Raw genomic sequence first — 72,089 nt, forward strand, 5'->3', positions numbered from 1 at the left:
TGGTGCCAGGTATATAGCAAGTGTTCAACATTTTTAAAAAATTTGCATACTTATTAATTATTTTGTAAGACATACTTCATAAACTCTTATTTTAAGCCAGGCACCACTATTCTCAATATGAGGACAGAGCACTTTACAGACAGATAAAAATTCCTCTTGGAACTTATATTAGAAAGAGGGTAACAGGTGATAAATAAGTAAATGTATGTGTGTAGGCATGTATACACACACACACACACACACACGTGTGTGTATGTATGAATATATAAAGTTTAAGGTGACATTGAAGAATATGAAGAAAAACAAGGCAGGGTAAATGAATGAATGAATGAATGAATGAAGAATTCAGAGTTCAAAATCAGGCAGTTCAGACTACACTGCCATAAACACCAATTGAACTGCTGAAAATTCAAGCTTGAAAGCATATGGATTTGTTCAAGACTTATACACACTCTATAAATATTTACTGAGAGTGTACTAGGTACCAGCCACTGCTCTAAGTATGGAATATAGCAGGATGACAACAAAATTTCCTATCTTTCTGGAGCTTGTATGTTAGTATATAAAATATCAGACACTAATAAGTGCTTTGAGGAAAATAAAAAGAGGAAGAAAAATAAAAAAGGAACTGAGGAAATTCTTGGTGTGTGTACTAGTATTGTACTAGTCAGGGAGGAACTCGCAAACAAAGCAATAATTCCATAGAGAAGTAAAGGAAGTGAGGGAGTGAGACAAGAACAAGAGGAACAATCCAGCTAGAGAGAACAGCAAGCGTAAGTCCCCTGCAGCAGAGCAAGGCTTCCAAACCTGAAACCTACTCCTACTATGCAGTGGAAGCATGGGCTAAGTGTCAGAAGACAAGGGGACAGAATCAGTTGTGAGACTCCAGGATCCTACTTTCTGGTTGTGTCACTTAAACCAAGTTTTCATCTCCCTCAGTCTCCAATCATTTATTTATACATTTAATGCCTATCTGAAAGCATGGTCATGATCTGGTAGGACAATGGATTCTGTAACCTGTGCTCTCTAAACTCTAAAATATTATAAAAGTTACTTTAAACTATCTTCCTCATGTACCTGGTCTTCTAAGATCACCAATAATGTTAATTAGATCATGTAAGACCAGTTATGAAGAATCAATTGTTATATCTAAATACAACATGAAATTACAGAATTTTTGGACTGGGGATGTGGCTCAAGCAGTAACGCGCTCACCTGGCATGCACAGGGCACTGGGTTCGATCCTCAGCACCACATAAAAATAAAATAAAGATGTTGAGTCCACCAAAACCTAAAAAATAAATATTTAAAAAATTCTCTCTCTCTCTCTCAAAAAAAAGAAAGAAATTACAGAATTTTTAGTTTTATGTGGTATATTTACATTATATAGTCACTTATTATTTATATAATGTAGCTTATTGAACATTGGTTCAATATCAGCATTTCTGGAAAGAGCTATCATTTCTGATCACTAACAGCATCTAGATTTCCTGCATCATTCAGGTTGAATATCTTTTAAAACCGATATTTACTTTTGGTATTTCAGTGTACATACATCTTTGTCATATTGACTTGATTCCTGGGTTCCAGACACTTATCAGATTATTCTTTTAACAATTTTATGATTTAAAATTGAATTCAGCTATACCTTAAGTGCCATGTAGGAAAGAATCCCTATCATGTCTTAGATAATCATAATACACTAGAGGTTTAAGTTCAAATACGTTGGAGTCTAAGCCTCTTGGATGTTTAGAAGGAGTCTGAAAATGTTACCTGTTTTTGACCAGAGACTAGAATAATGGAGAGGGTTTGATACCCAAAAGGTGATTCAAGTTCTCATTACAATATCTCATTAGAGTTTTATTATATATATTATACATTAATATATATATATATATATATATATTATAGTTACATATTAAAGCCATGTTTATGTTGTGAACAATACAAATAATTTTTAAGCATAAGTCTGTACTATACAAGTTCTTCAGGAAACAACACAGGTATATATAAAAAGACAATTCACAAATAAGGCAATGTGTAATGAGGGTCATGTGACTGACAGAGGAAGCATAGTGGTGAGGGATTTCAGGGGTGGAGTAGTCTGCCAGACAGCCAGGAAAGACAAGCAGATTAGTTGGGACTTGAATTAATAATATGACTCAGATGAGAAAAGAGGAGGCCATTCCCAGAGATAATGGTAAGTCTTACAGATAGTATTATGGAGGACATTTAGAAAACAATAAAACATATGGTTGGAACTGAGTAGGGCAGATCTGAAGCAAAAGTTCTATCTGGAACTATATTTAGAGTGAAAAGTAAAAGGAAATTTTTGATTAGAGAAAATGCGGAAGGCTTTGAATGATTTAATCACTGATATACTGTTGGAGGGAGTAATAAATTGACCAAAAAGTTCTAGGAGGCAGTTCAGCAATATTTTTCAAATATTCCCTCTTGATTTGGTAATTCCACCTCTAGGAATCCATTCTAAAGGCTATAATCAGAGAATATCTCAAAGGTTTGCATGACAGCACGTTTACTGTGGTGCTATTTATAACAGGAAAATAAAACTATCCCACATACCAAATTTGTAATAAATAACAGTTCCTATGGACTCTCATGCAACCATGAAAGCAGGTGCTTTAGAACTACTAAAAAGATGCAAAGGCAATGCAAATGTCAAGAAAAGAAAGCAAATTACAAAAAGCCTTTATACAATATGATTCCAATTTCTAAAGGTTATATAAGATAGGCAGGGAGTGCACCACAATGTTACAGGTAGTTAGTGTGTGATTTTTTTTTTTTAAATCTCAAAGCTATCAATACTTGCCTTGTGTTCTGTCTAATCTGATAAACTGGGATATGGTGGTAGGTGCTCCTAAGAAGGACGGCCTCTCCCATGGAAGTCCATTCTCTAATGACAAAGCCCTTCTGTAACCAGTGTCTGAAGTACCACCCAGGGAAAGGCCATGAGTGTGAACATTTTGAAGGCAGGTAGGTAAACTTTTCAATTTCTCAAAACACACCAAGTAAGGACACAGGCTAAACAGGTAGTGTTTGGGTACCAGGCCTTGTGCTAGTGCTTTACATAGATGATCTCATTTAATTCCCCACCTTTTCTAAGAGTTAGCTCTTAGTATTATCTTATTGTATAGATGATAAACTGAGGCAGAGGGGATAAAGAACTCACTTAAGGGTATACTACTCACCAGTGATGGAGGCAGGATCCAAATGTAGTTAATACTTCCAGATGACTCCAGAGTCCATAGTGACGACTAAGTTCTGCTACCCCTTTTTTAATGCAAGACAGGAAGCAAAACAAATGATCTTGTATGTCTCCTTTTCTTAGGGCCATCTGTGGCAACATCCTTAGAAATTTAGGAAGCATACAATCCTATAGAAAAAAATCTAGACAGACTGTAGGAGCCAGTGGTGGTGCTAGCCTGCCACTTACTAGTTTGGAAACTTTAGGCAATTCATAACCATTCAAGCCTTGGCTTTCCTCATGCAGAAAAGCAAAATAGTATCAAAACTGCTGGTCTCCCAGGGTGGCTGTGAAGATAAGAGGAGACAAAATACATGAAAGTCCTGTGAAAACTATCCACTGCCATATTAGGCAAAATACTGGCAGGAAACTCTCTGAGTGTTAAGATTGGACACCAGATTGCTCTAAGAAGTTCCATGGGGGTGATTCTCAAAGAGTGTAGCCCCACAAATGTTTGCTCTAGCATTGACCTTACTGTTCCAGAGCAATGTGCCCCTGGAACAATAGCACCCAATTTGCTTCATTAGGCAATACATTCTGTGGAAACAACAACCTGTGTGCAAGGGACACTCTGAGATGAGCTGGATGACAGCACCCGCATTACCCAAAGCTCTTCCTGGAAGGCCATTCCCACCACATACTCTCATAGTCTGGAAATAAGGCCTTTCTAGATTCACTAGAACAACTTGGTTGCCTAACTTCATACCAATACATGCTGGGCCCCTCACAAACATCTTCTCGAAGCCCCACGGCATCTCTGCTTTTCCTTCATTTTATTTTTGGTACCAGGTATTGACCTAGAGGTGCTTAAACACTGAACCACATCCCCCATCTCTTTTATGTAGAGACAGGGTCTCACTAAGTTGCTGAAGCTGGCTTTGAAGTTGTGATCCTCCTGACTTAGTCTCCTGAGTCACTGGTTTGCTTCATTTTACAGTTAAGAAGGTTGAGCTTCAGAAAAGTTGAGACTTGCCCAACAGATAGCTAATGTACAAAAAGAAAATGGAAGATGATGACAGTTTTGTTTCTATACTCTGTTCTGATAAACTCTTTTGTGTTCAGTTCCTGCAAAATGAAGGTAATTAATAAAGCATACTATTTTCTGGATTTCTGTTGATGTGTTAGATGAGTGAAACTAAAAAATTGACTTGAATGTTTATTATAATATATAATGTATATTATTATTTTGAGCCAATATATGGCAGTCAACTCTCTTATGAAAATCATGTGAATTTAAAAGAAAATAGTTGGGTCAATATTTTTCTCAGGAGGAAAGTTTTTCTATTTTTAACCAAGAAAAATGAAAAAAAAAAAAAAAAAAGCTTAGCATGCTCAAGGCTCTGAGTTTAAATTCCCAATATGCAAACACACACAAAATGAATGAGTGAAAAAGAGAGGAAAATGAAAGGGAATGTATATAACAAATATGGCACATTCTCTTAAAGTAATTCATAAATAACTCATGTAATTCTATAAGGTTGTTTAGCATGAACAAATTAGTCCCCAAAATGAATAGACAATTCACATAGAAATATGAACTCTATCAAGCATAGGCAAGTTCACTAATAAGCAAATTCAAAGTAAGACAATGAGATCTCATATTTTACCTACCAGTAAATAAGTAGAGGGTTTTAAAAATGCCAATATTTAATATTAATAAGTGTCAGTAAGTTTTAAAGTGGTTTGTTACACAGCAATGAATGCATGAGATTGATCCAATAATTTAACTTTTAGGAATTTATCCTTAGGCACTGATCAGAAATGCAGACACAGGCTTACAAAAAATATTTCCTGTGGAGATTAGAAGAATCTTAATGTCTAAATCAGGAAAATGATTATGTAGATTCCAGTACATCCATTATGAAAAGAATTTCAATGTAATATAAGTAAATGCTTATAATATACTTTTAGATAGAAAAAGTCATAAAGAACTATACCTATCAAGAGGGAATAAATTAAAAGATACTAATGATTATTTCTGGTTAGTAGGATTATGAATGATTTTATTCTGGTCTTCACATTTTTGTGATAATCTCACGATCACCAAAAATTAACCTTAAAATGATTAAACTATCAGTTGATATAATCCACCCATAGATAAACATCTTAAAAAGTAAAGTTTCAAATGTAGTTTCAATGTCATTTTTATAAAACCATTTTACGAAGGCATTCAGCAATATTGATGTTGGATCATCTGCTATTTCTCATAACTGACAGGATGATAGGCAGTTTTACTGCAATTTTTAAAAAGTCAGCAGGAGAGAAAACCATTAGCAGAGGGCTTTGCTAATCTACAAACTAGTTATAAAAATCCTGAATAATTCAGCAATTCTAATGATGTGGCAGAAAGTAAAATAACTGAAGAAAAGGCTTCCAAGAATCAGATTAACATCACTGAAAGCTAGGAGCCTTCCCACACATCATGCTCCTCAATCCTCCCTGTGATGGCAGATGAGGAGTTTTGGCCTTGAACAAGGTTCCATCAGCCTGGAACCATCCAGCTGCTAACCAGGGACTCACATGCTTCCCAGCACCACCTCTCTCCATGAAGGTCAGTGACTTACCATGTTAATAGAGTGAAAAAAATAGTTATCTAACTTGTATGCTACCTTAAAAAGCTTAGCTGGATCATTTTCTTCTTGCATAACTTGAAGCAATCCTAAAAGAAAGGAAAAAAGAAATGCTGAGAAGTTGAGGAGTTGAGAAATCTCCTGAGAAGCTGACTATTCCCAAGCAACTGAAAAGCAAAGCATTGTGGGAAGGGAATCAGCTGACAAAGCCTAAGTAGAGCCTGAAGCAGCTCCCTCCTCCCTGTTCTCTTCCAGGATGTCTCTGTGAAGCCTCATCACTGATCATACAGAATCTTTTAGAAATTTGGAGCCTTTCCTTGGCTGTTGGCTTTATTCACTATTAATATTATTTCCAATAGGCCATACCCACATAGGGAGCCAAAGTGTGAGGGGTCAGTACCACAGAGAGATCCCACAGGCATTTGAATGGCCAAATCTCAGCCAACCCCAGTATTTGTTTGTTTATTTTTAAGAATGGTAAATAGTAACAATAACTAAGATTTCTGTAGTGTTTATGTGTATCAGCTATGTGCTTCACTTTACATGTGAATATTGTCCTACTTAATCTTCATGACTCCAAGAGGTACATATTATTTCTGATCTTCATTTAACACAAGAAGCAGCTGAGGACTTGGACCCCAGCTAGGAAATGGTGTTCAGGGCATGAACAGTTTGTTGGGTCTCAATCCATGTTCTTAACTCTGTGCTACATGGTCATGTGGACTTACAGTTACCAGGGCTGGGGTTTCAAGAAAAAGCCTACCTCTCTCCTTTCCCCCCCAGCTCCAGAAGGAATCATATGAGCAAGGGAGAAGAGCTGTGGCTGAGGAAATGGAGAAAATGAGAATCCCTGTCCTGCCAGGCCAGCTGGAAGGTGGATTTTCCTAGAGCCAGAGCAGCTTGCTTCCCAACCCTAAACTAAGTATTTAATACTTTCTTTTATTTCCAAAATTATCTAAGATAGTTATAACAGTATATAAAACACAAAAACATGAAATAAGAAAGAAAACAAAATGATTGGGCCTTTAAATATTTAATGTCTAACAAAAAACCATGATCAGTGATCATTGTCACAGATCACTGTGTTTATAAGTTTGAAAGTGAACCAGCTACTCGAGACAAGCACAACTCATGTCAATATGAAAATCAGAAAAATATTTTTTCTCCTGAAAGCAAAGTGTCACAGTGCAATAAAATGAGTAATGCCTTCCACATCTCCAAGGTATTAGACATAGGCAGCCGAGTAGAGAGGTTAAGTAGACTTGAGTCAGGCTGCTTGGGTTCTACAAGTTATGCAACCTGTCTCAGCCTCAATTTCTTCATCTGTGAATGGGTAATGAAGAATGCATGGAGGATTAAATGAGCTAATAGAGGTAAAGTTTTTATGGCAGTGCTTGGAATGTAGGAAGTATGCACTACATGTTTACAACACACTGAGCACCTCTTCCCTCAGGGCTTCTGTATCTACTGCTCCCTCTGATTTACATCTTTCTCCATGATACACAAACTGACTCCTTCTCTTTCATTAAGCCTTTCCTCTTACTCAGTATGGCCTTCCCATACAACAATATGTGTAATTGAGATGTTTTCCTACTTGCCTTCCCAAAGTAGCAGCCAACATCCTCTGCCTTGACTTAATTTTTTCCATGTATTTCTTATGTTCAAATAACCAATTGCTCCATTTCCTTTGTTTTTGACTATTTTCTTCAGTTAAGTTAGAGAAAACTTCTGTTTTATTCACTGCTCTATCTCCAATAGCTAAAACAGAGCATGGTAAAGTAGATACCTAATAAACATGTTGAATGAATGAATGAATCCAGTCAACAAACTTACCACTTTACAGCTAACTACAAGGTGTCCTCAAAATACCTGTAAAAGGGCTAGGGATGTAGCTCAAGCGGTAGCACGCTCGCCTGGCATGTGTGCGGCCCAGGTTCGATCCTCAGCACCACATACCAACAAAGATGTTGTGCCGCCGAGAACTAAAAAATAAATATTAAAAAAATTCTCTCTCTTTCTCTCTCTCTCTCTCTCTCTCTCTTTAAAAAAAAAAAAAGAACTTAAAAAAAATACCTGTAAAGGTATGTCACTCAAAAGGTGAACCAGGAAGTTTTCTAGACACTTCAACCCTATGGTAACAATTCAAAAAAGACAGAAAATCTGAAGTGGTGACAAAGGTAATTCCATTGAGATTTCTGGTGATAGGTATTGTTTGATACTCTTCATGTGAGTTTAGAATTAGTGATTAATAGTCACTACTGCAGGGGCACAGCTAGAAAGAATAGCCAAAATGCAGCATAAAGCATTTCTGGAATCAATCATTACTGTTACCTCTTTTTTAAAAAAAATTAAACAGATAGGTAAAAACATAACAAGTATGCATATTAATGAGGTACTGTCAATTTTTAATACAGTCCAAATAAAACAGCTATCTCCTGTAGCAAAACAAAGACAGGAAAACCAGTTATTGACTTACTTCATACTTCCTAACACAAGCATCAGTGTGAAATGCATTTAACTCAGAATATGCATATTGGGGGAAAGACCCCAGAATAGACAAAGCTTCCATTTAGTAAGCCAATATGCAGGCCTACACAGGTCTCAGTAGTGAGAGGCAATCTAGCAAAACAGAAAACATGCCACAGACAGGTTGTCGCAGGCAGACTGGGTGAGTCAAGCCCCAGGTGGAGCTGGGAAACTCACCCAGTCTCATGGACAATCTGCCTGCATCATTACAGATGTGATGAAATGCCCTCCTTGTGTCTACAGCAGCTGTTTCTGTATACTACTTCTTTGCCAAACAATAGGGTTTGAGAAGTTTTGGGCTTTCCCATGTTCAAATATGAGAAACCGGAATATTTCCATGATAAGTGAGTGCTTTCCCTCAATACCAGGGATAAAACCCAGGCCTCATACATACGAGGCAAGTGGTCTACCACTAAGCTACACCCCAGTCCAAGGATTTTTAAAGTAGTCATTCAGAAGGCTGAATTTTAGTTCCTCTTGGTATTCTATAGACCTGTTACTTTTATTCAGTTGTGACCTGAGCACAGACTTACCCATGGTTTCAAGCATGGGAGAGGACTGTGACATAGATGGTGAATAAATTTCCATCTTTAAGATACTCACCCCCATTTGTCACGATGTTCATTAAATCTGATGAGGTACGTAAGACATCAAAAGAGGTTAACTACACTCCCAGGTTTCACAGCAAAGCAGGAGCACAAGAAGGCTGATTCCCAACCTTGTGGTTTTCTAATCTTGGTCAAGTGTTGCCAACAGGAAAAGTTTTATAATACACTAATTTTGTTTAGCCATCTCCACATATAATTTGTCAAGTGCTTCTCTCTGAGTTTCTTTGGTGACAAATTCCTGTAGTAGACTGTTTAACCCTCAAAACATCTAACCTCTTAATACCTACTATATCTTTTATGAAAATGTTTGGTGGAATGTTCAAAACAAATCATCCTATCTTTCTTTTTTCTTTATGATGCATTTATCTTTGGCATGTGGTAAGAGGAATATAAAGTAAATTATCTTTATATCAGGCTTCTAAGTGTCCAAAATCACAATATGGATGTCCATAGGAATAATTCATCACATCTGAGGAATAATTCATCACAACAGAAACTTTTTTTTTAAGAGAGAGAGAGGAGAGAGAGAGAGAGAGAGAGAGAGAGAGAGAGAGAGAGAGAGAGAGAGAGAGAATTTTAATATTTATTTTTTAGTTTTCGGCGGACACAACATCTTTGTTTGTATGTGGTGCTGAGAATCGAACCCGGGCCGCACACATGCCAGGCGAGCGCGCTACCACTTGAGCCACATCCCCAGCCCACAACAGAAACTTTTTTTAAAAAAATTCATATATTCCTTTAAAGAATCAGGAAACATGGAAGTGAAGTCCTTAATCTGTTTGTATGGAGAGTACACAGGGCTCAACCATGAGCAAGCAGACCTTCCTATACTTGCATGCAGGGAGTCATAAGTGGTGGGAACATGGAGTTAAAGGCTTAATTCTACAGACTGATCCCACCTGTTATCCTTCAGTATGTCTTTCTTTGAAGCAGCTCACAAAAGGCCATTCTGACCCAGTTTTGGTCTAAAAAGATAATAATGTGTTACAATCCTTACTATTTCCAAGGTTATTCTTCCCCCTCAAAGTTGAGAAATACATGTCCAAAAACTCCTCCCCTGATTAAAAAATACAAACAGAAAAAACACAGGTTACCCTGATCCAGGCAGGACCCAGATGAAAGAGGGCCTTTGTGACCTTTACACAAACCAAAATGACTAAAATCTTATATAATCCTACTGTTAAAAGTTCCCTCCTACCCCAATAAAAATAAGCTCACAAAAAAGTGAGTTGTCTCTCCCTATTTTGACAGTATCTTTTCCCCCTTCTTCTCCTTCTAATAAACATTGCTATACTTTTACTAAGTCTCCAGTCTTGCTTGAAATCCTCTCTTGCAAGCACATAAGATATGAGAACACAATGCCACCTCTGGTAGGATCTTATCTCCATTTACAGGCTGGTCTCACTGCACCTCACTTCTGTTCCCCCACATGCTCACCACTGCCTTCAGATAAGATATGGGTCACCCTTCCCCACTCTGGGCACCTCCTGTAGTTCTGTCTTGTCTGAGTTCCAGCTCTGATCTCTGTTAACTAATACAAGCTTGAAAATTCACATGATGGATAAGTTATAAATGTACACTCAAATTAGAAGGACGAATGAAAACCTCAGCAAATCACTTAAGGAAGCTTGGCAAGAGGCATCAAACAAAAATGTTCTATTATCAAATAAATTTAGATGGAATAAGAAAATTCTTCCAGATTTCTTTACTTAGGATAGTAGTTCACAGACCTAACAGACCCAAAGTATCCTTTCAGTAAACATGTATCTTTCTAACATCTCCTTTATCATCCTGAAACAAAATTCATAAGAATGTCCTTGATAAACATAATCTCCAAAAATCCCACAACAATATATAAATGAGTGAGTATAACTAAACCAAAATAGAAAAGTGGTCAGGTGTTTCTTTCTATATGAAGGATCATCTCCAGGTGGTAATGGAAATAGGGGTGGGAGGGAAAAGGAAGGAGAAGGGGAATAGCATGGATGGTAGAAGGAGACCATCATCATTATACAAAATACATGTATGAAGATGTGAATTTGGTGTCAACATATGGTATGTACAAATAGAAATATGATAAATTGTGGTATAAAGGTGTATTAAGAATTGTAATGCAAAAAAATAAGAAAACTCATGTATAATGGCATAATTTGGCATGAACATACTTTATATACAGAGTTATGAAAATTGTGCTGTGAATGGATAATTATGATTGTAATGCATTCCACTATTGTCATATATGTAAGAAATAAAAATTAAAAAAAGAAGAATCATCTCCAACTTGACATCTACAAACACAGGCTACCTGGTTATGCTCTGTCAGCAACTCAAGTACAACTGGTGAAATTGCTGGTGCTATACCCTTTGAAAATAGTGAATAATTCTGGGTAAAGTTCAAAGCAAAACAAAATACAGTCTTCTCTTGGTTTATTATAATCAGTACACTCATAAACATTCAGTGTCTGTTATAAAATCTCAAGTACTCTGTGTTTATATGTAAACAAAGTTAGATAATAATCTTAATTATATACAGCCATAAGATTATCAGGACAAGCAAAAGTCCCAGAGGGTGAAGGATAACTCTTAATTTCATGGGACAGTTCCAGGGCGAATCAACAAGATAACAAAAACACTCCTACCAATTTACAAACCATCCCCCGGGAATAGTACCATTCATTGGAAACCACTACTGCAGGGCTTCAAGAGAGTCTTTAATATGATAAAGTAAGCTGGGAATTAAAAACAAGGACAGAACACTTTTTTTCTCCAAGTACTTTCTTGAAGGGCTATGGCTTCACTAATCACATTTAAGGAAATGTGGGTATTGATTATTTTTAAAAGCATATTTAATAAACCAAGTGTGGTGGTACATGCCTACCTTCGTAGCATCTTGAAAGGCAGAGACAGGAAGCTCCCAGTTTGAGGCCAGCCTGGGGCCTGAGCAATTTAGTGAGACCCAGTCTCAAAATAAAAATAAATAAATAAATAAAAGGGGGCCAGGCTTGGTGGCACAAGCCTGTAATCCCAGAGACTTAGGGAGGCTGAGGCAGGAGGATTGTGAGTTCAAAGCCATCCTCAGCAATTTAGCAAGGCCTTGAGCAAGTTAGGAAGACCCTGTCTCTATATAAAATATAAAAAGGGCTACAGGTGTGGTTCAGTGGTTAAGTGTCCCTAGGTTTAATTCCCAGTACTAAATTAATTAATTAATTAATTAATTTCTAAAAATTTTAAAAAGGGCTGGGAATGTAGCTTAGTAGGAGAGGATCCCTGGGTTCAAACCTCAGTACTGGGGTTGAGAATATATATAAATATATATTCAATAGTAAAATCTTACCAAGTTTCAGCTGCAAGTGAACAGCAGGTTCTAGAGATATGTTTTCCAAGGAGGGAAAGCCTAATACTGGGCTGTGCCTCTCATTGCTCCAATAACACAGGGAAGATGCTACTTCTAAGAAGATGAGACAAAAAGAGCCAATAGAAACCTTTGGAGGATAATCAAATATCACAGTCAGAGCCTGAACCTCATTAGTGCCATTCAGGATACATGGTTTTTTAAAAACCTCATATTTGGAGTTCAGGTGGTTGCTTTGAATTCAGTTTTATGGTCCTTGGACATATTAATTCATAAATAAATGTACCTTTTAAGAACCCTAAGTGTCTCTGTGGCCCTTTCCAAAAAGAAATGGGTTTTGTAGTTCAGTCCAGTAAATGAAATAGACAATATTGGCTATTTTTTTGATTATCAATTCAATACATGAAATTAAAGCACTAAAATGTTCATTTCCATTATTTCCCCAAATATATAAGTGTTATAAACATTGAAAGGCCTGTTTAAATTGGCAAGTCTACATTTTAGATTTTACTTCTCCCAAACCTGACTTTAAGTCATAACCCAGAGATCACTAGAAAAATACATAAAAGCCACACTATTCAGAGTTTAGTACAAGTGAAAATGTCCTGATCTCTACCTCAGATGAAAAAAATAATCACAAGTAATAATTATAGAGGAATCAGTAAGTACTATTCACTACAGAACCACAAAGGATATACATTTCACCCAACCTAAAGCCTCATAGGGGATTTCTTCAAGGCTAATTTACCATGGAGGGGCAAGTATTATCTCCTTAATTACATTGTCAATACATTTATACTTTACCAGATTTTAAGATAAATGTGAGAATAATGCTTCTGTTTTTTATAATTACTTACCAGGCATTGGTGCCATCTGGTGGCCATTTTAATTAAAATTATTAAAAGGATTTGGGGCTTTTCCCCTTCACCCTAGGGAAGGTAGAAAACCACATTTTTAAAAAATTATTTTGCAACATGCTTTGTTATTATTACCATTTCTGGAATTTTGAGATTGAAGCATCAATTTACCCTTATTAGGTTCTTCTGATTCCACACCTTTTATCTGGATTTATGAATGTGTTAACAGTTACCACATTATTTGCAATAAAAAAATAATAATAATTGACATTGGTATTGCAAAGAAAATTCAAGAGATATGGGCAATAGTAGATAAACAGTTTGTCTATATTTTTAAATACATCTCAATTCATTCAACAGTTTTTAATGGAAAGAACTTTATTTGAAAAATTTGGTGGTTCTGCCTAACAAGGCTTAGAGAAGCACAAACCTTAGGAAAAAGAATTTATGGTTAAAACCATCACAATGAAATATTTCTGTTTAACAGAAACTATTATATGCATATTTATTAGATGGGATATTTTCAATGTCTTAATTCAATAAGGACTATTTATATAAGAAATTTCTTCAAATTAACAAGAAAGACAGGAAAATTCAAGAAAAATTAAACAATAAATATGTATCAGAAAGAAAATCCCAAATAACTAGCAAGTGATATGAAAGGATACTCAGCATGTAACCAAATAAATGAAGTATGCTTTATATATTGCTTTACATATACCAAGTTGGCAAAAATTAGGGGCAGGGGTGTTTTGGCATTAATGAAAAGAATAAGAAAATAGAAATCCTCATGAACTGATGGTAGGAAAGATATCTGGTAGTTCTTGGTTCAATATACACATATCTTACAAACAGCAATCACATTCATCAGTATACTAATTATCTATTTCTATGTAACAGAGTACCCTAAGATTTAGTGTGTAAAAACAACAAATGTTAATTTTTGCAAAGTTTCTGTGGGTCAGTCATCCAGATGTGACTTACTTTACTATCTGTGCATCAGAAGACTGCAACTGAGGGTCAGCTGGGGCTGTAGTCATCTCAAGGGTCAGTGAACCTTTTCAAAGTCCTCAGAAGATCCATTTCCAAGCTTGCTTACTTGGCTGCTGGCAGGTCTTAGGGCCTTGCTGAATATCAGCTACAGATATCAGTTACTTGCCACATGGATCCCTTCATAGGGCAGTTCACAGCAGGGCAGCTTGTTTCCTCTAGAGTAAGGGCTCTCAAAAAAGAGAATGAGAAATAGGAAGCAAGACAGAAGTCATAATGTTCCTGTAAACTAATTTTGTAAGTAACATATCACCCCGTTTGCCACATTCAATTTGTTAGAGAAGAATCACTAGATCTAGCCTAAAATAAAAGAAAAATTAAACAAGAGCATGAATATTAGAAAAAGGGAACCGTGAGAGCTGTTTCAGAGGCTGTCTACCATAGTGGGTATATGCATTCGGAAGACTCTGGACAGATCCACAAGAAAACAGGGATTAGACTGTTTGGTGCAGCTTACATGCAAGACAGATACAGGCAACTTAGATACCAACAATAGGAAAATAAAGAAAATGTAGTTATATGCATATGGCAGAATACCAGGCAGCAAAATATACAGACCCAAATTTATAAAAGTATCATAGATCCATCTCAAACACTAATGTTAAGTGAAAAAAAAAAGTTTTAGTATAACAGCATTAAATATAACTTATAAATGACATTATATATCTTTTAAGAATTTCAATGCAGATAAAATATGGGAGCAAGACACCCATGGCATGGGTGATGATGGAAGAAAGAAAGGGGCATAATTTGCATGAACCAAAATGTGTGCTGTGAAATGAGTACAATTCTGTGATCTAAAGACCTTAAAAACAAACTCCAAATGGCAAAGAATAAAAAATATATCCCCCCACTGCTGTACACCAGCCCAAGTTCTTCTTCCTAGAGATAACTATAGAATACCAAAAATACAGATTATTTGCATATGTATGAAGTCTTTGCACAGGTTATTTATCTGTGGCTTTTCAGCCTACCTACCCTGCTATATACTCTTCTGAACATCTGGAGCTGGAAGACATCAAACTACATTTTCAGGGTCTTTTGGCAAGTAGCTTCCTATTAGATGCTGAAGGGATTGAGAAGGCTAAAAGAGAAAGGTTCCTAACTCCCAATGTGTGAATTGATATGGGAATGGAAGAGCTGGGACAGAGGCAGCACTCTTTGACTAAATGACACCCCCTCAGCAAGTCCAGGCCCGATTCTAAGAGTGCTGTTAATATCACAGTAGTAAGTTGATTCAAGGGATATGCAGCTTCTGATATCTGAGGAGCACTGCTACATCTTATTTTATAATTGCTCCAGTCCCTCTGATCTTCCTTTTTGTATTTCTGGCCCCTTTTTGTCAGACCATCTGAAAAATAAAGCTGTGTTATTAATTTCACAATAATTGGACTTCACAATTTTAAACAATGGAATTTCTACTTTGCAAATGTGATTGAGTCACATAGAAAGGAAACACTTTCCAAAGGGAAAACAGCTATCAAGTAGGAATTAGGATTTGATCCCAAGACTTCTGGTTCCTGAGTCTATGTACTTAACAGTATTTTATACTTCCTTTCACACATATGTGAGTAAAATTACACTTCTACATTATGCCATGCTGAAGAAATATGGGAAAGACAGCTAAATAATGTTTGTAGGCTTTTGCTTTTATTTATTTGTTTGTTTATTTATTTATTTATTGGTACTGAGGATTGAACCCTGGGGCACTTAAACATTAAGCCACATCCCCAGCTCCTTTTTTATATTTTATTTAGAGACAAGCTCTCACTGAGTTACTTAGGACCTTGCTAAGTTGCTAAGGCTGGCTTTGAACTCGAGATCCTCCTGCCTCAGCTTCAGCCTCCTGAGCCACTGGGATTACACACAAGCACCACTACACCTGGCTTGGGCTTTCGCTTTTTAAGAAAATTTGTTTATTTATATCTTCATTTCTTAGAAAAAGAAAAATGTGAAAAATTGTTATAAAATCAAGTGACATGACCAATTTCCTTTCTTTCTTGACAAATTCATTCATTTACTCAGGATAAAATTAAATAAATTGTCCTATGTCACACTACAGATGTGCTGCTAAACTTTCATGGTTTAATTAGAGGGGAATGCCAAGTCAGGTGAAGATATTACCTGACCTATTTTCCATGTTTGACAGTCTCTCATCATAAAGCATTTTGAAATACTAAAAGAACTAATAAGACAAGCCATATCACCTACTTAAAAATTCTTTAAAAAAAAAAAACATTTATCTCATTCTTGTTTAAACTGGAAATTCTCAAATCATAGAACCATGGGGAAAAGTATAAGCCATTGGTGATTAGAGTCGAAAATTAGAGGCTATTGGATGGCTTTATTCCTCAAACGGCTAAGTCTGCACTTAACTCATATTATGAGTTTCAACTTATTCCCAAGTATATAGTGACAAAGAATGTTATTGTGAATATTCACAGCTCTGAACACTCCTAATAAAAAAAATTTTACAAAAAACTTTTTATTTTCCAACACCAAAGTCCTCTAGATTACCAAAACTGAAAAATGCTAGTCCTTTGCTGCCATCTCATAACCTCATGGAAGATAAGGACTCTCTTTTCCCATACTTAATATCCTCCTCATCCCTTTTGCTATCATTAACAATAACAACTTTTTAAATGCATCCTTTTATGGAATTCTTCTAAATAAATCCCATGGTTTATCCATTTATGTTTATCCATTCAACCAAAAACATTTGGTTACTTCCAGCTTTGGGTGATTGTGAATAAAGTTGCTATAAACATTCATGGGTAAGTTATTTTGTGAACATAAGTTTTTAAATCAGTTGGGTAAATATCTAAAACATGATTTCTGGGTCTTATGGTAAGACTATGTCTAACTTTGGAAGAGATTGCCAAACTGTCTTCCAAGTGGCTAATGCCACTATGAATTTCCATTGCAACAGTTCCTGCTGCTGTATTCTTATCAGCATTTGGTTTTGTCGGTTTTTTTTTTATTTTAATGAATCTGAAAGGTATGTGGTTGAATCTGATGTTGTTTTAATTTGCATTTCTCTTATGACAAACCATGAGCATCTTTTTCATATACTTATTTGCAATATATGCAATATATTTGCGATTTACTTACACATAACACACAGAGGTGAGATCATACTGAATGTATGAGACCTTGTATCAAAATAAAATAAAAACATCAGGTGAATCCAGGAAAGAATTCAGAATGGCATGACTAATTGTATTATAAATGTATCAAACAACCTTGCTGAAGGGGACGGGGAAAGATGACCTAAAAAACTCTGGAAATGAATACAGTCTATGAGGCTAAGGGAAAAAGAACCAGCACATAAACTTTACTTAATAAAGTTAATAAAGTTTTTTTCCACAGGATATATGTTAACGATTCTGATACTGTTATACTTGTACTATGAAATTGAACAAGTAAGTAAAAGGATGACAGACAGGAACCAGGTTTTTTACTATTGAAGTGGGATTTTACAGATAAACACAGGGAGAAAGCTAGACTGACCCATCTGGTAATTACTTTGACTTGGAGACATCAGTAAGGACTCAGATTTTTCATGTAGATACTAATGGTTACATATAGATGCATTTATAAATATACTTAAATACACAGGTTAGTGAAAAGGCATCATTTTGCTCTGTCAGTTGAGAGGAAATAAATGATACTCAGTAGCAGCAAGCATACCTAGTACCTAGATAATAGTCTCTAAAACCATTCTCCAGTAAGTGAAACCAGACCTTGGAAAAATGGATGATACTAGGGAAATAAATATACAAGATGCGTCTGCCGCAATTTGTAGCAACAGAATGTAAGGAAATGTTCAGCTCACACACACACATACACTATGTACACACATACATTAACAACATTCTCCAGTTGGAGAATGTCATAAGAGTACAGAATAGAACTTATAAAGAGTTCCCAATGGCCAAAACTAGAATGATTCAAATAGTATCAGATTATAACTCAAAATACAAAGTAAGTATCCATGAGTCCATACTGCTATAAATGATTGAATAAGTTAATCTTCCAAGAAGAATTTCAAATAAAATTTATGAAGATTTCCTACTGTTAAGGTGGGATTAACATAACTCACTACCTCTTAGTATATGGGCTACACACAGTGACTTCCTTCCAAAGTGTACAGTAAAGAAAGTGGGAAATAAGAGCAACTCTTCAGTGGAGAAGCCTGACAAATACTACCTCAGTCAACTGATAAAGGTCAACATTAACTATGAAAAATCTTGATTATATATGTTCCCTTGATTATACCATGAAAATGACACTCTGCCTCTGTAGGCTTTTTCCTAATAACATGTAATCCCAGTGTTATCATGAGAAATGCATTAGGCATATTCCAACAGTGGGGAATAAAATATCTGACCAGTACTCCTCAAAATCACAAGGTGATCACAAGGAAAAACTGCCATCATCAAGAGAAACATAAGAAAATATGACAGTAGAATTCAATATAGTACCCTGGATAAGACTCTGGAAAAGGAAAAAAGTTCTAACCATTAGGTGAGAACTATAGAACTCTAATTAAATTATGGACTTCAGTTAATAATAACTTATCAATATTGGCTGATAAATTACAACAAAAGTATTATACTGATGTTAATAGGGGAAACTGAATAAAGCATATGAGAACACTTACACCGTCTTGATTTTCCTATAAACCTAAAACTGTTAAAAAATAAGGTCTATTGAAAAAGAAATGTCAAAATGTTAAACAGTGATTATCTCCTGTGGTGGCATTATGGATAATTTTTGTCTTTGTAGTCTTTTGTACCACATACATTTTCTAGAACATAAGATTTTCTTCTCAATCTATTACTACAGCTATCATAATAAACTTCAAAAGATGATACTATTTGTTGAATAATTATATTTGATCACATACTGACTATGCTAAAATTTTTAACAACACTGTGTAGTGAACACTATTCTTTTTTAAAATGAAGTATTTGTTTGTTAACTTGTAATATACACCACTTGCTTTTTCTGAGATGGGCCCAATGTAACTAGTGGCAAGGAAGGGATATCTGAAAATATCCTCTCTGAAAACTGAAATTCCCACTTCAATCTTAATCTTTAACAGCAAGGATTGTGATGGAAGCATGCATTACCCGCAATTATTTTATCCCAAGCCATATTTGCTTTTAGTCTATAGGTAAACTGTTTTCTGTCAGCCTGACAAATAAATGTCTGTCTAACCCTGAGGGGACAGGGGATAGTATTGAGGAAACAAGTGTTCTTTAAGTTACATAGTTAGTAAGTGGCAGGTAACAAGACTCCAAAACATATTTGTATGTCCTTATCATACAGAATTACTTGTTTAGCACTTCATAAAATTATTAATACATATATCATCTTAAAGTACTTCATAATATTGTCAGTATAGGTTAAAAGACCTGTATTTATGGAAATTGTCAGGAAGACAATGCATGACAAGCACCACTATGCTGTTAACTTAGAGAAAAAACAAATACAACAACAAAAAACTTCCATCAGATGAAACAATACAAGCAGCACTGAAAGCTACACAAGAAACATAGTGACTGCTCAAACACTTCTAATAACTACAGATCTTGTCTTGTCCAAAGATATCTGGAATCATCTTTCCCTTAGGCAATAAGGTAATTCTTTCAATACATATGAAGTTAAGAACTAAATTGAATAATCTCATCACACTACTTTAAAGAGAGATCTAGACTGATCTTGCCTTCATCACAGTTCACCACCCCACTGGTCAAGTTACTTCAACATGCGACAGAATGAATAAGCTGAGAATTAATAGCTTTTACACCTGTTGCTTTTCATGAACCATTTCAGAATTTCTAAAGCACATATGACTGAACTGAGGCAGCCCTATTTCTAAAGTACATTGGTCCTTATGAAGCAAAATAAGCCAAGCTGATTGCAGGTAGGGCCTGAGTAGAGAAATACAAAACCTACCCGAAGAGTTACCTTGTTATCAGCATCCATGAACAAGATGAAATACTTTGAAGCACCTTTCCAAAAGACACAAGACCTAGTTTGAAGGGGTACTTATTCACTGGTAAATTCTGGGATGTGAATTTAAGAATAAAAAAACAAGTCATGGCTGGGTGCAATGGTGCTCACCTAAAATCCTAGCTATTCAGGAAGTTGAGGCAAGAGGAATTCAAGTTCAAAGCCAGCCTGGACAATTTGGCAAGGCTCTTGTCTCAAAATAAAGACTGCTCCTGGGTTCAAATCCCAGCACCAAATAAATGAATAAATAAACATCACAAGAAAATAAAAACCTGCTATGAACTGTTTATGTTCCTACCAAATTCATATTTGAAACTTTAATGCTAAAGTGGTAGTAAGTAACCATTTGGGAGGTTTTAAAGCAAAAGGGTGGAGTCTCATGGAGGAATTAGTGCACTTGGTTCTCTGCTTGGTTCTCTGCCATATGAAAACCCAGAAGCAAGAGGCCTCACCCAGAACCTGACTATGCTGATACCCTCATCTTGGACTTTCTAGCCTCTAAAGCTGTGAAAAGTTAAGTTTCTGTTGTTTAAACCACCCACCCAAGGTAATTATAGTAGCTCAAACTAAGACACAAACCAATTTTTTAAAATAGACAAAAGATTTGAACAGCCATTTTACCAAAAATATACAGGTAACAAAAAAAGTATATAAAAAGATACCCAGTATTATTGGTCATTAGGAAAATGCATATTAAAATCATAAAAAGATACCTGTTAAGTCAGTCTTTAAAAAAAAAAAATTGACAATACAAAGCGCTGGTGAGAATGTAGTCACCAAAGTTCTCATACATTGCTGGTGGGAAAGCATAATGACACAATACACTTTGGAAAACAGTTGGGCTGACTTTTAAAAACATACTTATTGTACTTACTATAAACATATTTATATACTTACTATAAACATACTTTTTTAAACATTCTTACTATAAAATACAACAATCACATTCCTAGCTGGGTGTGAGGGCGAACACGTGTAATCCCAGCAGCTTGGGGGTTGAGACAGGAGAAGGATCCCAAGTTCTAAGCCGGCCTCAGCAAAATCGAGGCGCTAAGCAACTAACTCAGTGAGACCATCTCTAGATAAAATACAAAAAGTAGGGATATGATATGACTCAGTGGCCAACTGCCTCTGAGTTCAATCCTGGTACCACCCCCAAATAAAATCTGTATAGAAATGTTCTTAGCAATTACTACTAATAATCAAAAACTAGAAACAATTCAACAGAAGAATAAACTGTGATACATCTGTACAATTCAATATGATTCGGAAATAAACAGGAGCCACTCTTGATATATACAACACTTTGGATGAATCTCAAGGTTAAATTAAAAAAAAAAAATTCAGAAAGCCACATTATTTTGGAAGAAATAAGATTAGAAATTGCCAAGGAAACTCAGGGAAAATGCTTAAAAAGGGGGTAGCCTTTTTGAAAGCAACGCGGTTTTGAGTGTAGCAGAGCACCATGCTGCCAGCTTCTGCTCCTGACTCACTGCTGTTCTCTCTCGCTGAGTAACAAGTAGGTCAGGAAGCTGCACCACAGTCATGGCATTTAAAGACACCAGAAAGGCACCCATGGAACAGATAGTGATTCATTATATTAGAATTATCCTTACCAGTCGAAATGTGAAATCGCTTGACAAAGTATATGCTGACTTGATCAGAGGCATAAAGGAAAAGAATCTCAAAGTGAAAGGACCTGTTTGCATGCCTACTAAGACTTTGAGAATCACTAAAAGAAAAACATCTTGTGGTGAAGGTTCCAAGACCTGGAATCCTTTCCAGATGAGAATCCACAAGGACTCATTGACTTGCACAGTCCTTCTGAGATTGTTAAGCAGATTACTTTCATCAGTATTGAGCCAGGAGAGAAGGTTGAAATCATCATTGCAGATGCCTATGTCAACTGTTTTAATAAACTGATTATCAATTGTTAAAAAAAAAAAGAAAGAAAGAAAAGGGGAGTAGTAAATTTTGTGGGGGGCGGGGGAGGGGTGATGTTAGAATTGTTCTCCATTTTGATTACATAATCTATTTTAAAATTCAGACCTGCACATCAAAGAGCAAACCTCAGTATCTATAAATTGAAATGAATTTTTTTTAAATCAATGAAAATTAACAAATCTTATGAGATTAAAAATCCTTGGGGCTAGGGTTGTGGCTTAGCGGTAGAGCGCTCGACTAGCACGTGCAAGGCCCTGGGTTCAATCCTCAGCACCACATAAAAATAAATAAAATAAAGGTATTATGTCAAACTACTTCTAAAAAATAAACATTTAAAAAAAAAAATCCTAGCATCCACACTCCTATGAAGCTCTTCCTTATGAAAGAAATCCAGCTAATAACCCAAGGAGATTTGGGAACATCTGGACTAATTAAAAGCACATGTCCCCTAATATAATGAATTGAGAATTTGGCATGAATTCTGGAGTAGTCCTGCCAAAGGGCATAACCTGAATCTAATCATGAGAAAACACGAGACAAAGCCAAATTGAGGCCATTCTATAAAATAACTGGCGTGAACTCTTTAAAAATGTCATTTCCATAAAACATATACTTAGGAACTGGTCCAGATTAAAGTAGACAAAAGAGGTATGTGAATCTAATATAATGTACAATCTCAAATTTGTTTTTTTATAAATACCTTATTGGGACAAAACCTCCAAATAGTTTCCTGCTTAGATAACAGTATTGAGTCAATGTTAATTTTCTGATTCTGAACATTGCATTGTGATTACAGGATTCCTTGTTTTTAGAGAAGGTAAGCACTGAAATACTTAAGAAGGTAAAGAAGCATCGTGTCTGTATGTTACCTTTTGATTTTTGTGATGCAGGGAACTGAACACAGGGCCTTGTACATGCCAGGTAGGGTTCTAACTCTGAGCTACACCCAACCTGTATCTTACTCTAAATGGTTAAGTAAAAAAATAATTAGTAAGAAGGGAAAAGAAAGTAAATGAGGTAAAATTTTGCACATCTGGATAAAAAATATTTAAGAATTCTTTGAGTATTTTTTAAAATACTATTTTTTAAAAAATATTTATTTTTTTGTAGTCACAGTTGGACACGATAACTTTATTTATATGTGGTGCTGAGGATCAAACCCAGGGACTTGAACATGCAAAGCGAGCGCTTTACCACCGAGCCATATCCCCAGCCCCATTGTAGTATTTTTGTAACTTATTTCTAAGTATGAAGTTATGGAAAAACTATTTTAAAAAGTAAATGTTCATTGGGCTAGAAGTAACAGGCCAAGCAAGCTAGAAATAATAAAGCAAATAATCTAAATATGGAATCAACATAAACACATTTACTAACACTAAAACTCTAGTGATAACTTCTGGCACTGACACAGTACTAATCAGGGAGGCATGTCCCATCACTCTGGATTTCCTGAGTTCCTGTGTTCTGTTGTGGCAAGGAATCAGCTTGACACTGTTACAAGTCTCAATTACATAGGCAACTCTTGGCTTCAATCTCTTTCCTTGCTCATCAGTGACTTTTGGCTATAACACAGGAGCTTCAAATACAGGTCTGGCTACACTAAGATAAAGATCATACTGTCTTGTAAATTAGTCATATTTATAAATGTTACAAGTTAGCCTCTTGTGCATTTGATTAATAGCCTTCTTAACCCATATCAATTCTGAGATATTTCTAAATATCTTGAGTATGAGAACCATATTCTAAAATGGTAAATTTATCAAGGCTGCTTAACTCTGGGTAAGGTCTTGAATGATAACTTATAATTTCAGATTAAAGTAGACAAAAGAGGTATGTGAATCTAACATAATGTACAATCTCAAATTTGTTTTTTTATAAATACCTTATTGGGACAAAAGGTATTTATAAAAAAATACACACCTATAATTTCAGTGACTCAGGTAGCTGAGGCATGAGGATTACAACTTTGAGGCCAGCCTGGGCAAGTTAGTGAGGTTCTATTTCAAAATAAAAATAAAAAAGGGCTAAGGTATAGCTCAGTGGTAGAGCACCCCTGAGTTCAACCTCAGTACCAAAATAAATAAATAAGACTACTTGGCATGGCACATACCTATAATTCTAGCTACTCAGAAGGTTAAGGGAGAAGGATCACAAGTTCAAAGCCAGTCTGGGCAACTTAGGAAGATCTTGTTACAGAATAAAATTTTTTAAAAAGTGGGGAAGGCTATAGCTCAGTGGTAGAGCACTTGCCTAACATGTTTGAGGACCTGGGTTCATTCTTCAGTACTGCAAATAAATAAATAAATAAGACTAAATAAAGTTAGATACTAAATTTTTCACTGGGAAAATATGACAAGTTCTTGAATAACATAACAATTCCACTTTGGAAAACTGCATGATACTCTCTCATGTAAATATGACAATAACCATTTCAAGGGCACAAAATAGGGAGGGCTATTTTTATTTTCATGCTTTTTAACATCTTGACAGAAGAAAGAAATTATTGAGGCCATGCTCAACTATAAAGAACTAAAGACAAGCCATCCCTACTAGTCTATTACCAAGAATAGCATATGCCTTTTACATGTACAACTGAATACACAGACAGAAAAGGAACCAATTAGAAAGTTCAGGATTTCATTCATAACTTCAAAATTGGGAATTCCATCTTAAAAAAAGGAAAGATTCCATTCAGCACTTGCTCAATCTCTTTATTTAATGGAATTCATATAATTAATGAAGTAGCACTTAGTTTGGTATAGTTAGCAAGATCTTGCTGCTACAGAAATAGAATTGTAATACTAAAATTCAAGCCAAATCTCTTTCTTCAGCATGTGTAACGCATTCTACATTCAAATCTGATACACAGTTTTTAAAGCATGTACTTCATTTGTATTATTTTACTATCTACATGCTGGAATCTAATATTCTTTTTGATAGTGATGTGTTCAATGATAGAAATTTATAGAGAAAATTTCTTTTTTCTCAATCCGTAAACCAAAATTTTAAAAGCAAACTCTTTGAAGTAACAGAAAGACATTTTATGACACAGACTACTACCCTAAGCTATTGGCCCAAGCAAAAAAAAAGAAAAGAACGAATTGCTCTTTAAATAACCACTCCATATGTGCTACAAAGATGTAAACATTTTCTATATATTTCTTTATATTACAGTAAAAGTTAATGTTTAAAAACTTCTGTAAGACTGCAAATATAACTCAATGGCTGAGTGCCTGCTTAGCAAACAAGTGCCAAGTTCCAGGTTTGATCCCCAGCGCCACACAAAAAAAGCTTTTGAAAATGTTAATTTTATGAAGAAATTAAAAAAAAAAAGATTAACTTCCCTTTTGAGTGTCCAGTGACAAACTGAATCCCAATTTCCCTTCACCAAGGACATAAAAATGATCTGAAGTGAATCAAAGTGCTTAAGAAGTTCATGTTAAAAATGACCTTCCAGGACTGGGTTGTGGCTCAGTGGTAGAGCACTTGCCTTGCTCATGTGAGGCATTGGGTTCAATCCTCAGCACCACATAAAAATAAATAAACAAAATAAAGATATAGTGTCCATCTACAACTAAATATATATATATATTTTTTTTTTAATTTTTTTAAATGACCTTCCACATGCTCATAAAACCATCAACATAAAAAGAATGTGAAAGCTGTTTTATACTTGAATATTTAGTTAACATCTAAGGAATCGCAACATTTGAGCTTTTAAATCTAGCACTATAACATATAAAAATAGTATAGTAGCTTATATTTTAAAAAAACAAAGTGATAAAACTGCACACATAAATTGGCAACAATTATATCCTTCTGAATCTTTTATTATCTAGAACTTCAAAATTATCAATCCTTTTTAGTGCTTAGAGTAAACAATCAAAATAGTTATATTTATTCAGATTTAAAACTAAATTTCTCCATATGGAAGCACAGAAGCAATACATAGAAAAGGTTATTTTGTTCCAACTTCCTGAGCCCACAGATGTACGGTCTATAACATAATCTCATTATGTCATCATTGATGCACCTTCTTCACCAGTGGCATCTTGGGAAATATGAAGATCTTCAAGCATCTCAGCCAAACTAATTCGAGGTGCTCCTTCATCATCTGTGTCACTCTCCACAGGTATAGTTGAATCTAAGAAAAAAATAAAAAGGATTTCAAATAAATACAAATATCAAATTAGATAAATTTCTGCCCCTACCATTTATATTATTATCTAACTATATGGTATTAGAAGTTCTTGTATTTTACCTAGGGCTGGCATTCAAATATTCACTGAATGAATGGACTGAATAAATGTATAAATAAATTTCTACCAGTAAAGAAGCTATCATGCTAGGAAAAAAAAAAATGATATTAAATGTAGTATAGCAAACAATGTAGTAAGTTTTACTATTCTATAAGTAATTTCTTCATAAAAGTTTGACTACAGTAGTTTAAAAAATTTACAATAAAAGTAACGTATAAGGATCAAAGTTTAAGATCCCAAAATACTCTCCCTGGTAAAATATATGACTTCAACACTCCTAAAACACCAACCTCTATAGATGTTGACATTTTTTCTAATTGCCTCATCTTCTTCAAGATCTTCAAGGAAATCTTGGTATTGCCTATAGGATAAAAAAATAAATAAATATTTCACTTTCACCAAGAAAAGTATGAAGTTCTCTTCATTTTCAGCACTGGAAGGTAATGTGCTCTACATATTACCATCTTTTAAAAAAAAAAGTCAAATATGGATGCCAATTCAATACTAATAGGCTGAAAACATTTCTTTCAAAATTACATGATTTAAAAAAAAAAAAAAAACCAGCTGAATATAAAGGTGAGGTTAAATATAAGACAATGAGAAGATATCCCTCCCCCCAAAAGTTTTATGGCCAAGTTGAAATACACTTTCACTTTACAGATGAAGCAGTGAAACCATACTTACAGAATCTAACTGACATTTTGTACATTTATGCATATTATAACTGTGAGATTATATTTCAGAAATACTGCTATTTCCTAATTCACATTTCGAAAGTTTTATATAAACTCTTCATTTTACCATCATTAAGACCACTTTGAGTCATACAAAAATCTTTTTTAGAATATATTATCTTGCTTTTGGTTGTTTTGGAAATAACATTTGATCTCAAAAAGCTGTTTTCTTTTTATCTCAAATCGTAAGTACTCATCTGCTATTTGTGATATCCTTATTATTTATTATATTTTGGCTTCTGAACTCAATTATTTACATCAACACTGTAATTACAAGGTAATAACTCAGGAAATAATTACTAATCTGTGTTACATTCTCTTAAACTTATTCCATCAATACCTTGATAGAAATCCAATAGAAATCTTAATACTGAGTGCAAGGATCAACTAACTGTGTGATGCCTATTTCTTTACAATATAAAATCAATTTATTCTAAGGATTTTCTCTGAGACAACATTTAAGGTTAAAAGAAAAGTGGGACCTTTCATCATCTGTATCCATGTTTTCTCTGTCTCTTGCAAGTTCTTTCAGTTTCCAGTTTCTACGACGCTGACGTTTAGTACGGTCATAGCTTTTCTTGATTAATACCTATAACAGAAATATCTGCAAAGTTATAAACCATAAGAACTACAGTCGGATAACAAAAATCCAATATAGTTAAAATATGAAAGTTTATAGGAATGCCAGGGAAGCCTTCAAACTAGACAGTGGTTAAGAGAAAGGTAGGGACCAAGAGGCATTGTCAGGGGGACTTTTATAACTTTTCTCCATGTATTTATGTGAAAAAACATCTGCGTACTATTTGTATAACTTAAAATTACTAAGTGAAATTTTCTAGAGACTGAATATAAAATTTTTATCACCAAAAATCTATAGTTTTTTTTTAACTTGAACTTCAATTTTCAGCTACGATTCATATGAATCGTCTTGAAATATCATAGGCACTTTTTCTTTTTTCTATTCCCACTTACAGAACTTACACAACAGGATATCTTAGAAAACATTAATGCTGTGGAATTAATAGGTGAAAATAATTTTATAAAATACCAATCTTCTAATACCTTCATGATTTCCTCTTATGACCTTGTTAGAAATATCTACTGTGTTACATCCAAATTGTCCTTCTATTTCCTAATTTCATTAGTTACTTAAAATACAACTGAGTGATGGTGGTAGATGCAGGAAGGAGGGTATCTTTCTTTTACTATGACTTTATTTTGGCCATAGCTAAAGAAATCAATGTTTATTTTTCAAAAGATAAGCAACTAGGAGATAGGGTCTTTCACACCAATTTCATTAACTATTGTTCATTATTCTTAATCATGTTTGAACTTAACAGACTTTCATAACAGTTTTTATCCGAGACTTGATAATATGATTATTTTCAACTGCAATTACATTTTACAGTTGGCCAAATCAAACCTGAACTCTAACTCTAAATGTCTTCTTACCTGGACAATATACATGAAATATGCTAAACTTGGGTAAGAGAAAACATGAGTAAATTCTAAAGATCATCATTTCTAGCTATAAACTTATTTTTGCTCTATAGATAAGTACCAAGTAATTTGACAGAGAATAAAATTTTATTTTAAACAGTTAACAACAAAACAATCAAATCTTGAATTTACCCCAAGAAAAATGATTTAAAATGAATATTTCTATTATGCCTTAACTATACTTTAAAAGAAATCTCTAAGATGATTTGTTATTTTCAAAAGTGTGAATCATGCAGCTCTTTCATAAGAATTACAAGAGTCCTCTTTAACACAGGAAAAAAAGAAAAAAATATCTAAAGCCTTACCACATCTGGAACTCTCTCTGAGTTCATTTTGTTGACATGCTCATCATTTAAGTTACAGTTGGCCAAATCAAACCTGAAATCCAAACAAGGAAAAACTTGCTATTTCCCTTTGTATGTAAAATTTTTTATTTTAGGGATATCACTTAAAACTTTCTCTGAAGTCAAACATTTAATGTTTTTCACTTTAAAACTTTGCGACTTACTAACAGTGAACACATTTCTTCACATTCCAGAAAAGAAATACCTGACTTTCACATATTATCCATTATTATGTACCTTACTGTATGCTTTTGTTAAAGACAAAACACAGACATATATCCATCTAACTTTAGGATTCGGTAGAAATGAATAAAACAAAATAAAAATATCCCCCATTCTCCAGTGAAAGGAAATGAAACCCTCAGAGTAAAAGCAATGTTTAAAGCACACTGATTAGCTTTGATTGAGAAAGGATTGTTCCATGTCTTTATAAACACTTGCAGATATGGCTACCATTTTATGGCTACCATTTCTTAAAAGTAAAATATTGAGGAGAGCATGTGTACAATAAAAAACTACCCACTCCCCAAAAAAGCTGCAAATATGGATTGAACTATATACATTCAGGAGTCAATTACCAAAATCTTAGAACAAATGACTCTTTTAGATGATGGCCAAAACACAACAACTACAAGCTTCTGTCCAATTCCAGAGTTTAATTCAGATAAATATAAAAAAAAATAAGCTATTAAGGCTCCAAAAAAAAATTCTTAAAAAATCTTTTTGGAATGAGCAACTTTAGTGTTTCAGGTAGCTCTACTGGCACCCAAAGAAAATCTCTAATGCTAATTGGCAGTTTAAAATATTATAAAATAATACAAACCCCAAAACCAGGTCTCCAGGATTTAGAAGGTGTCCCAAATGAGTACGACAAAAATACTGCTTATCTGTATTCATTTCAGATGTTTTCTGTACCCAGACTTCACCAAGGGTATGCTTAACAGGAAAGAAAATGTATTTTTCAATAATATGAACATAACTCAAGAAGTATCTCAAACACTGTCAATAGTATCTCAAACACTGTCAATAATTAATAAATTACTGAATAATGAGTATCAAAAAAGACTCAGAAGGCAATCATAAGAACAAATAATTGATTTTTGTTACAAGTTTAAGGCTCTTATAAAACATTAACAATCTTCTCTGAAAAATACATAAAGACTTTTTGAAAGAAATGTTTCTCACAGGGAGATTGGGCACACAGACTGGGAAAATAAAATTAAGGTAGGAGAATCTTAAAACAAGAAAATATTCTAAGCAAACACTTCTTTTACACAAAGCTTCAAAAAGAAAAACAGTGTTCAAACAAAACAATCTTGAATGAAATCCCAGTAGTGTATCCCTATAGAATCCAGACCTTCACATTAATTTTGGGGTATTACACTAGTTCACAGTATAATTTTTAAAAAACTATTTGTTGCAGAAACAACATCCTGCTTAAATTTGAAAGTTTAAAGTAGAAAACTGTTAATTCACTTTCACTTTCCAACGTAAGATTTTACAAGCACTTTTAACCGACATTTTAAACTTCAAGACTGAATAAACATAGTCCATGCCAACCATTTACTAACACAGATAAACCAAGTAAAGTGGATTATTAACAAAAACAAAAAAAAGGCAACTAAAATTCAATAGTAAAATTAAAGAAACTTAAAGAGATGAAAAGAGGATGCTGTAGAAGGAAGAAACTGAAATAAAATACAGGTCTCAGGTATGGAAAGAACTGACAAAAAAAGGGAATTACCAGAGAGACTAAGTTCTATTTAACAGGATTCACTTTCTAGTTCTTATATTGCTCCTAATTATAACAGACTTAAGAACTGTTCTACTTAAATGCATTTTTTGAAAACCAAGAAAACATACTATCTGGTTTTTCTATATTATATATAAAAAGTTAGCTCTACTATCTGGTTTTTCTATATTATATATGAAAAGGTAGCTCTTAACTATATTATTTTTTAAATAAACATATAGAAAGTATTCTGTCTTCTATTTTCAGTGATTTTTTTCCCCCAAATAAACAGAAATTATTTTTGTCTCAAAAAGCAGTATTAACTCAAAGGAAATGAGCATCCTTGGAAACAAGATTGGAAGCCAGGTGTGGTAGCGCATGTATGGTCACCCTAGCAGCTCGGGAGGCTGAGGCAGGAGGATAGCAAATTCAAAGCCAGGCTCAGCAAAAGCAAGGCACTAAGCAATGCAGTGAGACCCTGTCTCTAAATAAAATATAAAACAGAGGCTGGGGATGTAGCTCAATTGTCGAGTGCCCCCGAGTTCAATCCCTGGTACCCCCTCCCCTCCCCTACAAAAAAAGAATCCAGATTAGAGGTATCTAAATACTATATACACACTAAAAGAAATCTGACTTTTATCCTTGAAAAACTTATTTCAGATATGGGTTAAGTATCATACAATGTGAGTTTAGAACACCTGGATGTTGTTTTGTGCTTTCACAGAAAGCAATGCATTCAGACTAAGAAAGCCATCTCAAAAAAACATAGGAACCATTCTGAAGGGGCTCTCACTGCCTAAATTTAGGGCAATCTAAATATTTTAAAAGAAAAAATAGACCTGTGAGGGGTGGAGGAGAAAAAAATATAGTAAATACATATAACTTCATAAGATCACAATAATCATAGAGAAAGAGACACTTTCAGGCGAGCGTGCTACCGCTTGAGCCACATCCCCAGCCCAGAGAAAGAGACACTTTCAAATAAAAAAATAAGTTTAAACATATTTTCACCACTGAAAGAGAACCAGACTATCTCCTTATTCTGAAAATGTCAAGAGAAAGAATTAAAAATTAGTGCAGAAGAAAAACATTTCAGGAAACCAAATAGCTTTGAGATAATGGAGAGCTCTTCCTTAATAAAGAATGTTGGGGCTGGGGATGTGGCTCAAGCGGTAGAGCGCTCGCCTGGCATGCATGCAGCCCAGGTTTGTTCCTCAGCACCACATACAAAGATGTTGTGTCTGCCAAAAACTAAAAATAAATATTAAAAAAAAATTCTCTCTCTCTCTAAAAAAAAATAAATAAATAAATAAATAAATAAAGAACGTTGGCTAATAAATGTAAAAGAAATAATAGAAATGTCACCACTGTATTCTAAATAAAATAATTAATTTGGGCAAGAATGCTAAAGACTAAACACACACATTCACACATACACACACACACAGATAATAATAAGAATTATGTGCATATTGTGACAGTATCATTCAATAGAATACTTGCTGGTTACAAGGGGGAAAAACATCCTACTATAAGGAAGGGATCTGCTATCACCATTTTAGCCAATAAAATAGACATGACTTGTCTCAATATAATACCATAAAAAGTATACAGCATCACCTTTCAAAGAGTCTGGCAAAAATATTTAACTTAAACTCAGCCAATTCTTTTCTTTTTTTATTTATTTATTTTTTTAATTGTAGATGGACATAATGCCTTTATTTTATTATTTTACTTATTTATGTGGTGCTGAGGATCGAACCCAGCACCCCACACGTGCAAGGCAAGCACACTACCACTTAGCCACAACCCCAGCCCTTCAGCCAATTCTTTATACAGTTTTCAGGTTCGAGGAAATACAAGAGATTAAGAGCAAGTTAAATGTCACCATGAGAAAAAAGAAACATAGACTGAGAAGGACAGAGTACTCTACAAAATAAATGCTGTATTGTCTAAACAAGTTAGTATTATGACCATAAGAAACAACCACAACAAAAAATGGGGGTTGGGGGAAGAAGACTATTTTATTATAATATTCACATAATTTAATATGTGGTCCCAAATTGGATACTAGTTTAAGTAAGCCATAAAAGATACTTTGGGGAATATAATGAAATCTGCATATAGACTAAACAATTATAGGTATGATCATGATACATTGGTGTAAGAAAATATTCCTATATTTTCAAGATAGAAACTATTAACTATTGGTATTCAGTAATGATTTTTAAAAAGTAAAAAAGGTTAGTCATTTGATCCTCCTCTACAAAAATAAAGAAAATGCTTTCTTATAAAAATGGAATAAATATTTTAAAACTTTTTTTCAACACAAAAGAGAAAAATTATAAAAATGCACTTTAACCTAACGTGTTGCTACTTTTATTTGGACTCCACATTTTGGAATTATCAATAAGTTAAAAAAGATAAAAGAAAGAAGAACTGAAACAAAAGATGGAAAAAAAAAAAGCAGGACGGGTAGGATATAGCTTACCTTTTTTGATATCATTCCAGCACCTGCATTGCGTTTTACATCTCGAACGATGCTGCATTCCATCACAATAAACTCCTCCAGCTGTTTGGGATGGCATAAACTATTGAAAGGATGACTCCAGAAAGTGCTCCCATCAATATCTGCAACTAAAAATAAACACAGAAAACTAAAAGACAAAAGAACTAATGTATTTCAAAGAGTCATTAAATCTGTTAACTAGGGAGGAGATAGTATATACTAACTGATAAACAGGAATGACAATGCCAACTCAGTCTCAAATTCGAAAAGAACTAACAGGTGTCAAACACAGCTTAAGTAGCTATAAATCAGAATGCTAAAGGGTTAAGTGGCTTTTAAATAAAATCAGATTCAACCAGTTGTATACTTGTTTCATGTGCTGGCATTTTATTTTAGAAACACATCAACATTTTAGTTGCTTAGTTTATGGGAACTAAGGCCTAGTTCTACCGACAGATAAACAATGTCTACTCTAGTACTACAGATCTTTAACTGATGAACTGTAATTGATAAGGATATGAATGACTTTTAGTAAATATCAAAATATACTCAAGTTTTATTACAGGAAACTTATGAAAAAAAATTAAGTATGAGCTATAGTCAAATACTGAGACACCTACTGATGAGGTCTTTTTAAAAAATATATGTATTTTTTTTTACAAAGAGAAAGTAAATAAATGATCTATGATGATGTTAGTAAATTATTAAAACTCCACATGCAAACTAAATGTTTCAACAGGTCACAAAAGGTCACATGTTCCAAAATTTAAAATACTTGTCATATACTGAAATATAGCAATAAATTTACTATTTTTTTATTATTATTTATTATTAGTAGTAGTAATAGTCACAAAAACTAAAAGAGGCAAATAAGTCAATTTTAGTAAAAATCCATGACATGCAATAGGAAATCTATTAAAACTCTCAGAATCGTTTCCTTAAATAAAAAATACAAGGGTAACTAGTAAAATAGTTTATAATTCCACAGTGTTTCATAAATATTAAACAGTACAAATTTTAACTGGCTCTTCAACATAAAATTATTGAGAACAAAATTAATAATATAAATTATTATTGCCCACCATGCAGGACAAAACTGTCAAAGCAAATTTAGTTTCTATACTTACCTTGTAGGGTGTTTGGATCTATAAGATGGATGGCACTAGTTACTCGAATACATACACAGATCTGGTTCATATTTCCCAGACTTTGTGCCAGTTTTGGAGACAGACAGACAACATTATCCTGGGCAACAAAATAACATTTTAAATGATATAAGTCCAAATAAGTCACCAAAAACACATTAATGTAAACTCAATCCAACTGTACTTGCCCAACCAAAATGTTAGTTTTCACTCTTGTGAAAACTAAATAAAAGAATCAAACCTTACCTTAAATTAAAAATAAAAAAATAAGCTATATCTTAAGACAGGCATGTTTGCCTTAATTAAAATGCTTTAAAAAAAAAAAAAAAAAAAAGTCTTTTAGGACCTAACTTCCAAACTGTTAAGATTACTTCAATTTTATTACAGTTTGCTTACCACTCTAAATGTTAATTATAGTGTACTTCCTAAGTAAAGTGTAACATCAGGAGCAGAACAATTTTCTAAATCAACTTGTGAATTCTTTTAATATCCATAAAAATTTCTAAGGAACAATGTTTGTCTTAAATGGTTACATGTACCAATATGTTACTCAAAGATTTAATTGCTCTATCTTCTGAACCAGATGTATACTGGGATATATTATAGTAACTAGTAATATAATTATGTTTTTAAACAACATTAACATTTAACAAGGGCACACGCCTATTATCCCAGTGGCTCAGGAGGCTGAGACAGGAAGATCTGGAGGACTATGAGTTCAAACCCAGCTTCAGCAACTTAGTGAGGCATTAAGCAACTCAGTGAGACCCTGTCTCTAAATAATACACAAAAAAGGGCTAGGATGTGGCCCAGTGGTTGAATGCCCCTGAGTCCAATCCCTGGTACCCAAAAAGTGAGTGTGTGTATGTGTATAAAGGATTTATTCACATCCATAGATTCCTCCACTGAAGGAACACTATGCGCATACAAGTTCCTCTCAAACCTTGGTTTTCCAAAAATGAAATGAAATGATACAGTTAGCCCTCCATATCACATGTTCCACATCTGAAGATTCAACCCAACGCAGAATCAAAAATATTTTTTTAAAAAACTGCACTTGTAATGAACGTGTATGTACTTTTTTTCTTGTCATCATTTCCTAAACAATACGGTACGACAAATGTTTACACAGTGTTTACATTATATTAGGTATAAGTAATCTAGAAGTGGTTTTAAGTATAAAGGAGGATATGAATAGGTTATATTCAAATACTATACCATTTTATATAAGAAACTACAGGGGCCCAAATGTTTTATTCAGAACCAATTCCCTATAGATACAAAATACAGCAGTACTTCACACTGCATATTCCCCTAGATACTTGTATGAGTCACTCAAAGCAGTTAATACCCAGGTGTAAATATATTTTCCTAACTAAATTCCTATTTTCCTGGCTTTGGGTTCAGTTTTAAACCAGAGGTTAGTAAAAAATGGCACTCAGGATAAATTTGGCCCATGCTTGTTTTTTGGAAAGCCTTGCTACGACCTATCCCTGACCATTCACTTTCATGTTATTCATAGATACTGATATGCAACAATAGCAGAACTGACTAGTTACAAGAGATTATATGACCTAAAAATGGAAAATATTTACTAAATGGTTTCTACAGAAAGTCTGCCAATGCTATATTAGGATATCATTTCATTCCTGGTAAAAGTTTTAAAGTCACAGACCTGGGTATAAATCCTGGTTTTATCATTTTGTGGTTATAAAATTTTGGGAAAGTCATCTAAGCTCACCACACTTGTTTCCTCATTTTCAAATATGATAGGGCTTACTTCATTTATTATGAGACATGAATAAAATGAAAAATACCACAGTATCTAAATAATAGCTTTATGTAGAACGGTTACAAAAAAATTACAGCAGTTAACCCTTACACATGATTTAATACTGATATGTAAGTTCGTACATGGTAGAAACCTCTAGCTACATTATCCTTAGTATATAGCCTAAGATGATCAATAACTGTTGAATTTTAATTCATTGATATTCTTGAAGGTTTTATTTTCTTATAACTAAATGAAATAACAATCTACACTCCAAATGTTTTATTCAGATTATCTTTTCAAATAAAAATAATTCTGTGACCTCATTTCCACAATATTATTTAATCTTACCAAAAGTTTGCACAGGTCCCACAAAATGGCTCACTTGTTTGTTTAAAAATATCACTTATTTTAATTCAAAGTTTCATAGAGCTGTTCATATATTCTCTAGGGTCACAATTTTTCAGGAATAGGAACTTATAAAATCACAACCAGATCTTTCATCTTAATACACCAAAATGAAAGACATGTCAATTCATAATTAAAAGCACGATTACCCTTATCTTTTTTAACAAGGCTGAATGTGTCAGAAGTCATTTTAGAAAGTCTAAATTTTTGACCACCTCTGAAAGAAACCAGGAACTATGAATCACATATCAACCAATTAATTAGTTGTACTATTAAAGATATCAATTAAATGAAAAAATGTACCTTGCATATTGGAACAATTTCCACAGAAAAAGTGCTTTTGTAATTATATGTGTTACTATGAATATCCTGAGAGATCAGTCTTTGTGATGCTTTGTATCTATTAAGAAAAAAAGTTAATAGGCAAAGGTCTTTACTTACATAGACTCAGGAGTATCAAATTTCATTGAATCAATTATCACTAAGTTCTTAAACAGCTTCCTGATGCTTGCTATGGTAAAACCTAATTTCATCTACTTGTATTTCAAAACCTATGACTATATACTGATGACTTTCAACCTTCTCTACTTATAACCAACTTTCAACCTTCTCTACTTAAAACCTCCACAATATGTCAATGGCTCAGATCATCTACTCTATATAAGATCTGTTAAAATCCATTCTAATGCCCATCACCATGTCTTTGTTCATCGTAAACTCACCTTTTGATATAAATTCCAACTATGAAAATTTTCCCCACCTTTGGAGAGTAATTACTACGTCCTCTATGAATCATGTACTAAAAGCCCTCTTAACCCATCTTTCCTTTCTCTTATCATTTAAATACAGTTGATCAATGGTTCAGCACTACAGAGTTAGGTCTAATTCTCCAAAGGAAATTCTTACATACACATTAGCAAATGTATCTCTTGAAGAATAGATTTAACCTATACCCATTTCCAAGTCCTTGAACTTAGTCACATTTAGGTTCACAACATACCTACAGGGAACTGTACACTGAAGAAATTCTACCATCTTCTGAGCATGTTGTTTTGAGGAATAATAGAAATCCAGACCATCTTAAAAAAAAAAAAAAAGCTTTATGAAAATATTTCTGCAAAACAGATTCTCCTGTTAATGTGACTATATCACAAATCCATAATACATAAAATCAAATTATTAGAAAATATTTAAAATATTAGGAATGTCACTTAAGATTTATTTGGCAAAAGGAGAGACAAATGAAAACAAGATGGATAATTTTAATTCTAGAGGGAAAAAAGGCTGGTTGTGGGGGCAGGGACAAAGTGTGATAGTGCATGCAATTAATCCCAGATACTTAGGAGGCTAAGGCAGGAGGACAGCAAGTCTGAAGCCAGCCTGAGCAACCTAATGAGACCCTATCCAAAAATTAAAAAATAAGAAAAAGCTGAGTATAGTAGCACACACTGGGAAATTCCAGTGATTTGTGGGGCAGAGGCAGGAGGGTTGCAAGTTTGAGGACAGCCTCAGCAATTTACCAAAGCCCTAAAACAACTTAGCAAGACCCTGTCTCAAAATATAAAATAAAAATGGCTGGGAATGTAGCTCAGTGGTAAAGCACCTCTGAGTTCAACCCCAGTAACCGAAAAGAAAAGAAAAAATATTGGGGATATAACTCAATGGTATAGTGCTTTCCTAACTTTTGTAAGACCTTGTTTTCAATCCCTAGAACAAAAAAAAAAAAAAAAGAGAGAGAGAGAGAGAGAACTATTTTATGTAACAAATTTAACAAACATTTATATAACAAAATCTACCAAGAAGATAACTGGGATCCTGAGACTTGAGATGCAAAAAAGAAAGTATATTTTTTTAAAAAAGCTTCAATAAATCCCGGACAGCTAAAATAACATTAATCTGTTAATAATGCAATAACATTAAAAACTGTCTGCAAAGGGAAAGCTAAAAACAAACCCAATAAGAAATATTAAGAGACATTCTTGTAAATAATAAAATAGGAAAATAAAATTATCCATAACTGCTAAAACAAGATTGAAGAAAATAAACAAATTCATAGGACTCACACTAAGTAATCAAGACAGTGTGGTACTAAATCAATGGAGCAAATAATATCCCAGAAACAAACCAGAGATCTAATTAATTAATAGATCTCTGACAAAGGAAAGAATAGTCTTTTAATTGGGACAGAGACATCTACATGAAAAGACGAATTTACACACTTATTTCACATCCTGCACAAAAATGAACTCAAAAGAGGAAAGGCCTAAACATAAGAGCTAAAATTAATGAAAGAAAACATAGGAGAAAATTTCTGTGAACTTAATTAGACAAACAGTTCTTAAGCACAACACCAAAAGTATAATAGAAAAAAAACTTGATAAACTAGACTTCATCAAGATTCAAAACTTCCACAATTCAAAGGACACCATTAAGAAAATGAGTCAGGTGCAGCACACAACTAATCCCAGCAACTCAGGAGGCAGGAGGATCACAAGTTCAAAACCAGCCTCAACAACTTAGCAAGGCCCTAGGCAGCTTAGTGAGACCCTGTCGCAAAATAAAAAGGATTGGGGATATGGCTCAGTGTAAGTGCCTCTGGGTTCACAAAAAAAGTACCTGGTACCAAAAAAAAAAAAGGTATTAATTTGGAAGACAATCTATTAGTGTATATAAAATTTAACATTTGCATATTGTCTAATAATTCTAATTCTTTAAGTCAATCCCAAAGAAACCCACTACGTATGTACAAAGATAAACATATAAGGATATTACAGTCTGCTTGTAGCAGCAAATAACAGACTAACTTAACTTGTAAGTCCATTAATAAAGAAATAATTAAATTAAAATACACACTAATTAATGAATACCACATAGTAATGAAACAGAACTATAGGCAAAGTTGTGGGAAGTTTTCAAATATCTTAAATAGGACAGCAAGTCATAGAACATTACAGAATGATCTCACTTGAGGGAAAACCATTGCTATCACAATTTATAAACAAAGCATATCGTATTTTAAGGAGTAATGCTATATATAGGGATGACAGGTAGATAAAGATGAAGGGGAGGTCCTTTATATATACTTCCATGCTGGAATTTTTATGAGTGCTATTTTATAAATAACACTATAAATAAAGAAACAAGCCAAAGATTATTTAAATCAAACCAAGAATAAACAGAAAAAAAATTCTATAGATTATAAAAGAAGGGTTATTAAACCTATGGCACTTTTTGTTTTGAAAGTAATAACAGGGGGTGGAGGGGACACGGGAGAAATGGAGGAACTTTAGAAAGGGAAAAGAAGAGGGAGGAGAAGGGAAGAGCAAGGGGGTAGGAATGATGGTGGAATGAGTTAGACATCATTACCCTCAGTACATGTATGAAAACAGGAATGGTGTGAAAATACTTCACACACAACCAGTGACTTGAAAAACTGCTCTATGTGTAATATGAAATGAACTGCATTCTGTCATGATGTATAACAAATTAGAATAAATAATAATGAAAAAATTGATCAGACATAAATATAACCTAAAACTATGAAACTTGGGGGAAAATATGGGAATCAATCTTCATGATATTGGTTGGACAAAATTTTTCTTAGATATATAATATCAAAATATCAAGTAACAAAATAATAAACTGGACTATGTCAAAACTAAAAACTTCTGTGCTTTAAAGTTTACTCTAAAGAATGTGAAAAGATAACCCACAGGAAGTATTTACAAATTATATACCTGTTAAGGAACTTTCACCTATATGTAGAATATATTAAAGAACTTAGAATTCAATAAGAAGATAAATAACACAATTTAAAAAGGAATAAAATAGCCAGGCACAGTGGCACATGCCTGTAGTTCCAGAAGCTTGGGAGACTGAAAAAGGAGGATTGCGAGTTCAAAGCCAGGCTCAGCAAAAGCAAGGTATTAAGCAAGTAAGCAACTCAGTGAGACCCTGTCTCTAAATAAAAATACAAAATAGGGCTGGGGATGTGGCTCAGTGGCCAAGTATCCCTGAGTTCAATCCCCAGTACCCTCCCCCGAAAAAAGAAAGTAATTAGAAAATGTATTCAATTCTTTTGCCATTAAAAATTCTGTGTGAGGATATGTCTACCATGGCAATAAACTATAACAGGGTTTTGCATTCTTCGTCAGACTATTTGAGTCTCTCTATCCCCCAAAGAATTACCAGAAAAAAGTCACATAGAAAAAGGTATTATTTTTGTCTGATGACTAGCCAATAAGGTACCTTATCCACAATAAGTATTCACTAAGTCACATTTCACAAATTTAGACTATGAGTCTGGCTTATTAAATTTACATTTTAATAATATAATTTTCTATCACAGCACTCTACACTACATTAAAGTACATTACTGGTTTACTCTTCTAGTGGCCAAGTTGAGCAGTCTACTGAGGGCAGAAATAAATATTAATTCATCTTTATGTCCTAAGAAACCTGAATGGCATCTATGACAATTCAAATGCTTAATAAATGTCTTGAACTGGGACAGAAGGAGAACATCAAGGAAAAATAATCATGCTTCTAGATATGTGATATCCAACACAGTAGCCACTAGCCACGTGTAAATTAACTATAAACTTATATTAAAATGTAAATTTAATAAGCCAGACTCAGAAAATTAAGAGTTGAATGTTTTCTCTTATATGTGGAAGCTAGAGCAAAATAAGGGAAAGAAGGCGGAGGGGAGGGAATCCGATATAAGGATTTAGGGAAAATCAGTAGGAGAAAAAGGGGGTGGGGGAGAGAAGGAGAGACAGAAGGAGAAAGGAAATGGAAATGAATTTAACAAAACCATGTTATATACATATATAAATGTACCCAAGGGATTTTCATCTTTATGTATATGTAGAAAGTACCAATAAAAATAAATAGGGTTTGGGATGTGGGTCAGTGGGAAAGCACCCCCAAGTTTAATCTCCAGTACCAAAAATAAACAAACAAACAAATGAAAGGAATATCAGTAAAGGAGGGAGAAAAGGGGGAGGGAGAAGAGGAGGAAATAAGGGGAATGGGGATTGAAATCATATTTCCTGTATGTACAATTGTGTCAAAATGAACCCAAATACTACATACAATTAAAATGCTCTGATTAAAAAAATGTGGAATAAAATTGATTTTCTACACCCCCTAAAACATAAATCTAATGTAATTTTAAATTAAAATAGAAGAAAATTCCAAATTCAGCTCCTTAGTTGCACCAGCCATCTTTCAAATACTCATGTAGCTAGTAACTTCTATATTGGAGAGTACAGATAGAAAACTAAGATTGTTTTCTTCCTAACAAAGGTTTTTTGGATAGTACTAATCCAGATGTTATCAGTAAAGATAAGTAGGTTAATATAAATTAGAGTTCTTTTAAATTTTAACTCACCATGAATCTCTTTGATACGAAGTGTATTCTGATGCATTCCATATTTCAGAATCAACTGTTCCAGATAGTAGAATGTTTTTTTGTGTGACGTCTACATATAAAAGCATTATTTAATCAATAAACTGAACACCAAAATAAGCCACTTATAAATATAGTACACATATACCATCTATAGGTATAGCACATTGATTTTTCAAATAAAAACAACCTTTAAAGATTACCTAAAAGGTAAAAAGAATAATCTATTTCTAAAGGTGAATGCTCCAGGGATCTAGAATTCCTGGTGCTTAAAGAACTTGGAAAGGGAAAAGAGGTTTTTTACTAGCTGTTCATAATTGACAAAGATTAAATACAATGTAGAATTTACTCATCTGTTTCTCATTACCTTTTGCCTGACTTGAATCACGGCCTTCCAGAAATCCTTAGCTTCTACTCTGTGGCAATCTCCGCACATTTGGGACTGAACAACATAATCCACCACAAACACTTGCTGAAGTATAGCACCATTCATCACCTGGGAAAAAAAACAGTTACATTCCCTCATTCTTACAGTACTGTTTCATGATAAATACCTTTTTTTATGGATGTTTTGGGGATATCCATATGTCAAGTTTAAAGACAAAAAGTTACTTCAAGATAGATATATGCAGGTTTTAATTCCTAAGATTTATTAGATCAACATTTTAAATCTACCTTTAGTTGAAATGACTATAAGGACATTCTCTGAAGAATGTGTATACATGTGTGTACATGCACTTGTGTGTACGTAAGTGTGTATTTTCTTTGAATAGAAACAGAGAATTCACAGTTAGAAGAAAAAATAAGACAAGGAAAATTCATAAAAGGAAATTATTCTTTAATTAATAGTTTCCCAAAATAACAAATCAAAACTCACCTGAGTTTTTTAGCTATACAGACAGGGTTGAGGGTATAGCTCAGTGATAGCATGCACAAAATCCTGGGTCCAATCCCAGCACCAAAGAAAAGAAAAATAAATAAGAGGAAAGAAAGATATATATAGATTCCAGGTCCTCACATCCAGAGATTGTGATTTAGTTACTGTGAGTCATTATGATGATCAGCCAAGTTTGAGAATCATTACCTTAGCCCATGTTTTTACTTTAGTTCTTCTGACAAATTATTTAAACCACTAATAATGAGCAACAGCTGCTCTTATTAGTGACCAATCATTTGTACAGATGATAAAGTAAAACAAAGGACTAAAAGTACACTTTTCCTTTTATGCTGTCTAAGATATAAAATAACTTGCTACACCCTCATTGTCATTTCCTGCACTTTAACCATGTTTAAAAAATAATGTATAACTTACCTCTTTTTGAATAGTCAGTTTAACTTTAAGCCTTTTAGAATGGGGCTCGGTCCAAACAAAGCCTGCATCTACAAGGCGTACCTTCAACAAAACATACAAAAAGAAACATAAGTTCCTACCTGAAGGAAAAAAAATAATAATAACTCATTAATAAACAGACTTCATAAAAAGTTTTAAAGAATCTGTGATTAGCATCACTATAAAAAAAAGTTTTATCATCCGGGTATGGTAACAATAGCAGTAAATAAAAGGACAAACTAATGATTGTATTAGTGCAATTGATACAATCGAAGAAAGAAAGTTATCTGCATAGGGAAAATCATTTTCTCTTAAGTGTACTGATCTAATGGAAATTACATTTTTTAAAAGAAAGCAAAGAATTGGTGGCCACATTACTTAGGAGAAAATCCATGAACAAAAGTTTCCACTTCAATTATTCTCTCATAAAATCTGTAGCTTTTTTTTTTTTTAAACAGACATTCATTAAAAGAAGCTTCATGCATTAAATACTGAATCCACCACTGTAACTCACTTCCCAATCTAACTCACTGCCAAATCTGTAGTACTTTCAGGAGCCAAAAACAATTCACTATATTTGAGTAACTGAATATAACTAGAGGTGGGGTTTGGGAATAAGGTGAGTGGGAGAACAAGAATGTAGGATGTTGCAATAATTTGAGCAAGAGTTGTAGATAACTCTAACTGAGAAGAATTGGAAATAAGAAGAAAATGCAAGAGCTACTCAGGGGATAAAATCCACAGAATTTAGTAAGTGAATGTGGCAAAGAGGAAGAGAACAAGCTTTAGAATGATTATCAAGTATCCAACTTGGGCAACGAGGTAGCACAACTTTTCTGACACAAATAACAGATTTAATTGGAAGAAATGTTGCACTTAGCTTCAGACATTTAAATTCATGGCATATCTGAGATATCCAAGTGGATTTGTTTAATGAATGTTATGATACATATTGATCTATGAAAAAATCTGTGCTGTATATAAAAGATCTGAAAGGTATGAGAAAGCAGACTTATAATTTTATCAAGTACTGTCTAATGAGAACAAATCTAGCAAGTGTAGATGCAGCACTACATAGTAAAACCTTCCTTATATAACTGGCTCCTCTAAAGCAAAACCTAGTAGTCAACAAGCTGCCAGGTACTAAGTAATAAGCAGATTCCTATTCCTATAGTCTACCTCTATGGAATGGAGATAGGGTCCTTGTTATCCACCTCAGCATTCCACAAACCAGCATCACCACACTAACTGTCCTTAAACAATCACAACTCATCAATCTTACTGGGCCTTTTCATTCTTCTGTACCACAGTCCCAGACACCTCAGTCACCCCTCATTTCCCATACTCTGATTTTCATATGGTTCCACATACATCCTATTCTGTCCTCATCTAACATTTCCTCTCAGATCCTGTAACCCTTTCACTGTATTCTGTAGACCCCCATACTTGCTAATAACAAAACCTCCTAAGTCCTCAACCATTTTCCTGAACATTCCTTTCAATTTCTAGATCCTCTAATTATATTGCTCCCTATAGCTAGTGAAAATATTGACTGATTTTTTTTTCCCATTTTCTTCCTATCATTAGACCAGAAGCAAGACAGATGTATTCTTTGCTCTTCATTGCTAATGCCAGACCATTCTCCCTGCATTCTCCTTCAATACAGACTAAATCGAAAGTCATCAGACTCTACCACTTAACACTCTTTTTGGTATAGTTATCTATTAATCGTTATACTGCTTGCTCTCATTTCTCAAGGATTTGAGAAATTTCTCCTGGATCACTGTTAGTCTTTCCAACAATATTAATATTTAGCAATTTCTATGTCCATACACCCTAACTCCTCCATTCTTTAAGTTCTATTCCCCCAGGATCTTTTTTCCTTCCTATCTCTAGTATTATTTCCCTTTATCACCAATAACTACAACTTCTCTAAGATCTTAATTCCAAACATTCTATTCACTGACTACCACTTCTCTCTAGCTCATTACCTCTATTCCTAGGCACCAAAAATCTTTCAATCCAACACCAGAAAATCCATTCATCCTATCACTCTTTCACTACCTCTCATAGTCTTCATCTACTCATTTCCATCCTATTTCCACACCAATCATCAAAATTATTCCCATGCATACATTCTCAATTCCCTTGGTACCTATTTAACTTCACTATAGTGACTAGGCTAAATCATAATTTAGTTTATGAAAAATGCTTTGCCTGCTCTATGCATCATCAACAGTAACTGTCAATAATGCCCAGCACCCATACAACATTGTTCTAATACACTCCCTCTTCTACTTTCCTAGGACTATTTTAAATCTTCTCCTCTCTTCAAACATCTAATAGCTCTTCCCTCATAGCTACGGCCCATGCTTCTGTTTTCTTAGAAGAAAATTTCCAGAAGCTCCCACTTACCAACATCTTTCCTGTTACCACAGATGAACTGCCTATGTTACTAACAACATCAACATCTAGAATGTCCCATTAGATGTTCCAGGCTCCCAAAACTGTACCCATAAGAGAGTAAGTAATGGATAATGAAAGAACAAATGTATTCTTCCACTATCTGTTATATTTTCTCTCTTTCTACTCTCAAAGGGCACCTCCAGCCAATTATTGTTTCCTTGCACCTCAACAAAAATCTCCCTTTGTATATTATCATTTCCAGAGCTTACAATTATACTGTTTCACATCTTACATCTTTTATTTTCCCTAATTCCTTCCTCTTCCTCAATCCCCCTCCATTTCTTTGAGTCCTTCTGCAGCAAATCTCAAAAGAACTATCTATATCTACTGCCTCCAATTCCTTCTCCCTTTCTTTCACTTCCACTTAAAGCACATCTTTAACATCACCACTAAACAGAAATTGTTCCAGAGTTAACTAATAACCTCCACATTCTATAAAACTCACCACTGCAAAACACATAGCCAACAACTCCGTTTTCTTAAAACACTCCCCCTTGCCTTCTAGAATATCACACTCATCTAATTTTCCTGCCTCTCTAGCAGTTCCTTTGAGTCCCCTCTGCTGGTTACTCCTTATCTTCCTAAAATTTTATCATTAAAGGACTCCAGAATTCAGTACTCCAGTTTCTTCCCTTCTCAATCTAAACTTCCTAGATAATCTTATCCAATTTATGGCTTTAAATAGTACCTATACCTCAAATTCTTTATCTCTAGTGAAGACTACTATCCTGCTTATTATCTAGCTGCCCACTCAGTATTGCTACTTAAATGTCTAATGGACATCAAAGTATCAGTTACAGATGAGCTCCTATCTCCCCCACTCTGACCTATTTCCCTTAAAGCCTTTCTTACCTCACTAATGGCAACTCCCTCCTGCAGGCTGCTCAAACTGAAAACAGCGGAAGTTATCTTTAACTCTTCTACCTCTTACACACCCATCCAGCTACATCAGCAGATGCACTGCTCATCTTCAAATTAGACCCAGAATCTGTCCACTTCCAACCATCTCCATTTCTGATCCCAAACCATCATTTCTCAGTATTATTACAATCACTTCCTAAGGCCAATGCTTCTACCTTTACTGCACAGCCCACTTTTATTCTAAACCAACAGCTAGAGAACTAACAAACTGAACCATATCACTATTCTACCCTTTACATCTATTACATTTGATGTAAAAACCAATCCTCACAAAGGCCGATAACGCCAGATATACTCTGACATTCCCTAATTTATTTGACTTCATCTCAACTACTTTTCCTCTCACCACTCCACTCTAACCACACAGATGTGATCTCACCTCTGGTCTTGTTTTGCTTTATCCATAATGCTTTTCCATCAGATTTCTATACAGCTCCCTTTCTTACCATCTTTGATGTTTATTCAAAGGTCACCTTCTCAGTGAGGTCTCCCCAGACACCCTATTTTAAATTGCAACTCTTCCATTAATAATTATTTCCTTCCTAGTTTTTCTTTTTTTTGCACAAAACTCATACTTTTTAATATGCTATACAACATACTTATTTTAATCATTGCTTATTCTACATACCACTCCCTCCCCCAAACTAAAACAGAAGCTAAAACAGGGATTCTCTCTCTTAATCACTACCATGTCCCCAATACCAAAAGCAGTTTGGCACATACCTGTTACTTATTAAATATCCACTGAAGGAATTAACAAATTATTAAGACTCATGAGACACTTGGCAAAAGATGAAGTATAAACTGAAAAACTAAGAAACACAAAAAATAGAAAAATCAAGGAACAGATGTTAAGTTTTAAAAATATCATACCACAGGGCTGGGGTTGTAGCTCAGTGGTAAAGTGCTTGCCTCATATGTGTGAGGCCCTGGGTTCGATCCTCAGCACCACATAAAAATAAATAAATAAACATTAAGATATTGTGTCCATCTAAAAATATCCTACCACAGGTTGAACATTCCACAGTTTGAAAATCTAAAATCCAAAGTGCTTCAAAATCCAAAACATTCATAGCACTGGCATAATGCCACAAATGGAAAATTCCACACCATGAAACACAAAATTACTTAAAATATTATATCAAATTACCTCCAGGCTATGTGTACAAGTTGTATATGAAATGTAAATGAATTTATTGTTTAGACTTAGGTCTCTTTCCTAAGATAACACAGTAAACTCATGCAAATTAAAAAATCTTAAACTCAGAAATCTGAAACAATTCTTGTTCCAAGCATTTCAGATATGGAATACTCAACCTGTTCAAACTCCCTAGAAAAATTCAAAGACAAAATGCATCAAGAACATGAAAGATTCCAGAACTTAAAAATAATACTGCTGGGGGAAAATAACAGAAAGAAATAATGGAAGATAAAGTAAAGGAAACTGTCAAGAACATAGGGGGAAAAGTAAATATGAAGGAAAAAACAAAGTTTTAAGCCAAGAAGGCCAACATTTGACAACAAAAATTACAGGGTGGCAAGGAAATAAAGGGATGAATTTCAAAGAACTAGCACATAAAATTATATCAGAGCTTAAAGGAATCAGAAAAGCCTTCAAACCGAAAGATTTCATTTCAATTAAAAACATACATGGTAGAAGTGAGTCTAAAATTTTAACAAAGAAAATTGAAAGCATATGTCAAGAAATAGTTAGGACTCTAGAAACAAACTGTATTTTTTTGGAGACATTTATGCATTGACTTGAAAATAGGCAATTTTCTTTCCAGACCAACAAATGAAATAAAGAGTAACCAAATAGCACAGTCCTAATACTGCAATCTACTTAATTATGGATGTATAGTGACAGTTTTATAAAGATTTTTAGAAAAATTAATATTACACAGAGAAGGTTCTAAATAAATAATAATTGATTCTTTCAAAACAAAAAGATAATTTCATTTTCCATTTTAAAAAAGTGTGTGTGTGTGTGTGTGTGTGTGTGTGAGAGAGAGAGAGAGTGAGAGAGAAAGAGAGAGAGAGAGAGAGAATATAAGAATAAAAACTTTTAAATGAAAGCATTTATAGTGGGGTAATACTGGTAACAATAGTGGCATTTAGCAGTTACTTTTGAAAAACCCACTGTACCTAGATTTTCTGAGTTTTAATCAAGTGGTATCTATAAACACTGATTTTAGTTGTTTGACCTACCTTACTCAGAGGAGTTTTGATTTTTTTCAAACACAAAGCAAGAAGTTCCCTGGATTCTAAAGCACACTGTACCCAAGTTCCCGGTGGCTGAAAATATCTAAGAAGATAAAACACTGAAATTCAATATCTCAAGGAAAAACAAAAATTTTCATCTGAATATTCAGATGTAATAATAATTATTAATCAGGATTAATAACACCCAAGGTTTCTCTGAAGCATTAACCCAAACAGCTCTAGTATTAAAAAAGCAAAATTCTGACTGAGAAAGCCAATCTGAAATAGCCTATTAATATGGTCTTATTACTTCAAGAGATGAAAATTTCGATTTTCACTTTCCAAGGTTCTATTAAAAACATTATACAGATTCCCCTTTGCTTATAAGCACACTTTTGGAGGTAAAAAGGGTTTCCCAAATCACCTAATAAAATTCCTTCATTCTGGTGAGAAAACAAAGATGATGAGTTAACAAGAGTTTCAAGAAACTAATTTGTAAGAAATCCAAGACAAATTAGGCCTCCTTATCTTTGTCCACTACTTTTAAAACTCCACCATGCTTTTAAGAATAGCAAATATTTGTAATAAATTATCACACTTGCCAGGTTTGCACACTGTTAAATCCCTAAAATAGCACACACAATTTCATGTGTCTATATAGCTATGTATACAGAACTACTTTTCTGAGAAGAATTTTTGAATTTTCTCAGAAGTCCTTGAACCTCCTCTTCATAGACACAAAAAGAAGTAGAGTGCTAGACTCAAATTTTCCAATCCCTTGAGAAATCACTGGCCAGTTTTGTATTCCTCAATGGCCTACTGCATATAAGCCATTTAAGCCAATAAAGGAAATAGAGGGAATAAAACATAAACTTTCAGAAGCCTTCTGCCTTCAAATTCAGTTTTTATTTTAGACCATTTCAGATGATTTACTGAGCTCTTCCAACAACTATAATCATTTTAATTAAAACACATTGCTACATTAGTTAAAACATGAAGTGCTTTTTTTAATCATACATAGCTCCTAAAGAAACAACCTCAAGGACATAAAGGTAACATATCTTTAATAATCTGTTCTCACCCATATAGACACCAACTCTTATCTATCAACTATATGCATCAAATCTATTAAATTCTTGAACAGAAAAAGAACAGATTCAAATATCTTTACACCTTACCAGATTAGTAGAGCAAACTCAAAATTATACCATAAAACACAAATTCTAAAGTCTTTGCCAACACCAAGTAAAAATGAAATCTAAATTGTGTATGCTTTATTCTGTGTATTTTGGTATAATCTCACCATATCTCAATGGGTCTCTATATAAATTCTAACTTTAAGTAAGGTAAAATAGTAATGCACTGTACCTTTGACATTGTTTGCAGAAAGAAATTGAGACCTGTTTCGGAATACCTTGACTGATGTCTACTTTACTTCGCAAACAGGCCACACAAATATTGGCAGGATTTGGACTAATCGGGACACCACACTCACAGCACAAGCTTGAAAAAATAAATGATAAATTTTTCAAATTTAGTTATAAAAAAGCTACCAAACAAAAGATTTGAAGTTAGGCCATATTAATGCCCTTTTATGAAAACATTACATAGAAACAGCAATCTTCAAAGATATGGTAGACAGTACAACCATAGAAATGTAAAGTTATGCTGCAATTGTATACTATGAATCAAAATGCATTCTGCTATACCTAATTAAAATAAATAAATAAAAAAGAAAAAGATACATTAGATAAATGGCCTACAGCCATTGAAACAAAGGGGTTAAAAAAAAAATCAAGGATGGTTATAATTCTTAAACTACAGCAGATGTCCTAAGGGTCTAGAGAGTCAACACTGTCCAACAGAACTTCATATGAAGACAGAAATATTCTATTTCTGTTCAGTTCAATAAGATAGCCATAAGCCACACATGGCAAGTGAGTCACCTGCAATGACTAGTACAGTCACCAGGAACTAAATTCTTTTGATTAAATTCACATTTAAATGGCCAGGAAAGATATGAATAAACTTTTTCTACTAAAAATAAATGTTACTATGCCTCATTAAAGTGAATAGAGACACATTGATAGAAAATACAAAATTTGCACTAATCTCAATTTCAAATACTTAAATATTAAAAATGCAAAAAAAAGTTAAAGTTCTCCTTATCATACCCAACCAAGGCCACCCATAATTTACCATTTACATATATCCTTCCAAACATTTTCTATACAAACACAAACATGCACATTAATTTTTCCAATAAAAACACAATAAATTGCAAATGTAATAGTAGGACCTACAAAGGACCTCATAGCTTTTTGGGAGGTATCTCTCTCTCTCACACACACACACACACACACACACACACAAAAGAAATGTGTATCTTAAAAAGTTCTGAGGAACAATGGATATGCCAATAGGTAGTGCCATTAGACAGCAATATACTCCAAAAGCAATTCACAAAACACACACCCCTACCCAGAGGAAAACTTGTTTTTAAAATAGGATACTAAGTTTATCAATATAGTGATCCATTATGTGATGGGATTATCATAATTCTAAGTATAGTGGGAGCAGAAAGTTTCAGAATCATTGATACAGATCAATATTCTCCAAAAGAAAATTTGATACTCTTCCAATGCTGGCTACTGACCACCTGAAATGCAGCTAGTATGACAGAGCAATTCAGCATTCAACTTTATTCAAATTAAATTTAAATAGACACACATGGTTAGTGGCTACATATCTACAAGATGCTTAGGGAATATTTTACCTTCTTTTTTTTTTTTTTTATTTTGTGTGGTGCGGAGGATTAAATCCAAGGCTTTGTGCATGCGAGGCAAGCACTCTTCCAACTGAGCTATATCCCCAGCCCTTATTTTAACCCTAAGCATGTATTTACTGGAACAAATATTAGAACTAAACATGAATTCGATTTTCTGCAGAATTAAGACTCATTTTTCCCATTTATGATTTTAAAAAACTCTCTCACCACTACCACCAAAAGTTTTCCCCTGTTATGACAGTACGTTTCATGAACTCACTTTAAGATCTGAAAATTGAAAAGGGATAAAGTGTCACAACTCACATGTGTCCAGGGCTGCGGTCGGTGGATTCTGTCATATACTCCATTGTTCTGTACACCTTAATTTAAAAAATAAATGGAGGCTGTAAATCATTCGCCTACCCCCCCCCCCCGTCTTTATTTTTCTGCCTCTCCGAAGAGGCAATGGAGCTTCCTACAAAGCAGGACAGAAAGAAAACCAATTCTTCTTAACAACTTCAGAAGCAACTTTCTAGACTTAAGACCTACGCATCTCTGGAGTCTCCCATCTGCAAGACTCGCTCCGCAACCGAGCTGCCGCCGACCTCTGGCCTAGCCTGGGAGGCGCCAATCTGGGCGGACCCACGCCGAGGTCTGCACGGTCAGCGGACACCAGGGCTCTGCCCAACTCTACAGGGCCGCAGCACTCACAGAGCGCCCCCACCTCCGACCCGGGCTACCAAAGTCCCCAGGAGGCATCACGGCGCCTGTGATCACCCACCAGGACCCCAACTCCAAGCCCGGACTGGAACCCCGCCGGCGGCGAACACGCTGCACGCACGCGGCCTGAGCCGGCCGGAACCCAGCGCCTGGCCCCGCCCCCTCCTCAGGCACCCAGCTGGCGCCTGCACCCCGCGTCTCAGCCCCTGGGACCAAGTTAAGGCCTGCCGGCGCAGCCTAGACTTATGGAAAAATCATCAACAAAACCAACGCTTACCGCACTGTCAGTTGCCACCACAGTCGGACCGGCTAGGGCGAAAATCTCGCGAGAGAGGCTCGAAATCCCGCGAGCTGAGGGACACGTGCTAAAGGAGCAATGGGGAGGAGAAAGGGCACAAGTGGGCGGGAGGGGAGGAAAAAGAGCACAGGTGGGCGGGGGGAGAGGCAGGGTTGCTTGGAAAGGTCTCTCTTTCTTTTCCTTAGTCTATAGTTCTTGCTTTTGAGTTATCTTTCTTCCTGAATTTCCATGGTTAGAGTTCATTCCAAGTCAGCTTCGCCCGTGTATCAATCTCTTTTCCAATATCTCTACTGGGAGTTTGCTTCTTGATTTATATGAATGTTATTTGTAAGCAGTGCAAGGAAGTTAAAACACCATTAAGGCAGTGCCTTTGTTTTATTCACTATCATATGCCTAATACCTGCCACATCCTAACGGTTCAAATGATTATTTGTTGAATGGTTGAAAGAACGAAATGTAAGGCATAATTATCTGTGAACTCTATTTTTAGACTAATTATTAGAATGTGCTTCCTAATAGTGTATGAATATTTCCTTATGACTTTATCCCTTGATCTTAAATCAACATAGGCCATGTCTAGTTGCTCTTTCTCATGACAGTACTTCAAACATTTAAAGAGCACAACCATTTTTTTTCCTAAGTTTTCTCACCCCAGATTTCAAGAAATAAGCAAGGTTATTTTATAGACAGTGAGCAATGAGAGCTTCATACCATTTCTTGTCTAGGATGTTTAAGTTATCGCCCACCTGCTATCCCTACTTGAAGACTCTGAACCAACCTTCTAAAAAGCAATTCTAATTTTGTCAGACTCCCCTGCTCTTTTAAGCCTTCAGAGGTCTCTGATCACCTTCAGGATTACTTCCAGTTTCTTTGCACCGAAGAAGACGCTTCACCATCTGATCTCTAAATATCATGCCACATATACAAGTACACAGCCACTTGGCAGGTCCTTTGCTTATGCATGGAACACACTACCTTAAACATTAAAACAGTACTAGTTCCTGTGACTGTTTCAAGAGATTACCACAAATTTAGCTGGCTTAAGAAACACATATTTAATATCTCACGGTGCTGTTCGTCACAAGTCTAAAATGGATTCACAAAGCTGCATTCCTTCCAGAGGACCTAGGAAAGAACCCATTCCCTTGCCTTTTCTGGCTTCTAGAAGCTGCCCACATGCCCCAGCTTTGTCATTTTGCTCTTCCAACTCTTTCTCTGAGCCCCCTGTCTCCTAACCAGATAATCCAGAATAATCACCCCATATTAAGATCTGTAATTTAATCATATCTACAAAGACTTTTTTGCCATGTGAGGTAATACAACCACAAATTTCCAAAATTAGGACATGACATCTTTGGTGAACCATTATTCTGTTTGCCACACATCCCCTGCTCTTGGTTTCCTCTTTCCCTAAGAACCAGAGGAGTTATGTGCTCCTTTACATGTGGTTCTATTGTAACACATTTTATGCAAGGTGTATGCCTACATGCTAGTGCTTTGAATTGTACAATAAATTTTCTGCTCTGCATGTTCTGCAATTTCAAGTTACTTTGAAAACAATTTGTGACTTGTTCTTCTAAATGTGCCCTGTATCTAGCAGGATTCATGGAACAAAACAGACCATTGATATTTGTTGGTAAATTAAGTTATCTGTTTGAAACTCATAGCAACTCTGAAGGAACTGTTTTTCTCCCCAGTTTTCCTATTCGCACTGACTGTACCTTCAACCAAACATCACTAGAAATATAGCTAGATAGGTTGTGTTTCCTCCTTATTGAAGTAAATACAAACACGTATCTTGAGAAATCATTATGTCTCCACAAGACAATATGATATGGTTTGGATATAGTTTGTCCCCTCCAAAACTCATGTTGAAATTTTTTTCCCAGTGTAAGAGTGTTGAGAGGTGGTAGGAATTTTGGAAGGAGTTTGGATCATGAGGGTTCTGTCCTTGCAAAGGTATTAATGCTGCTTTCTTAATTCTTAATAAAGTGAATTCTCTCTGTCCTTAGAACTTACTTAGTTACTGCCAGAAAAGGTTGGGTTTTTTGTTTGTTTGTTTGTTTGTTTGTTTGTTTGTTTTGGTGGTACAAATGTGGTTTTATTTGGGGCCCAATGAAAGGTTTTGCTTCTAGTCTCACTCATGTTGTTGGAATAATTCAGTTCCTTGCAGTTGTAGGACTTAAGATTTCAGCTACTTGTTGGCTTTTGGCTAGAGGCCACTATAAATTTCTAGATGTTGTTCAAAATTCTTTGCTACATGGGCTTCTCAGGATAGGCGGTTTTCAACATGGTAGCTTGCTTCTTCAAAGCCATTAGGGAGAGAAAAAAACTCCAGAAAAAGTGGGTACTACAATCTTAGGTTCATAATCATGGACACATAATCAGATACATCCTGTGATTCTTGCAATATTCTATTAATCAGAAGGAAGTCATAGGTCACTCCAGGGAAGTGCATGACCTATGGGAATGAACATCAAGAGGCAAGGACCATTTGGGGCACACCTTACAGTTGGTCCACTTCAGTTGAGAAGAGTATAAAGGAAATACAGCATAGCCTCCAGGGGCTGGTGACTTTCATTTAATATAGTTATCAAATTTCCCACTGTTACAATTCTGCCATTAGGAACATTTCACTGTCCATTTCTTTCTCTGTGGCTCTTCACTCATGCCATTTTAGCTAGATTTTGTGCAGTCAACTCTATGGGCCTTCTGTCCTCCTCCTGGACTGCAGAACAGGTTGTTTTAAAATGGTGCCACCCCCTATGTTTTGTCTCTTTTGCATGTATCTGCTTGCACTTCTGCTTTTACACCATGTTATGACACAGCATGAAACCCTTATCACATCTAACCACTCTTCCAGCCTCTAGAACCATGACTCACAATAAACCATTATTTTTAATAAATTATCTGATCTCAGAAATTATGTTGTAGCAACAGAAAACAGACTAATCCAGGCCATATGAACAAGCCCATTTTAGGATATGGGCTTCGGTTGAGTGATTTGGGGAAGGTCTAAGGAAGCAGAAGTTTGCTCTAGGTTAGATGCTGTCAGGAAATAGGGGCAATTTTCTGATCATGTATCTCAATAAATCTTATTTATTGGAAGTGAGGCAGAAAGATAAAGTTGTAATTAGCAAAGAAGTAGCAGTCACTCATTTTGACAAAGAAAGCAAATATTTGGTATTTTGTGAGTAGCATAGCAGACTTGTTTATAATCTATGCTTAAATGAGATTATGAAATGGTTTTGCTTTGTCTCAACATGGTTTCAGAATAATCTTGTGTAAAATTGTTTATATCTAATAGAAAAATGTGGCCTAGCTATGATCACCAGGCCAGCTTCTGAATGTCAAGGGCTGCTCTTCTGTTCCTAACACATTCCTTCAATGTTTATTTGATTTGGCTCTTGGTGCCACATTGCTAGGCTCGTTAAGCTGTGGCTACACAATAGTAAACAACACAAATTTGATGTCTTCCTCATTGTACTCATGTTTTAAGATGAGGCTAATATTCCAGAAGAGTAGATAATTTGCTCAAAGATCTATAGCAAACAAATGAGAGAACTGGCACCTGAACTGCAGTTCTCCATAACCATACCCTCCCCCTCCAGGCTGTCTATTAAGGCTAAGGCCATCTATTTCTATCCATGGAATTTTGGTAAATGAAATATCCATGCAGTTCCACAAATGTGTACAAATATTATGTGTAAATTAAATATTGTAAATATATATATTTTAAAATGCCATGCAACAGAAAACATGTATATGTTTTTTCTCCATGTCCCAATCCCTACTACTAAGATCTCCAGATGTCAGAATTAAGTGCTGGATTTTAATTGTCTCTGCCATAGGCATAGGATGAACTTGCTATGATTGGTCTCAGAATGGGGATAATGTTAGCAAATTATCTCCCCTTAAAACTTCACTTTGCATTTTTTGTTTAATTTTCAAATCTCACCTGAAAAAAAAAAATTGTTGTCTGTCCCATAGCCTTTGCACTCAGGATATCTGACCTTATTCAAATCTATGCTTTAATATATTTTTACAAACTTAGATTTTGTGTTCTTGACATTGGTGTAAAAATGGAATTCCCCGAAGGACTAGATAATATGTCCTCCTAGAAAGTTTTATGTTCATTTTCCATTAATTCATCACAGATATTTTAGAACAGGATCCATATGATCTCTTTCTCAACCAATTAAGGTCAATATAAACCTGTATTTTTATGTCTTTTGTTTTATATTACAGTATAACTTCCTTAGAGATACATTGAGTGACCTTTTCTAAAAGCAGAGTTCTATTAATTTTAAGTATCCTCAACACCTACCAAGTAGTATATATGTGATTAATATCAGTTAATCAAGTGAGATTCTATGCAGAACTTTTAAATGCATAGTGTGATTTTTTTTCACACCATCAAATATTATAGCACATTTGAGGATATCATTTTGACATGGGAGATTAGTGAAGGGAGATCTATTGTGGTATGCCCCAAGAATCAACTTCTGTGGAGGGGAAGGAATAGAAGCACAATTGGACAGAGACAGGAGTTCTGCTGCCCTGAAGTCTGGTGGAGGCCTCAGCCAACCCCATCGAGATCTTTCAAGCTGCTTGACCATTAAGAGTTTTCAGGAGAATCTGGCCTTTGTTCATGAATGAGTCATTAGATGTGACTGCCCCAGGAAAGGGACAAGACCTTGATGACATTTCTCTTTTCAGCCAAGGCAGTCTCAGCAATGGACATGGCTTTCTGCCAGCAGCACTCCCTGAAGTACAGAAATAAGCCCTTCGTTTCTGCAGGAAACCTGGACTGACTTTCCAAAATGACGAGGTGTGGGCTGGGGATGTGGCTCAATCGGTAGCGCGCTCGCCTGGCATGCGTGTGGCCCCGGTTCGATCCTCAGCACCACATACAAAGATGTTGTGTCCGCCGAAAACTAAAAAAATAAATAAATGTTAAAAAATTCTCCCTCTCTCTCACACTCTCTCTTAAAAAAAAAAAAAAAATGACGGGGTGTGTAACTGATTTATTTTAGGATGCTTTTTGGTTGAACCAGTTAATCTCCCAACCAAATAAAGAGCATGCCACACCCATCATCATTGAATCCATTCAAGAACTGACAAGGTCACCTGCAATTATATAAAGCAATACTGCCAACTATCTGAAGGCTGAGAATTTAAAACAATCTTTCAAAGTAGCGTGAAATTTTATATTAATCTAGGCTAAATTTTGAAAAATTGGGTAACTTTTGAGTGGCCTTAAGATGTTCAATATAAATATCAAGGATAGCTTAAGAGTATCAAATCACTATTTAGTAAACAATTATTATGCAAAAAAATCTAAAAGTTTCCTTTTATGTTATAAATACTACACGTTTTTAATGTGAAAGGCAGAAAAAAATATTAGAAAAATACTAACTAATCCAAGAAATATGTGAAATAGAAGGATATGAATTTATGACCAAAAACATTCACCATATTATCAACAAATAGATGAAAATACCAGTGATTGCTATTGTGGAGATTTCAGAAACTGATGAAAAAAGGAAGAAACTAGAAGTTCTGAGGAAGTTACGGAAGAATAGAAGTCAAGGTAAAGGAAGACAGAAACAATTTCCAGGAAATAGGAGAGAAAATAAGCAAGATCCCAAGGTGACAGCTATATACTACACTCAGGGGACTCCAGTCCAGTTGGAACAATTAGATGGCCCTAAGAGAGACCTCACAAAGGAAAAAAAAAAAATTTATACCACCTGTAATGTTTCTGAATATATTGAAAGGGAGATTTAGACAATTGGCAAAGAATTTCATACTTCATCAGGGAATTCCATAAACAAATCTGCACATAGAAAATTTGACAATTTAGATGAAAGAGACCAATTCTTCAAAACCTACAAATTCATTTAATATTAAATAGCTTTAATAGCTCCGTAATTGTTAAGAATATTAAATTTATAACTTAAAAATTCTGTTTATTCCCTGCACCCAAAACCCTCCGGGTTCTGATCATTTCACTGAGAACTTAACTAGATATTTAAATAGAAGTTAGCATTAATTCTATATGATTTCTTCCAGAAAATAGAAGGGAAAAAGAGTATTTCTCAATTCACTCAAGGAAGCTACTATGATCCTAATACTAAAACCAGACAAAGTCAGTATTAAAAAAAAAAAAAAAAAAGAGGGGGCTGGGGTTGTGGCTCAGCAGTAGAGCACTCGCCTAGCAAGTGTGAGGCCCTGGGTTTGATTCTCAGCACCACATAAAAATAAATAAACTAAAAGTATTGTGTCCAACTCCAACTAAAAGATAAAAATATTTTTTTTAAAAGACTATAAGCCAATATCTTTCATAAATTAGATGTAAAAATCCTTAACAAGTGCAGTGGTAAAGTGCATGCTTAGCATGCAGGAGGCTCTAGGTTTGATATTAGTCGGCAGAGTTCAGCAACATCACAAAGAATTACAAACCATGACCAACTGGGATTTATTCTAGATATGCAAGGCTGGATCAGTATTACAAAATCAATGTATTAACTCCATTAACAAACTATTTTAACAGCCTAGAGTTTCATGTAATCATACCAATTGATGCAGAAGAAACATGACAAAATTTAAAACTCATTTATAACAAAAATTCTCAGAAAAATAGAAACTTTCCCAAATTGATAAAGGATATCTACAAAAAAACTATAGCTAACATTATACTTCATGATAAAAGAATGAATACTTTCCCTGTAAGAATGGGAATAAGACAAAAATGTTTGGTCTCCCCACTCTTATCCAACATAGTACTAGAAGTTCTAACCAGTATAAGGCAAGAAGAAGAAATAAAAAGCATCTATATAAGAAAGGAAGAAACAAAACTGCCTTTAAATAATGCAGATAACATTATTGTTTACATGGAAAATCCCAAGCAATCTACACACATACACAGAAAAAAGAAAACAGAAAAGAAAACTAAAAAGTGAGCTCAATGAGTATACAAGATACAAGAAAAACATACAAAAATCAATTATATACACTATTATATACACTAGTAATAAACATGTAGACACTGGAATTTAAAATATAATTTACAATTGCTCAAGAAAAGATACACTCAGATAAATCTAGCAAAACATGCATAGGACTTCTATACTAAAAATTACAAAATGCTGATGAAAGAAATTAAAGGAGACATAAGCAAATGGAGAGACATGCCCTGTTCATGGATTGAATGGCACAACAGTATGCATGTCAATTCTTCTAAAGTTGAAAGAGATTTAATACAATTCCTATGAACATTCCTGAAAGATTTTCTTTTGTAAGTATAGACAAGATTATTCTAAAATTAGTATAATTTTAGATAAACTAAATTAGTATAATTAGTATAAACAAAGGAACCAGAATAGTTAAAATAATTTTGGAAAAACAAAAAATAAAGTAGGAAAAAAAATCAGTCCACCGGATTTTAAGACTTATTATGGAGCAAAAGTAATCAAGATTGTGTTATTGGTTCAAGATTACGCATACATACTTCAGATTAGACAGAGGAGAGTGAAGGAAGGGGAGGGGATATGGGGGTAGAAATGTTAGTAGAATGAATTGGACATTACTACCCTATGTGCATATATGATTACATGACCTGTGTAACTCTATATGTACAACTAGAAGAATGAGAAGTTACACTCCATTTATATATGATGTGTTAAAATGTGTTCTTCTGCCATGTGTAACTAGTTAGAACAATAAAAAAAAGATTAAGCATGCAGATTAATGGGAGATAATAAAGAAATTAGAAATAGATCCTGTATAAATATGTCCAAATGTCTTTTTTCTCCATTTTTTTAACAGAAATGTGAAAGCAGTTCAATTGAGGAAAGATAGTCCTTTCTGTAACTGGTACTGAAATAAATGGATATTCATAGACAAAATGAGAATTGTCTCACACCTCACAGAAAAATAACTCTAGTGTATCCTAAATTAAGGTAAAAGGAAAACTAAATTTTTTCAAATAAAACAGGAGAAAATCTTTGTCATCTAGAACTAGACAAGAAATTTTTATAGTTGACTCTAAAAACATGAACCATGAAAAGAAAATTGATATACTGAACTATATAAATTAAATATTATTTTTTTTTACTCTGATATATGTTCTGTTAAGCGGATTTTTAAAAATCTAAAGAACCTGAGGCTGGTGGTACATTGCTGGGAGCCATCAGCCAAGTAGGTATGACAATTTGGCTCCCAGCAGTACATGCCTTAATCCCAGCAGCTTGGGAGGCTGAGACAGGATGATCCCAAGTTTGTAGCCAGCCTCAGCAACTTAGTGAGACCCTAATTAACTTAGCAAGACCCTGTGTCTCAAAATAAAAGAGCTAGAGATATGGCTCAGTCTAAGTGCCCCTGGGGTTCCATCCCAGGTACCAAAAATATAAAAAATAAAAAATAAATTTTAAAAGCTACAGAGCAGGAGAAAATATATGCAAGCCATATCTAACATAGAACTCATATCCAGAATATATTAAGAACTTTCAAAATTTAATAGTAAGAAATCAAACAATCTGCTTAGAAAATGAGGAGAATAGATGAAGAGACATTCCACTGAAGAATACATACAGATGTAAAATAAGCATGATTAACAGCATTAGTCATTAGAGATATGTAAATTAAAAGCACACTGAGGGGCTGGGGGTATAACTCAGTTGGTAGAGTGCTTGCCTTGCATGCATAAGGTCCTGGGATTAATCCCCAGCACCCCCCCCCACACACACACACAAACACACAAAACACATTGGAATGTCACTACACATTTATTAGAATATCTAAAATAAAAACTCATGATAACGCCAAATGCTGGCAATGATGCAAAGAAGTGAAAGAAATGTAAGAAGGCAATAGCCATTCTGGAAAATAATCTGACATTGTCTTAAAAAACAAAACACATAACTACCATATGTCCTACAATTATACCCTAGGCATCTAGATCAACAAAATGAAAACTTACACATAAAAATCTGTGCATGAATGTATACAAGTAGTTTGTTAATAATAGTCAAAACCTGTAAACGACTGAGGTATCTTTCAGTGGGCAAATGGTTATACTGTGGTACATCCCTGCCATCGAATACTATTCAACAATCAAAATGAACAAATTGTTGATACAAGCAAAAAACTAGATGAAACTCCAGAAAATTATGAGTTTTTAAAAAATGTCAAAAGGTTATATATGAATGCACTTATATAAACATTTTTGAAATGACAAAATTATAAAAAAGGGAAAATGGATTAGTGGTTCACAGAAATTAAGAGTGACAAGCTATAACTACAAGTGGGCAAATTAAGCAATCTTTATTGTGATGGAAATATTCTGTGTTTTAGCTGTATCAGTGTCAATATTTGGTTGTGAACTTGTACCATAGTTTTACAAGATGTAACCAACTGAGGGAAACTGGCTAAAATGTAGAGGAGATCTCTTTGTATCATTTCCACAACTGCATTTTAGCTAGTTTCCCCCAGTTTCTACAATTATCTTAAAATTTTAAAAGTGAAAATCTGTGGTTAAGGAAAACAAATCCCTGGTTTTACCATTTGTAGAATTAGTTTTTTGAGTTTTTTTTTCTTGGTGCATTATAATTTTAAAAAAACAGCAGAATTCATTATGCCATTTTCAAAGTTGCATACAGCATAATTTGATCAGTCTATTCCCAGTACCTTCCCGTTCCCAGTACCTACCCTCTTCCTCCCCCAATCCACTTATTTTACTCATCTCCCTTCTATTTTTGTCATTTTAATAAATGTATAATAGTTAACATGTGCACGAGCGTGCGCACACACGATCACACAAGGGATTCTGACAAGGCTTTGACACTTTTGTCTTCACTTTTGACTGGCAGGCTAATCCCATCCACCTCCCCCTTCTCCAACAAGGAACAGCCAATGAGACAAAATTTTGGCCAGAAGAGAACAAGAGAAAGTCTTTTGGGCAAACTTCCAGAAAAGCCTTAGCTCTCTCAATAAAAAGACTCAGATTCTGTGAGAATGTCATTTTGCCCTCACTCTGCTCTTTTGCCTTTCCGTCTCCTTCGAGTCTGGAATACAAATGTGATACCCAGAGGTGCAAAGCCATCAAAAGGCCATAAGGCAACAAGTAATGAGGGCAAATGCCACCATTCTAAGGCAGACAGAGAGAAAGCTAGAAAGAGCCTGCGTCTAGAGGAGGTCATTATGCAGAGGCACCAGTCCCGAACTATCCAGATTTAGATTCCTTCTATGTAAGGGGGGGGGGGGGAGACTTTATTTGTTTTAGACCATTGTTGGCCAGATTTTCTATTATTTGTTGCCAAACACGTGTCTAACAGACTCTGACACTCAGGAAATTCTCAGCAGGGCTAATATACTTTGCTTACATTACAAGACTGTCATGAGGATGAAAAGCATGAGAGCTGCTTAACATTCCTTGTGTGTTTCAGAAACCAAATTGCTGATACTGCCTTTTCTTTAGTCTTTCTCACCAGCATTTTGTGTTTCTTATTCTCCTCAGGTTGGTCTGAATTTGTATTATAATCAGACTCTTGCCAGTCACTCTCCTAATTGAATTGGGCTTTTGCTGCAGCTCAAACAGTTCAGAATTTTTTAATGGTCTTTGTAAACCATTCCAACCCAAGGCAGCCGTTTCCCTCTTCGACCTCTGGCACTTACTGTCTGCACCTCCCAATTGCCAATTCATCATGCACTGGCCCATGACACTTCTTATACAGCTGTCATGGAATAATCAATGTTTAGAGCTGGAAGGAACTTTAGAGATCATCTTCTCCCAAGTACCTCAGTGCATGTGAATTGTGGCTTAACTCTTGGATTTCTCTACCTCTTCCTAGGTACAGCTTATCTTCCCAACTGGATCTTAAGCTCCTAGTGGAAAAAAAGATAAGGAATAAATATTTGTTGAGTTGCCTACTACACGCTAGGTACCTTACACACACAATTTAATTTCATTTTTCATAACAATCTCAGAAGTAGGAATTAATCCCTACTTGACAGGTGAAAGACCTGAAGCTCAGAGAAGCTGAGGTAAGCAAAGGTAAGATACTAAGAAGTAGGGAAGTACGGATTCTGACTCAGGTCTTAGATATTGAGGTCTAGCCTGGCACACAGCTAAATCATAAGGATTTTGGTTGGGAGGGTTCTTCCACTTTTAAAGTTAAAAAAATTTTGGATTTTTTTCCCCTAGGTTTTCTCTTTCTCATGAGAGATTTAAAATATATCCAATAGTAAAATGAGGCCTCGTTCTTTATGTGTGTGTGTGTGTGTGTATGTGAGGGGAGTGCTAGGCATGCTAGGCAAGCACTCTACTACTGAGTTGCACCTCAACCCTGTTATATTTTTAAAATGCAGTATTTTCAGAAAATAAAAATTGCTTTGATTTGTTTTAGTGGAAAAACAATTAAGATATCTGTCTTGTTAAATGTTAGGAAAAATACATATATCATTAACATAGGAGAGTTTTCATTCTGTCCAAATAGTAAAATAAATGCTTTGTAGACAATAACTTTATAAGTTATTTGAGATAATTTATACCATAAGAAACAATAAGTGTTCAGAAAAACAAAATTCACAATTTTTAAGCATCCAAGGAATGTCAAATGACTTTTGACTCCATTCAGTAAATCAATTACATCTTTATTATTTTTATCTGAAACTTTCCAAATTTTAATCTGAGCCTAATAGGTTTTTAATTTGGAGCTTGAATGCTTTCAGTTGCATTACAGTTTTGCAGAATTTGCTTATTACATTACCAGATTGGTGATTAAAATGTAGTTTGTCTTATTTTTCAAATAATAAGAAAAATATTAAGGTAGTTGACTTTAGACATCATAATTTTTCCCTAAATTCTTGCTAGACTGTTTTTGCATTCCTATAATTAATGTATTTTAAATGACAGGGTTTTTGTTTGTTTGTTTGTTTGTTTTAGAACTTCCATTCTCTTCAACAAGTATAATCCTATAGTGGCCATTCATCTCTGATATATCACATTTTATTTTTGAAGTATATAAATAATCTCTTTACTTTAAAAGGTATAATTTTACATGCGTTATTTTAAAAAGCTTGGACATAATTTCAGGTGCATATTTTTAATGTACCTTTATATGTCACCTTCAGGAACACATGTTTACAATCAAGTTCATAACTTTCTGGTTATATACTGCTTATATTTGAGGACTCAAGATAAAGTGAAGGCCAATTAAAAAAACAAGATCAATTCGTAGGTTATGGTAATTAGTAATAAATAACCTAATAAAAAATAAATATGTATTCCATGTGGCATTAGTTCACAGTGATATTTGGTCAAGTGCATTGGGAATTATTTACTTGTTTACTTTAAGTCCCAGAAGATAAGAACAATACCTTATAATACATCTTTGAATCAAAGAGTTCTAGTAAAAAAATTGAAAAATGAGGCCAGATGGGTTGGCATACCCCTGTAATCCCAGCAGCTTGCAAGGTTGAGAGAGGAGGATTGAGAGTTGAAAGCCAGCCTCAGCAATAAGGAGGTGCTTAGCAACTCAGTGAGACCCTGTTTCTAAATAAAATACAAAATAGAGTTGGGGATATGACTCAGTGATCTAGTGCCCCTGGGTTCAATCCCCAGTACAATTTTTTTTTTTTTTAATGAATAAATGAACAAATGAATGAGTTTCCTTTAAGGGTAGTGAGCTGACTCACACTCTGGAGTTTCTCCAGATTGTCAGCACAATGTTTTGCTCAAAGGAAACATTCACTGATTGGCATGAGTGTTAAAAGGAGGAAACAGAAAAGGTTCTTTTTTCTTCCTTCAGACATTCCTCTTTTTCCTTGGGATACACTATTATTCTAAGTATTATGGAATATGAATTTTCCACCCAGCTGATCACAGGCACCAGTGTGTGGTTTTTCAAGAGCTCAAACTAGATCTGTACTCTGGACTAGTCATTCTACCCCTGACCTGCGCCTTTTCCCTGAAACCATACCACTTTGTTAAATAATTACTTGCCATTATTCCTTCATTTAAACTGACATTACAAAAAGATAAGATGACATATTACCTTGTTAACTGAGAGGAAAAAAAGAAAGAGAGCTAAACCCAATGAACTGTTCACATTTTGTCTTCTTCCACTTTACTTATTAAGGGGCTTTTAATCTATCAGGGAGATCTCAAGTTGGTGCACCACAAACCAGTTCCATGCTATGAAACTATTGTTAAGGCTAATATTGGCTTTTTAAAACCTGAGTGAATTGCTCTGTCACATAATGATCTTAGGTACAAGCAAGAGAAATTATCTGGCTTATTTCACCAAAAAGAACTTTTGACTATGCTTTTGCTATGTCCCAGAATACAAAGAAGAGGTAGAGGACCAGACTGAGGGTCCTGCAGCCAGGAACACCACCCAGAATCACAAAGCAGAGCCAACTCATCCAGTCAAGACCACAGACCTCACCCTTGAGAGATACACATTACCTACTGCACTGCAGACCGCAGCTACTGCTGCTTGCATTGCAGCCCCTGCTCGACTGTGCAACCATCAAATGGTTCCCCCACAGGCCCTGCTTCTCTGCGTCATTATCTCAGAAGTTCAGGGCAGGTTCATCTCCTCAGCAGGCCCTGCATCCTGTGAGCTGATGAGACTGTAAAATAACTAGAGATGGAGGGAGAGTTGAGCCACCACTTCCCACTGGCCAGTCCCTTTCTTGCTAATTTTCAAACAACTTCCTCCTGCTCCTCCACTTTTGCCTCTTCCAAGTTTAGAAGCCCTAGTAATCTGCATATTCATTGCCAAAATTAACACAGTTGGAAGCACTATGTTAAGAAGTCTAATAGCTAGCTGTTCTTGGTAAATATTTATTAGACCATTTTTAGACAGAGGTAATGCTCCAATTAATATTTATGAACTAAAATAGAACAGCCTAGTGGTCATGACTACACTCATTCAGAATTTCTTTAAAATTTAGAATTAGTTCCTGAATAGTGTTTGCAAGTGCCTTGAGAAACCAATTAAAATCTTAATCCCTATGTAGAATGATTTTCCTTCCCTGTGTTATTGTTCAGGCTCACTGTTTCTTGGTCCATCAGCTGCAGTGCCAACTCTGGGCCTTCTCCAATAACCTATAATCCACCCTAACAGAGTGAGCAATCAAACAACTCAGTGAAAATTTACTTGAGCTCAACCAATTCTTGGATAAACTCATTAATTTCCTCAGAAACCTTCCAAGAGGGTAAGAGGCAATCCAGAATTTGATATTTATTTGTGACTTGGTTGGCATGTAGTCACAAGCCTTAATTTCACATACAGGGAAATGCTTTTAACTGCATTTTTTTATGTGTATTCAAGACATAATAAATCCGTCCTTTAAAATTCTAGCAATTAATTTATCTCTGAAATGCAGGGGTTTTTAAAAGTAAAAAACCATCAATGGCAGTAAAAGTTACAGACAACTAAAAATTTTTGCACTTGTTACATTCCAAAAGACTAAATGTGTCAGATTTAAACTCAATTTAAATACATAGGCTATGAAACAAGCACTTTTCAAGGCAAGTTTACAAATGTGTTAGTTGTTTCAAACATTATCTTAACTGTATTTATGATGTTACAGACACTTTCCTTACTGTCACTTCAAACCATCAGCTAGATTTAATCCCATTTTACTAAGAAGGAAAGTAAAACTCAAGGTCAATAGGCCATGCCAGACATCACAAAGCTAGAAGGTGTTAAGCCAGAGTTGGAGCCCAGCTTCTGATTCAAACCAGCTCTTGCTTAAGCAGAGTAATTCAGGATCATATTAGCTTGAGATAAACCAGGTAAACTGGTGTGGATGAAATAAAACCACTATAGAAGCCCCTCATTATTATTTAAATTGTGGGGATCCATCTGTCTTACTGCTACCCAGTGAGCACCTCTGTGTATAAATCTCCCTCAGTAAATTGCATTCTGTAGTCCTCAATCTTTCTACCTCTTTCTATAGTTTCATGGCACCTTGCAACCAGTTCTTATATCCTGGGACTGAGTTATCCTGAAACAATATGTGAGTCTTAGCCTGCAGATCAGGCTTTAGAGCTGGTTCACGTGTACATTACTATGTCCCCCAGGGCCATCTGAGTAACAGATTCTTGCTCTAGCTTCACAACCTAGAATTCAGAATTATATCTGACCCAAGCTATTTTAGCTTGGAGAGCTTCGAGTAACAAACAAGAAGTTCAGTTACACATATGAGTACCATGTTCTCTGCTCCTGCAAACATAATGTGTAGCATATATAGCCTGAATGAGATATGCCTGGCACAGTACCAGTTGTCTGCAGCCTGTATCCAAGCAAGGCCATATCCTCAAGAGCTTAATCACCATGTTTGCAAGACAATGTCATTAAAACTTATCTGGTTGTTAAGCTTTGAAAGGGCTTACTTGTTTCAATTCATCATTATCAACTGTGCACTAGCTATTGTGGTGATCTGAGGAACCTTCAAATGTGAGCACCTTTGTCTATAACAGGAATAAGAACTGATGTGTACTACATATCCTAGCTTCTCTGCACCCTTACATATAAAAACCTTGTTTGATTTATCCAAGTGAAGGTTTTGTTTGGCTGCTCAGTCAATCTGAGCCTATTATTTGCATTTGTCAAAGTGGTGGATGTGCAAAGTCAAATGTCTATAAAAATTCCATAACTGATTACTGATTAAAGACTCCTTTCAAAGAAGATGGATAGATTTTTTTTTCCAAATTGATGCCCAGTGATGGTTCTCATTCTTGACCAAAATGTAAGGCTCACAGGAACCTTCAGGGAGGGCTCTCTTTCTCTCACATCCATCTAAAATGATCACTCATTTAGACATTTCCACATATTCTTAAACTAAGTTTAGCTAAGGAACTCACTAAAAAGGAAAGTCTAGGTCAAAATAGACATAAAAATTTATGAAATGTGAAATGTGATATGGCAGTAAAGCTTCCAGAAAGGGAAATCATTGTGTAGGCACAGCCTCCAATGCCCTTTGTTTGTAATATTTGGATGTGCTATATATGGAAAGACAAACCCTTCAAAACTATTTTCATATTAATTTCAAGATCTAGGTACAGAATTACGATAATTAATAATTTCTGGAAAATATTTTTACCTGAGAATATAATGTTAAATTAACTCCAACCCAGCAGAAAGCTGCTCTTTGTCTTTCCCTGTGTTTATGGCTGATGGATCCCTCACTCCATTTCCACCATTCATTTAACCATTTACCCATATCTTTTTTTGGGAAACACTCCTTACCTTACAATTTTACTAGCTTGCAGCTGTTTTCTCTCTATGGCTCTAAGCCAAAGGAAAAAAATGAGCAAGGTTATTATGTCTTTGAAACTTTTAAAAAAGACTATTTCATTCTTATTGTTGAAGTCATATGAGGAAAATGTAGAATTTGTTGATATCTTATTTTGATATAATTTAGCTTCGTGAAAGTTTTAGCTATTTTTAAGATTAATACCAATATTTGGTAAGGTTTTTGTTTCAACTACTTTCTAGTTTGTGTAGCCCACCTATTTTGTGTAGAAAAGGAATGAATCACAAAAAGAATAAAATTCCCTGCACAGGGTCCCATGGTAAGATAATGGGACTCTATTACTTAATCTACTACTTCCTACTCCCAAACTCCTTAAGAAATAATTAAATTAGCCAACCTACTTTCACTTTGAAATTCTCGTTTGAATTATTATTTTTTTAAATCTAGGGATTGTTTTTTTTAAGGGTTTTAAAGTAAACTTTTTACTAAAATGCAACACCCATAGAAAAGTGCACAAATCTTAAGTTAAACAGTTTGATACATTTTCACAAAATGAGTACCCCTGTAAACAATATCTATGCCAAAAATAAACAGATAAATAAAAGAACATAATCAGAACACAAAATGTCTCCTTGTATCCTAAATCCAAGAAGTAACCACTCTCCCTAATCCTGACAGTAGATTATTTTTGTCTATTTTGAACTCTATATAAATGGAAACATAGCTGTAAATCTTTGGACCTGACTTTTTTCACTCAACATTTCATTTATGAGATTCGTCCATATTGGTGTATGTAACAATCATTTTTGTTGAATACATTTTAACTTATTTATCTCTTCTGTTATTGACGAACTTTTGGGTTGCTAGCATTTCAGGGCTACTATGAATAGTGCCGCTGTGAACATTCTTACATATGTCTTTGGTGAATATGTTTGCATGTTGAGTTGTCAGGGGTTTACTTGGTATTGGTTATCTTTTCATCCTTGTGGATTCAGTGGTGTGCTTGATTTGGCTCATATGTTAGTTGCTCAAAAGCAAATTGTTAAGTTTTTAGGAATTTCGTGAGCTGGTTGTTAAACACAAGCATTATTAAAAATTAAAGTTAACTAAATCATATTAAAACAGAGGTAATAAGTTCACTGTTTTTTACTATATTTGACTATCACCTCAATTGTATCTAAGTGGTAGAAACATCATGTCGTGATGTGCAGCATCATGTAGGTAATGTGAAATGGCCACAGGGGAGGATTCACACAACAAAAATGGGAAATGCTTCTAATCAGGGCTCAACTTACTGCTTTGTTGATTTATATAGACTTAAGAAAGTGATGGAGAAAATGCTAATAAGGCAGATTAAACTCAAAGGCATCATGCTTATAGCTATGTTGAATTAGCACAGAAAATTGTCAAAGCATGGTTGAATTGCAGCCTCAGATATGGATGGATGAATTTAACAAAAATCGTTAACAAAATGCCTTTTAACAAAAGCATTCTGTAAGAATCAATGAGCTATGTGGATTTACATTAATGAGTATCTGTATGTATATTTAATTTGTGCTACACACACACACTCACATATTTTCTTCCCCTCAAAAGCCTATTGTTAAACATTTACCAACAAGTCTCCAGTTGAATTTATTTCCCTGATAACTAAGAAAGTTGAATGCATTTTCTTAAGTTTATTGTCACTAGAATATCTTATTTGTGTACAAAGTCGCTAGTAAGCTCCTTTCTACTGTTTTTTGTTGTTGTTGTTGTTGATGGTGATGATGATTTGTAGTAATTCTTTACATATTCTCAATAAGAGTTCTTTATATATTGAATGTATTGCAAGTATTGCAAATGTCTTCTCTCAGCATGTGAGCTGCCTCCTCACTCTTTTCATTGGTGCTTGGAAAAGTTCTTTCCTTTTTTTTTGTACTGGGAATTGAACCCAGGAGCATTTTACCACTGAACTACTTCTCCAGCCCATTTTGTTTGTTTGTTTATTTGTCTGTTTGTTTTGAAACAAGGTCTCACTTAAGTTGCTCAGGGTCTTACTTAAATTGCCAAAGCTGACCTCAAACTTGCAGTCCTCCTGCCTCAGCCTCCCAAATCTCTGGGATTACAGGCATGTGCCCAGTGCCTGGCTAGAAAAGTTCGTAATTTTCATTTCATGTAGTATGTCAGGCTTTTCTGTTAGTGATTTTTTTGTGTCCTGTTTGAGAAATATTTGCTCTCCCTGATATATCTTATGTTTTCCTCTAGAAGCTTGCTATTTTACCTTTGTGAAAGCTGATGAAATTGCTCTTGTTAGGCCCAAACAAATTGGATTTGGGAAGTTATGAAGGAGGAAGACTGATAACTTGATTGCCTGAAAGTAGTACTTCCTCACAGAATTTCTCAAGGCCCAGAAGGTATTTCCTCTACAGTCACCTCTGGCTTTGCAGGTCTTGAACATATGCACAGATTTCTGTAACAAAGCTTATCATTAACATTCTCTAAATGAGCAAAAATTCAGACAAGATGCTGAATCTGCCCACCGATGGTATTGCCATCAATGAGTTGAGGTTAACTTCTGCCCAGAGTTTAACCAACTGTGTACCAAGTAGCTTTAAGTACATTTCTCTCATTTTGGCTTTAAAAACTTACCCTTGCCTCAATCTCTGTGAGTATACCCATAATTTACTATGACATGCATAGTTCTATGGCAATGCTCTGTTATTCCCCCCTCCCCCTGCAAAAAAATCATTATTCTTTGAAGAATGTCCTCAGAGAAGGTTTTATTTAGCTATTTAGTTTGGCATCTTTCATATTTATATCTGCAGTCCACCTAGAGTATTTTTGTATATGGTGTGAGAGGTAGAAATCAAGACTCAATTTTTGTTCATATGGATATCTAATTGACACAGAATCATTTATTAGAAAGACCATTCTTTTACTACTTACTTTAGTATTCCTTTTACCATGTCCAAAAGACTCTCTCTCTGTGGATTTTGCAGGACAGTTTTCAATCAATGAAACAAAAAACTTTAGGATTTTACAGATATTTTGTGACCCAAATCATCTCAACAAACAACAAAAGAGGTTTTATTTCAAATAATTAGGGAAAATAATTTGCCTCAC

At 34.7% G+C, this 72,089-nt stretch overlaps 1 protein-coding gene and 1 pseudogene across 5 annotated transcripts; one reads left to right on the top strand and one right to left on the bottom strand.

The window, feature by feature from the left end:
• Window positions 1-21,794: 21,794 nt before the first annotated feature.
• Window positions 21,795-22,186, top strand: LOC143407905 (small ribosomal subunit protein uS10 pseudogene; annotated as a pseudogene).
• Window positions 22,187-24,878: 2,692 nt separating this feature from the next.
• Nmd3 (NMD3 ribosome export adaptor) lies at window positions 24,879-52,769 on the bottom strand. 5 transcript variants are annotated; one of them, XM_076867639.2, is made up of 16 exons: window positions 52,692-52,769; window positions 52,019-52,074; window positions 50,296-50,430; window positions 48,934-49,030; window positions 43,321-43,401; window positions 42,376-42,504; window positions 41,991-42,081; window positions 37,596-37,674; window positions 36,899-36,995; window positions 34,399-34,516; window positions 33,254-33,399; window positions 29,854-29,966; window positions 28,992-29,064; window positions 27,669-27,775; window positions 26,743-26,813; window positions 24,879-26,337 (listed from the first exon to the last, which is right to left on the bottom strand). In XM_076867639.2, the coding sequence occupies exons 2-16, from the start codon at window positions 52,060-52,062 to the stop codon at window positions 26,207-26,209; spliced, it is 1,512 nt and encodes a 503-aa protein (XP_076723754.1). In that variant the 5' UTR covers window positions 52,063-52,074; window positions 52,692-52,769; the 3' UTR covers window positions 24,879-26,206. The 5 variants fall into 5 exon arrangements, with proteins under 5 accessions (XP_076723754.1, XP_076723755.1, XP_076723756.1 ...); XM_076867640.2 differs by lacking the exon at window positions 52,692-52,769 and adding an exon at window positions 52,476-52,553; XM_076867641.2 differs by lacking the exon at window positions 52,692-52,769 and adding an exon at window positions 52,244-52,452.
• Between the last annotated feature and the right edge of the window lie 19,320 nt (window positions 52,770-72,089).

This window comes from Callospermophilus lateralis, chromosome 10 (assembly GCF_048772815.1).
Source record: "Callospermophilus lateralis isolate mCalLat2 chromosome 10, mCalLat2.hap1, whole genome shotgun sequence".
Taxonomy (NCBI): domain Eukaryota; kingdom Metazoa; phylum Chordata; class Mammalia; order Rodentia; family Sciuridae; genus Callospermophilus; species Callospermophilus lateralis.

Coding starts and splice junctions, on each gene's coding strand:
- Nmd3 (XM_076867639.2), bottom strand. CDS start 52,062: ATGGAGTATATGACAGAATCCACCGACCGCAGCCCTGGACACAT. Junction 34,517..36,898: donor AAATTGTTCCAATATGCAAG/GTACATTTTTTC, acceptor TTTGTTGCCCAG/GATAATGTTGTCTGTCTGTC. Junction 29,967..33,253: donor CTGGAATGATATCAAAAAAG/GTAAGCTATATC, acceptor TTTCCTGTTAAG/CATACCCTTGGTGAAGTCTG.